This window comes from Haliotis asinina, chromosome 10 (genome assembly GCF_037392515.1).
Source record: "Haliotis asinina isolate JCU_RB_2024 chromosome 10, JCU_Hal_asi_v2, whole genome shotgun sequence".
Lineage (NCBI taxonomy): Eukaryota > Metazoa > Mollusca > Gastropoda > Lepetellida > Haliotidae > Haliotis > Haliotis asinina.
The window spans coordinates 10,912,507-10,984,595 of record NC_090289.1 but is presented as its reverse complement, the minus strand read 5'-3'; the positions used below and the strand labels follow the sequence as shown (position 1 = coordinate 10,984,595).

The 72,089-nt window shown below is 38.4% G+C and overlaps 1 protein-coding gene across 1 annotated transcript; it reads right to left on the bottom strand.

The window, feature by feature from the left end:
* Positions 1–33,832: 33,832 nt before the first annotated feature.
* LOC137299062 (homeobox protein LOX2-like) lies at positions 33,833–67,012 on the bottom strand. The gene is made up of 2 exons (XM_067831547.1): positions 66,414–67,012; positions 33,833–36,225 (listed from the first exon to the last, which is right to left on the bottom strand). Exons 1-2 carry the CDS (start codon positions 66,946–66,948, stop codon positions 35,936–35,938), a joined length of 825 nt encoding a protein of 274 aa, XP_067687648.1. The 5' UTR covers positions 66,949–67,012; the 3' UTR covers positions 33,833–35,935.
* Between the last annotated feature and the right edge of the window lie 5,077 nt (positions 67,013–72,089).

Below are 72,089 nucleotides of genomic sequence, written 5' to 3'. Positions count from 1 at the left end.
ACTTCACGATACTTAAAGTTACGATTGAGACAAGAACCAGTATTTCCTATTTCTGCTTGGTCGGGGTCCATAACGACGTTCGCTCGTCACGACCCGGCTCGATTTCCCACATGGGTGCAATGTGTGAAGCCCATTTTCTGGTGTCCCCTGCCGTGATATTGCTGGGGTATTGCTAAAAAGCGGCGTAAAACTAAACTCAGTCAGTCAGTAACCTAAAGTCTTAACACGTAATCGATCCCAACCAACTTACAATCCATTCAGCATGTATTGTAAACCTATCGACCTCTAGCATTATTCTCATTCAGGTTTAGGCAAACATACATCCGTAACAGTCATAACCCATAATGTTCTTCTTCTTTTCTTAAAGCATATCTACACAGTCGACACAAATATATCACTTTCTTCCGTATAGGCTTCTTCAGTCACAGTTGTGGCTTTTCCGTCATGGTGAAACTTAACTAATATACATAACCAGTTACTAGGCCATAAAAGGGGACATGGACGTTGTCAAGCCTGCTGGTTGGCATTTCAGTTATACTAGATTATTGATGACTGATATATCCGTGTTATACTTAATGATCGTTAACACCGTTACCTGAGATATGTACAGCCCAGTAGTTCAGTTATCTGAGAAACACCCTTTTGATTATAAGGCGGGCAAAATATTAATTTCTTTCTGGTTGTTAATTCTCTTCTCATCACCGGACTCTTCATGTTATATCTGGGAACCGTGCTCGTCAAAGGAACGCTAGATTTTGCGAAATATTCATTAGCAGAAGCTGGTTAAAATAACTCAGTAACTAAAAGACTAAATTTTAGAATATGTGTATCTGATGAACAGCTAATGGAAAGAAGTATGTGTGATGGTGGTTAAAAGTAAAACATGGCTAAAAGTAAAACATGACAAAAAGTAAAACATGGCTAAAAATAAAACATGGCTAAAAGTAAAACATGACTAAAAGTAAAACATGGCTAAAAGTAAAACATGACAAAAAGTAAAACATGGCTAAAAGTAAAACATGACTTAAAGTAAAACATGACTTAAAGTAAAACATGGCTAAAAGTAAAACATGGCCAAAAGTAAAACAAACGAGATCGTTCTTCTGTTCTAACATGTTTTTCATATGTTTCGGGAACATTCATGAGCCTAGTAACGTGTATAACGTTTCTGTGACATCTGACGTTTTTTCTGCTTTTGGATACTCTATTTTAACAATAGATACATTGGTGGTCAAGGGTATGCGAGAAATGTATTGATTTAGGTTGAAACCAAAAGGTCCCTGTGCTTATGACCGTGTCCATCTGGACCATCTTATATAGTTGTTCATGCAAGGCACCAATGGGATGAATATTGAGTCACATCGATATATCGCCAAGGTATTGTGATTCGATATGAATCCCGATAAAAGGGTGGCGATACGATAGATATGAATATACAAAAACAAAAAACTAAATTCTAACACCAACTATAGAAGACCTTAATATCAAAACAAAAACCTTGTTTTAAGACGTAAAACTATATTTTGAAAAAATGTCACATTAGGCATTTTTTTTTAAAATAAATAAATAAACAAAACATAACACTCTTATAAAGAGAAAACATAGATCATAAACAAACTTATATCCGCGTGTTACTGGATGCTGTCACTGTCAAATAATAAAATGACATCTGTGCTGATTTGCAAACAAAGTATATCTTGACGGAGATTATGCAATCATGATTCAGCAATATTTAAATTTGAACATCGGTGTATTGTGGCCCACTTTGTATGAGGATATACGACTATGTAAAACGGTGTATTGATTCATTGTTTTGGCGGCCCATGGATCGATGCATCAATACTTAACCACTCACTCACATTAGAGATTAAGCTGCATTCCTAACCAAAGTGTCATCTGAAGTAAATAGGGTTTTGTGCCTGGGTTGTGTCAAGATTTATGTACTTATGAAAACTCGTTTACACTGAAGAATAGTGCTCTCACAACGACTATGACGCTCGCGATCACTGTCTGTGAAACTGATTAATGATAACCAACGCAAAATGTATTCATTTTACACGTAAAAAGCAGCTACTATTTGTTCCTGTTTCACAAATACCACTTTTAAAGATAATCAAGTAATTTAAAAAATGCAATCTGTTGCCATCTGGATAAGCATTGTATGTATATATTGCACTGAATGTCAGTGTAGATAATTTCAATACATTCAAGGAAATAAATTCGATAAGCTAATCAGGATGACCGCTCTTCCGGTCGAGATATGTCAATACAGAAAAGAATTCGTTAATTGTGATTTCATTAATTTGAACGAGTTTCAGTATTTGACGCGAAGCAGCTTGACTTGATATTGTTGTGTATATCATATACATCCACAAACGATGGAACAAGTGATTAACAACCGCTATATTTTTTTTTCAACATGTGATACGGGAATCAAATATCCATCCGTTGTACAACAGCAAAGAGTGAAGACGGAAACGCTTCACATCTCTTGACAACAGTTGCAGATAAATGTCAATATTGCCACAACAACGATGGTCAACCGGCATCAGTTGTTCCCCAACCTGATATGCTGGTGCCGTTTTCTCACTTTGTGCTCTGGATCGGTTTCTCGTTGTCAAATATATCATTTTAGCCGGTCAGGGAAAAGAAATCTTCTTTGATCGTTGTATTTGTTCGGTTATGGCCAGTTGGCATCGTTAGAATGAGACAGATGGCAATGCTATTGACTCTACCGTGTCTACTGATTTATCGCCCGCACTGTGTAAACCACACACATTGAAGCGTTTGAACAGGACGAAAGAAAATGAAATTTGTTATCACACAAATACAATGTCTAACGTAACATGTCTGTTGTGTGTATGGTATATAGTTGTGAAAATAAACAAACATGATCAACACCTTCTGTGAAAGCTTAGAATCTACTGCTTCGAACCTTTGGCAAAATGAAGATGGCGACATTGGTCCAAAATATACCCTTGATTGTCTTTTGATGTTTTTTTTTTTTGTTTTGTTTTTTGTGAGAGAGATTTCTTGTTTTGTTATATGTATGAATTGAAGATCCCAAAGGAAAGCATGTGTAGTGTTGTTTCGTGATGATTTCAACGACAGCTTGTGCATGTATCAGTATGGTATTTTAGATGAGCGGTCGAGCGTTGACCATACTGTCTGAAAATGATGATTTAACATTGTAAATGTATCAAACAATTGAATATGTCCATTCGTAAATATTCAGAGCTATTTCAATTTACAGGTAAAGATCAACTAAAGCACCACCAAACATGTCAAACATGTTTTACAGATACCAACAATACCCGTCTAATCTTTCGTTGAAGCATTGCAGTTCCTCGAAAGACCTCCTCGAAAAGATTCGTTCTCCAGTGTGAATCTCGTTGTGACTGAGCGTGTTGACGAAGAGGTTGTAAACTCAATAATGCAACAGACACTCTGAGGTATATGGCCAAAACGCACGTTTTCGAGTAAGACGGGCATGATGAAATGAATACACAGAGATAGTATGCGTGTACACGTGACTGTGGTTTAACTCTGGAAGGAAGTCTGTGAGGCGTTCTCTCCTCAAAGCTAATTTCCTGGCTGGGGTTGCTTGTTCATTATCTGGTTTTGGTTTCATAAAATACATGAATTCCACAGTAATGTTGTAAGACTACACAGGAAGGTGGGTATCACTTGGGAAAATGGGAGCGCTACAGGTGTCCATGGCAGCTGTTAAGCTGTTTGCAGCTGTGGAATGTTTGCAGACCACAGACCTAGGTCGCCACCGGTGTGGTCGCCCAGACACTTCAAGAGCATATGACTGGTATGTGAAGCATCGGGTTTACGAGATCCGTACAATCAGAACTATGGGCGCAGAGAGCACTGGCATTCGGAAGTGAGCTCTTGGGAATCTGGGACCATAGAAGCGAGGGCGGGGATCGTGACCCCTTGTTCCAAAACCAGCTTCGCATCAGATCTTCCGGCAAAAACTACTTTGATATTCGGCACCATGCACCAACTGTCTTTGGTGACGGTGTTCGGCGTTTTGGATTTGGCTCTGAATGAAGATCTGGTTTCACAGGACTGTTTCACGGGACTGTGACATTTTGAGACGACCAACTTCTGCTTGTGGCATTTTACCTCTACGCAAATAGAAAAGAATGCCCTCTGACTATGGCGTCCATGGATGAAGGTCTGTTATATACGCCCATGACTCGGTTGTGACGTGTACCTGTGACTCACGTTGTTCCTTGACCGTCCTGGGCTATTGCTTGCCATCTGAAGCGGATGGTCTTCTTAGGCTTGACCTATAGCAAGACCTCATGCCGCAGTTTACATGCATGGTTTCAGTTGCTTTCCTTATAATCACTTCCTTTGAAAACGTATCATGGTCGATGGTTCAGAATAAACTTTTCACATGATCTATTTGATTGTGTTTATAACTCTCGGTATATGCAGTATCGTTGCAGTTCCACTATATATGCAATGCAAAAGGAAACGCAAAAGTATTCTTTTCTAGATGTATTCTCTCTACATATATGATCGACATCATCATTTCTTGTTTGAAAAATAGCATAAGCCATTGTGGCACTAACGAATGTCAGTGTGAAGGTTATCTGTTCTCAGCACCTTGTGAGACATTGAGAACCATGTTTGTACTTGGATGTTGTGGTTCCTAAACAATGGTCTTGTCGTGTGAGGTGTGGCGTTGTGCTGAAAAATGACATTTGCATTCTGCATAACGGAAAGAGCTTTTGACCAAAGAAATTCATACGTGTAAAGATGTGTCGTTAAATTACTATGTTACCAAGTTTGAGACGGTGGCCCACATCTTCACACTTCCGGCACCAAGCCTTTCCGTTAGATGCATGCAGTTTCGAGTATTACGTTACCCATGACTATCATGATGCAGTGTTTCAGACCCGGGTCTCAGGTGTACTCCCATATAACACAGTACTACTGTTCCAAGGAGCCAAGAAAGTGCATTTAGTACGTAACGTACTTTCTTATATGGGCACAATGGTGATAATAATGAGTATCATCTAATTTTTAAAGATATATTCATTCTGCGTGATGTTAAGTGCGAGAACAGGTGTACCTGAGATAGACAGCAACAATTATTGAACACTTTACTCATTATCTTCCTGTCACCTTGAACGATATTGTAGTGACGATTGGGGTACACCAGATCTGGACAGTAACCTTGTGGGAATTATCATGGGACTTTCACATTGAGGAGACTTGTTAAAACACATAAAAATAACAAAATACAAAACAGAACACAGTTAAACAATACAGAATCAATTATTCCATGTTGGCGATGTCATGATGTCACGGGTTGATTCTGAAACCGTGACTACAGCAGGGCCCTGTTTCGCGAAGCGATTTTACCATTTTGACTCTCGTGTGTTACATTATGAGAGTCACAATCAACGCGATAGCTTTGTGAAGACGGCCTCTGGTTCAGGTCAACAGCTGAAAAATAATTTACCCGGATATGTCTTACTTGCTGACGTCTTCGTTATACCAACATCTCCAATTTTGTACACCTGATACCAGTTTGCGGACACATCTAAGTGTAAAAGGATGGATCCGTCTAGAAACCCGGAGACAGAACACGGAGCCAAATCGAGATAGTGGAAATTAGCTGGAACGCATACATTGATGTAATCAGATCGGAATTTGTAGATTCTTGCATGGGATTGCAAACATCAGAGGTTGTCTGAAGTCTACATCACGATCCTGTCGCGACAATTTAATAAAACAGGTATATTTAATTAAAAGAAGTTTGATTTTTTTCTTTGATGTCGTTTTCACAAATTAATGTTCTCCCTCAGGCTTACAAGTACGTTGCGTCAACACATTGTCCTCTAAGTGACTGTTAAGGCATGGATCTAGTGCGAACGTTAATGTGATTCAAAACATTTAGATAGAGCTACGTTTTAAAATGTTAATGTCTGATATGTTAGTCTTTTGTGCTTTTAACGTTGCTAACAGTACCTCGAGTATTTTACATTTTTGCATTTGATTTAAAAAACAAAACAATTTATACTAATCCCCCCAAATCCGTTAACGGTGTGGTTGTAAAGAGTTACATAAGTATGCTTTCATACTTTCATACCGTGAACAATATTCTCTAATCTAAAGCTTAAGCGGAATTACATTTGATATATTTGCTTTAAACGTGTCGGGCAGCGCGTACATAACTGCAGGGGATCTGTACATGCATGTTCATGCATATCAAGTGAAATGGATATCAAGTGAAATGGATATCAAGTGAAATGGATATCAAGTGAAAGTCGTAGTAAATACAAGCAGTATGATGTTTTGAGGAGGTTCCTGATAGAACAGAGTCTATTGTGCGATTCAGACTGTGTCACGAGAATGAGTATATGAATCGCTATGAAATACGAGGACAGCAGGTCTTCGCCAAAATGTTATCCAATCTCGCATGTTGCGTTAATTAAAAACATGCAAAAGCATGCCAAGTGCCCATTTGCAAAATCGTGATGATTTGGAACAAGGACAAATGGAGAATGCATCGGGCTTCGTTTTGTCACCAGTGCTTCAACACTGATAATGTCCTCTACCAGATTATCTTTAACTCAATGGCCTTTGTAGCTCCGCGGCCCCTTGTCGAAAGGTTCCCTGTCGTAACGATTGATAACACGATGGATATAACCCTACAGGGATAAACCATCTGTAACGAACGGTTGCGCTCTTCGTTTCATCTATATATCTGACGCTTATAACTGAACGACAAAAGCATAATTATACATTTGATGAGGATACAATATTTTGGACAGTCCACAATGTCTGTAAAATGTGTTCAACCCAAAATTCCAAAAAGCTTCGAAAAATGAACAAAACTTCATGAAAGAACACGCATGCAAATTCTGGTCTCTCTGAAAACCAATATCAACAAGCCCTCGCACTTTAATATAGATGATATATACACATGTTATGATAACATAGCACTTTTCGATTATGTTGTCATAAATAAACCGGACCTGACATGCCGACTGAGCTATACTACTCGGTTCCTGGATATGTTGAAGAATCCTACCCTCCATTCGACTGAGTGCATAAACTACCCCAAAGATATGTAATCTAGACAAATTCTATCATTTTCTTGCTTTTTGACACGGCAAGTAAAGTATGGATATTTGACGCATTTTCTATTGGTCCGAAGCGACAAGACCGCTTTGAAGTTTGCGATAACGTACCTGCGGCGTTGCCTTTGAACTGTCAAGGTGTGCTAGTACCTGTGAAACAAATTGCCGTTTTGGAATCCAGGCACGGATAACACTGTTTGATTTCGATCAACTATTAGGCGGCGGGCTGCTTGGCGATTATTCTGATTGGCTTGGGAAGAGATAGGGTTCAACTGGTGGATATGGGTGGTTGTTCCATGCGGAGATATACGTGTTTGTCTGTAGGACAGCACAACTCGACAGGACGTGTTTGCACCTGCGATACACTGGTTGCGACGTTTGTGCCGGAAGTGCGTGTATATCATGAAATCTCGTTAATCCGAACCGTGATTGTCAGGCGATCCTTTGTGGAACTGGTGCAGAGCACAGTGACTTAGTATCATTGCTATTGTATTTTAGTAATAATAATACTGCCCGAATTAATTATATAAGTGTTCACTTTCTGTATCCATCATATCTGAACTGGTCTAGAAGAAATTTTATTTTTATATTTGTATGAAGCTAAGACTGGATATATTTACCGATTAATTATTATACATGTCTATTTTATGATAACGACATATTGCAAATGATTTTTGTTTCACTTGACACATTCGTAGTTTTGAAAAATAAAGATCTTCAACGTTTCTGCATGCACCTTGTTCATATTAGGACAGTATATATATAATATACAACAGTTAACGAATATTGCTTCATTCCGAAACCAGGTATGTTCGACCTGTGGTAACTGTAACTACTAGATTCTGTGCGACGAAAACGAGGTCAATGCCAGGTTCAATGACACCATCACCAAAGACGTACACTCTGGGAACTGATCATCTCTAGCTTTATTTTGTCGTCGTTGGTGCTGTCGTTGGTGTTTCTGACCCTGTCCGTGACGATGGCGTTGATAGTAGGCGTTGTCTACCTTTAGTCATGTGTTCGACAAATATGTACACTAGTCTCTTGAAACATTTTTGTAATCCATATTTTCAAATTAGAACCCTTCTAACTTTCTCCGTGCAATATTCTCCCGAAGTGATGAAATTTGAAGTCATGAGCGTTTATATATTTGTGCATTTTCATCAAACCATTTCAAGGAATAACGCAAAAATATTCAATTCTATGTCATTTTTATTCATCTAATCGTGTGAATGATCCATCATGCTACATCAAACACGAACCACTACCATTAGTCTTCAGGACAATTCCGTGATTCCGATGGTACCATCTCCATCAGCGTTTATTACCATTGTAGAGGCACTAATCAGCACGACCAAATGAAAAGGCGCTGATACAGTCATCATATAAGAATCGTTTCTGTTGGAATAATCGATGTAAGACTAGACAAACGAAGGATGCTCAGCAATATTCTTGGCTGGAGGCACAATACGATTTCACACATCACCGACGGTTTGTTTGATCATAAAGAAAAAGTGATGCTCGATGTTAGATTGTGGCAAGGTTTCCCCAGTAAAGTCAACCGTTCTGACATTTCAAGACAGACACTTGTTTTCATTCTCGACTCTGCAAGGACGAAACTGACACTACGTCGTTTCGCATTACATGTAAAAATCAAGTTTATCATTTCAGTTTTATTACAAATACTGTTTTTTTTCGCAAAATTCTTGGAATGGAAGATACCGTTTCTTCTATGTTTGTATGAACCAGTTTCACAAGATGTTCGCAGACATCTTATCGATCATACATCTGTGTAAAATGTATCTGCTTTACACGCCAATACAATGCTATATTTGCTTAAAGGGCATAGACAGCAACGGCACACTTCATCCAGTTCAAAAAGGTAAAAAGAATCCCCACTTCGTTCCAATCATAAATCTTCTAAATGACCATTTTTAATCAAGCTGATCAAGTCCTGTTACCAACGCCGAGAGCCTGTTCCTATTTGTTTGTTTTCGTAAATATCACACTATATCGAGTTACTAACAGCCAAGAATCCGAGAGATAATATCCACGCTGATTTTTAATCCTTATGGGACAATTAATCCTTGTTTGCCGTTATAATGATGTTATTTGTTGTCAGTACCTTTCTTGCCACTGAAGCTAGAGCTTAGTGGAAATTATTGGAAGGAAAGGTTTTGCTTTTACTCAAACCAAACATCACAACCGCACGCGACGTTCCCTTCATCTCAGGTGCATGTTTTCTCCTTTTTGAGAAACTTCCCAACCCCTCGTTTCCTCCCAACATTGATAAACTAAGGACTAGGAAACAATGGCTTTTGGATGTACCTTGTCGAGAACAATTTGATTTGTTTTATCATGCATTGTGTCGAAGTTCATATTTGAACGTTCCGTCTCCCTGACAGATAAATAACATCTGCCACATGCAATATCCACGTGCGGATCCAAAGGGGGTCGCAAGGGTGCGTAGGGGCACCATTGTGACCCACTTTTTGTTCTGAACGTTCTTTTATATGACCACTGCGCTCCTCTGCTTCTCGGTAGTCTGCACCCCAAACACTTTCTGTAAAACCTGTATCCGTCCCTGATACTTACGATTGCCGTCTGCAAAACTTAATCCAATGATGACATTAGACTTTGTTGAACTCTCATTTTCATCATCAGAATCTTCAAGTAAGTGAAAAGTATGATCTCGAAAGCCGTACCTACCCTGCATCAAACGTTTTGTCCTCATTACTTTAAATAACATGATTGTTAAATATAACAATGTATGGATGAACACATTTTTTATGTGGATGAGCGACGTGTCGGGGTAGGTCTTTTGTTACTGTTCCACCATTCAATGAAGTTCATATTAACCTTTCTGTTCAGAATCACGTATCTCATTCTGCCGGGTACCCTTTTATTGCTGGGTGAATAATGGCAACATTCCTAGAAAGACGCTTGCCGACGGAGACGCCAATAGCGTTTCAGTGCTGGAAGAACTACCAGAAATTCTCAGGATCTAAGTATGACGACCTCGATCACACTTTTTGCTGTTCTCCGCGATCTGGTTCCCTGGTTTGTGAAAACAGACGTTAAACAGTAAAATATTGTCACAGAAATGTTTGCATCATACTCGTAAAGTGCCTTCCATTTGTGTTCCATGTGCAATTTTACATACTCGTGCAGATATTTGAATGATGACACCGGTGTGAAAAATATTCAAACTTTATTCCGTCGATCCATTATGGTCGCTATGCTAACGGGGTTTCGATTCCACACATGGCATTCCCCACCGTTATGAAGTGAGTGAGTGAGTGAGTATAATGCTGTTTCGAACAGTATTTTAGTTACATGACGGTATGTCCGAAAGGCCACCACTTTGGAGAATTTTGCCTAGACTTGCCTCCTTACCTGGAAAACATTGAAAGCCGTGAGCAAAGGTTTCGTACCAAAGGGTGCCATTACGCCACCTTAGACGACCCATTAAAGTGATGATGGTGAAGCAGGGAGTTCTGGTGTCCATGATACCAAAGCAGACTCTATCAAATACGGCACTTGAACATAACAGCGTCTGGGTAATCCATCACTTTTGGTCAGTGTCTTTTCCTTATCACCACCTATCATCGGTAATGATCATCTTTTGGGTTCGAATCCCAAATTAGCCAGTTTTGTGATGATCAGTGTCTGTTCAAGATGTTTCAGATTCCTGATTTAGTTGGCATGACTGAGGATTCCGAATTCGCTCCCTTCATCATCTGCAATTTGTAAGTGTGGCACAAAATATTAGCTTTTGCTCAATTCAAAATGCTTCTGAGAATTTTGATGACACCTGAAGTATTATTGTGTAGTAAATGGTAATGGCACGCATAAATGAAAATTCGGGCAATCGCGAAAGTCATGATGTGACCAGTCTGGACACATTCGTACCCTGAACCCCAAAATGTATAACCGAAATTCCATTTGAGTCGAAAACATGCAAATCCATGAGACCTGTACATCCTGGAAGGTTTTACTAAACCTGTATACATCTGCGATCCTGGTGCCTGTGAACCGTATTTTGATATTATACTGACCCAAGGACTATAACAGAAAAAACACCAAATAGGGGGTTAACCATTCGTTCAACAAAATACACAATGTACCACAAAATTGATTTTAACATCATTGCTACACATAAAAGATGGAGACGGGTTCAAAACAGTGCTATCATTTGAATGTTATTAAGAAAGCTTCTTCTGTCTCGAATTTCAGCTCTCTTTTTTCAAATAATTCAGACAATGATCTTCATTTGAAAGCCGGAAGAGTCGATGATAGGAAATGTAACACTACTATGTCTTAGTTTGACGATGGCTCTTCACATTCAGAGATAATGTTACAAGAACGGAAAGTCAAAGATCGCTGCAGAGTGCCAATGCTGGTGTCCAGTTATGTTACCATGACATTTAAGCAGTTGACTATTAATCCACGGCGCAGTTAGATGTGCCCTCTTGCCTATCATTAGTGCTACAGTCAGACGGAAGGCAGCAAGAAATGAGAGCAAAACAACATCCGATCTCACATACATAACTTTTTTTCGCCAACGCTAAAGATTTAAATGTCAAAACTCATATATCTCATTAAACAAACAGATTTCTTTAGAAGCGGAGTCAAAAACTCAAATGTCACATTACGCGTGTGACTTATCGCATTTTATCATCTATATAAATAGTTTACGTGAATATAAAACGAGAACTTATCACGGTATTTGTTTCTGGACAAGATGTAATGACCTGGAAAGAATCGTCCGTTAGGAGACACCGAGTGATCTGTTACAGTATCACTTAACGCTGGTGTCGTCCACGCTCGCGATGCATTACGCCCAAGGATCACAGTTATTCCTACAAGGCATTTTCTGCATGAAGCCATCATTTTGTTTGCATTATAGTATGTTTATTTGTAGTTTAACACCATACTCAGCACTATTTCCACCTCCGCCTGTAAATAATCAAGTCAGGGACAGACAATCCAGTAGCATGAGTATCGATCTACGCAACTAGGATACGATGACATGTGTCAAATAGTCAGTGGACCTGACCACCCGATCCCGTTAGTCGCCTCTCACAAGCGTTGGTTACTTAAGACGTTCATCATGGGACACAAAAAACTGTTTGCTGGCAGATTCAAAGGCGGTATGTTGAATGCAACATTCTGAGAATGAAACGTCTGAAATTCCACGTCAGATATTAATTATTCCAGGTTAACTACCCAAACAGACGCCGTAATTCGTGAAATAATTTACATCCTGACATATGGTCGCGAAAGCATGTCCTGCTCTACGGACACCACTCGCAACTTGAACCACTTGAGTAAAAACGCCGACATGTTTGTGTGTGGACTAGCATTGCGAAATTACTGCTTACTCTATGACGGCCAGACCATCCAGTGATTGACTACACAATCCAGTGACATCACAGCGTTCATCTTCTTTCACGTACCTTTATACGATACGTTCTGTGTTCCACGCGTACGATCTTATTGGTGTTGGTCTTAATAATACTTCCTGGTTGGAATCCCAAATTGAGGACAATCTACGAAGACCATTTGTTGATAAGTATTAAATCAAGGTTACCTACCTATTCCTTATCCGATTTCATATTTTGAAGGTATGTTTGTCACAGGCGTTTAGCCCTGGTAGATAACGCAATGATTTTCCAGAAAGTGGTAAATGATAAAAGCAACAGGCCATTGGTGTACCTGGTACATCCTCCTATTGAAGGCACGCTGCTTTAAGGGCGATGCCAAGTTTTGGTAACTTCGGTGATACGGCTGTACTACCTTCGACTATGAGGTAACTTGAGAACTACAGACGAATTGACATTTATCAACCAAAAGCGTGTTCCACGGGATATATCGCATGTGTGAAATCAGACAATATCTCCTACGAGATATCGTTTTGACAATAGATCATGTATATTGCCTTGACAAAACTAAGACGTCATGAAGTTGGTGACGTCACAATGCTATGCCATCGCGTCACTGAAAATCTAATGACAGTACTTCTAAACTAACGAAATGACTTTCGATGACAAATAGAATCTCGCCATCGTGTCTACTGATATCCATTACAACACTCGCTGTTAAAGGTCAAAATCTTACTTAACACTTACTCTATCAACTCATGTTGATATACTTGATATCAGTAGACACTTGGGTGAGATTCTGTGTATCTTGGGACATATATAATGCTTCAGGCCTCAAGAGCAGCAAGAAAGCAGAGAATGACCCCTGGAGGAGGGCGTCCAGCTGGATAAAACTGCCCACAAATGTCACTTCCTTTCAGATCGAAAAATGACAAGACAGATGACTACAGCTTTCCTACAGCTTCCTACAGTTACCCCCTCCTTTATGGATATAACTGATCCAACCGCGAAAGCCTTTGTTGTCTCCGTTTAATGAATTTGTAGGTACAATCGAGAACTCTGTCTTTGCGACGATTTCAAAGAGAGTCGTACCGGTCTTGTCAATAGTCCGTCAAACAATACATAACGTTTTGTAGGTTGTCTCCAAGGTTATTTTCAAGGTTATTCGGCTGAACACCTGGTATCATTATCTGATAGGTATTCATGTACACGCGTTTATAATATAGTCAATATCGTTCAATAAAAGCTTTTATTCGAGATTTTTTATGATCATTGAAAGCCCTTTGTCCCATATAGGGAATAAAGGGTTCTTATCTGCATATCTCGTTAAAGGGCGGATGCCCCTAACGACCAGATAGATAATAAGATCAAGATCACTATCAGCTAAGAGTAAGAGTGAGATTTGTTTTACGCCGCTTGTAGCAATATTCCAGCCGAGTGGATATGTGAAGTGATAATAGTACAGAGCTGAACATTGTTGTCGGTAATGCATCATATACACCATGATATAATCAGACTCGAACCCGGACCTTTCAGAAACACTTGAAGTAGACTTCTTAAAACACACACACGCACACACGCACACACGCACACACACACAAACACATTCCCAGGCCACGCCCCTTTAGTTGCTGAAATATCGTCAAACAGAATTCATTCGTCAACTCCATGATTCCATAAAGTCGTAATCGTCTCATTGGTTCCAGAAAAGGATCCCCTTTTCCCGAAAGGGGTCGGTTGGGTAACTTGTATTAAAACTTCTAAGATATGTTATTTTTTAACATTTAATATAACCTCGGATGATGAATTAGATAACACTTTGATCTCAGATGAAGACATGCGGGAGAACTCGATATCTCGGAAATGGGTCCAGAAGTCCTCTTGGGTCTCGTGAACAGACATGCGTGAAAGCTATGTTCAATCAATGAAACTGTCCTACAACGTGATGCAGCATTGAATGCCGGGACAACACTCACGGCACAGTTATAACCAAAATTCGTGAACGATTTCAATGATTTCATTGGCATGGGATATAAAATACACCGGCATGGGGTATAAAACACATCATTAGCTCGACACAAACTGTTGGCTGATTCTCCCGATTGTTGTGTCTGCTGAATCATGTCTTGAAAAAGCGATCGAGTGAATGTTGTTTTGTTGTCAGCAGTTTTGCCTCTTTTCTCGCCCGGTCTTTCATAGTGATTCCAAATCATTTGATTTGCTTAAAATGGGTTTGTGTTTATTCTCCCATGAACATGAAACACATAATTATCGGACTACCCTTTCCCCATTGACTGAAAACAGAGTGGGCGGAGCTTGTGTTACACGATTGCTCTTAACGAAACGTTGAGTATGTTATTTACCTGTAGGTTATATTATTATGTACCTGTTGAAATCTACAATTTGTGTAACTTTTCCTAAATAATCGTCCTTTATGATGCCTGTCCAGAACAATAACGGGGTCGTGTCTCAGGGGATTTCCCCGCTATCTTGTGAATAGATGTCATCGGGGAAAGTGTAAAATAGCCATCGGTTCGACTGAGTTGAGATGGAGTTGGTACACAAACATTTAGTGTGTCTCAGTTCCCGGACAACATTATTTTTCTTGCTGCGTAGCGATCCATAGCTAAAGCTTAAGATGAAATACGTCTAGATTTCTTAAGGTGAATATCTTGTTTTCCTGGGGCTACCTCTCTTACAATATGGGTTTATTTGTTACAATCGAAGTTTTATACATTCAGGGGCTATGCGTCGGTCTACCACAACTTGACTGCTTGCAGTGTACTCTAGCGGCCTTGTGACAAAACCGCTGTAATTCGATACGTTGTTGTAGACGATGAAGAGTTTTGGCCTGACAGAATCCTTGTGTGACCTCTGGCCTTATAATTACAGTCGTCTCGCGCTACTGACCGCTTGTACGGTCTAATGCACAGAGCGTCTGCCTGGCGAGTGAAAAGTCGGTGGTTTGGTTTCCCGGTGACGTTATACCGGACATTGAAAGAATGTGCTTGTTGTTACCCTGCCTCTAGCACTGGACTAAAACAGGGTCATGTCGGCTCGAAGTCGGTTTGCTTTGTTTAGTAGGGATATTCGTATTAAAACTGCATGATATCACAGTGGACTGGCTCTTTACCAGTTAGGGTTAGGTTGGGGTAGTCCAGTGGTTAAAGCGTTCGCTCGTCAAGCCGAGGATACCCCCACATGGATTTCGGCTGCCCCGCGCTGTGATAATGATTAAGGCTGCGTAAAACCATTCTTCCTTACTAATAATAAACAAACTATAATCGTGGGTTCCAAATAATCCTCACCTCAGCGTTATACTGTCCTCAACTCACCTCAAACGAGATAATTTTACATGGTTTAATATAGTGTACTTTCGTAAGTGCAAGACTTTATCTAATGGAAGTGAAACGGTTTGTAGTTGCCCGAGAAATGTGGACGTATACAACAGGTAAAAGTCGTGCGTTTTGAGATCTGTGACAGATCAGCCAAACAGAAAGATGACTCACAGCTGACACAATGACTTACTGACTACAATCAGTCCGGAATGGTATGACTCAAGCAGTTACTTTCTTTTTCTGAAACTGGAATAGTCAAGCTAGTTCTTCAAATCTGCGAGCTCTTTGAAACCTACCCTAGCAACAACAAGGGCTGATGTCAAGCGTCGTACTGAATTATATGTACATACTCTCAGATACGGCTTGATACTGTATTGACATTGTGACGAGACTGTCAATAGTATTTTTCTGATACATACACAAGAGGCATGATATGTTTAAAGAAGCACATCAAAATAGTTTCAACAAGAGAGGAAGCCCCTGTGGTGTGGTTGATCTACAGTTGTAACGATGGTTCTAATTATCCACAAAGTGCAATTATTGCCAACGATTATTCGCCTTAAGCACCACTTTATTGCTCTTGTATTGTACTAGGGATTTTAATTCTTAACTTCAAAGACAGATACCCACATGGTCCTGGGATTGCTCCTGTCAACGTCGTCTTCATATTACCCGTCTCGGTGTGAGAACAGGTAAATCTGGCGACAACTCTTTCCCTATACACCGCGATGGTTGCTAACATATTGAAGCTTTGACTTCGTCATAAATTTTTCTTGCATCTGATGTTTCGTTTCATGTGACACTCAATGGCTTGTATTTCGTCAAATTACCGCTAATAGGTCACAGAACCCTTAGACAAACAATGGCCGATTACTCAGAAAGACCTTATACATAATACATCTCTTGGTCAAGTCTTAGAAAGACTCACGCGAAGAAAACCTCGGCTCTTTGATTTTTTTAAGCCAACGACGCTTGGCAGTAATTTACAGGCTCGTCGTGTGATGGTCCGTTTCTCTTGAATGACCAGTCAGAAGAGCCGATGGTCAGCTGACTACTAATTGCCCGCTCATATGTCCGTGATTGCTGTGATGGTCACTCAAGCGGTCTTGCATGGGTCATTTGCATTTGAGACACAAAACTCTCGCTGACTTTGCTGATATCGGTTTTACATCGGCGTTGCATAACAACTGCGGACAGATGGTTGCACTACAAAAGCAAAGTAACAACTTGAGTTTTATTGCCGTTCGCGAACAATATGGCGCTTTCTATCCTTGGTAGCCATCTTGGAACGTTGAGCCAATGATGAGCACGTGTGGCGGACATAATAGTCACATGGGGGCGGAACGACGCTGGGAGTGGATATGGGTGGGGATGGGTAGAGGGGGGTCTTGTGTCGAGAGTGTCAGTATCTCAGTATGGCTATTTTGATGATAGGGCCCGAAACATTGGCAGAACGTAAACGTGTCACCTTCCCGGCAGCTGTACGTATGACGTCTTAGTGTTTACCTAAAAGTCACCATTGACCTCTTTTGTTGCGCTGCCAGGAGATGTTTACCCAACTTTTGTGTACGCCACAGCTGACAGAAATGGCGACTAGTTCAACACTACGAACAGCGCTAGTGTTGGCGTGAAGACATGTCTGAAACAGTTCACAACAGCTTGATATGTTGGAGTATCGATTTTTCAATAATAACAATACAAACATTAAGGTGGTGACTTGACTGATGCATAATGCAAACATGTTTGCAATGCATACCATTAATAATAATATAAGACATCAATAGCATATCTTAAATAATGCTGATGATTTGAAGAGGAAATGTCATCGCGAATAGAATTTGAGGCCAGACTGACCAGGTTTCCTGATTTCTACAGCAAAAACAGTTCAAGTGCTTAACATAAAACAGAAACTGAAATGGATTCTGTTTACAGTAAAAGCTATAATGATAGAGTGTTAAGGTTTCATAAAACAAATGAAAACAAAGATTAAATTTTACAGAGTTAGTGATACAGCAATAACCTATAAAAAATGCGTGTTTTACTCTCTTGGGGTTCCTCTACTTGTTGGGCGTGGTTGAAGGGTTCTGTTGGCAGACGAATGGGAGAATGGGGTAAACGTCCCGAATGCGAGGGCAACAGTTGGGGTGGGAGAATTACCTGCTGGGTGTGTTTTCTGTGGGAATATTAAGAGTCGCATTGGCGGGGTGATGATGTGAGTATGCTCTGCTAAAGGTGGGGTGAGGGTTTTGAAGATATTAAGATAAAAGTACATTTTGCTAGAGTAAGGATTGGAAAAAGAGTACAAGCTACTGGAAGTGAGATTGGGATGTCAGTATAGACTACTGGAAGTGAGATAGGGATGCGAGTACGGACTGCTGGAGGTACGATTGGGATGTGAGTATTTGCTGCTGGAGGTGACATTGGGATGTGAGTATGGGCTGCTGGAGGTGACATTGGGATGTGTGCATGGACTGCTGGGGGTAAGATTGGGATGTGACTACATGCTGCTAGAGGTGAGATTGGGATGTGAGTATGGGCTGCTGGAGGTGAGATTGGGATGTGAGTATGGGCTTCTGGAGGTACGACTGGGATGTGACTACATGCTGCTGGAGGTGAGATTGGGATGTGAGTATGGGCTTCTGGAGGTACAACTGGGATGTGACTACACGCTGCTGGAGGTGACATTGGGATGTGAGTATGGACTGCTGGAGGTGAGATTGGGATGTGAGTATGGGCTGCTGGGGGTGAGATTGGGATGTGAGTATGGGCTGCTGGGGGTAAGATTGGGATGTGAGTATGGGCTTCTGGAGGTACGACTGGGATGTGACTACATGCTGCTGGGGGTGAGATAGGGATGTGAGTATGGGCTGCTGGAGGTAAGACTGGGATGTGAGTATGGGCTTCTGGAGGTGAGATTGGGATGTGACTACATGCTGCTGGAGGTGAGATTGGGATGTGAGTATGGGCTGCTGGAGGTGAGATCGGGATGTGACTACATGCTGCTGGAGGTGAGATTGGGATGTGAGTATTGGCTGCTGGAGGTAAGATTGGGATGTGACTACATGCTGCTAGAGGTGAGATTGGGATGTGAGTATGGGCTGCTGGAGGTGAGATTGCGATGTGAGTATGGGCTTCTGGAGGTACGACTGGGATGTGACTACATGCTGCTAGATGTGAGATTGGGATGTGAGTATGAACTGCTGGGGGTAAGATTGGGATGTGAGTATGGGCTTCTGGAGGTACGACTGGGATGTGACTACACGCTGCTGGAGGTGACATTGGGATGTGAGTATGGACTGCTGGAGGTGAGATTGGGATGTGAGTATGGGCTGCTGGAGGTAAGATTGGGATGTGAGTATGGGCTTCTGGAGGTGCGATTGGGATCTGAGTATGGGCTGCTGGGGGTAAGATTGGGATGTGAGTATGGGCTTCTGGAGGTACGACTGGGCTGTGACTACATGCTGCTGGGGGTGAGATTGGGATGTGAGTATGGGCTGCTGGAGATAAGATTGGGATGTGAGTATGGGCTTCTGGAGGTGAGATCGGGATGTGACTACATGCTGCTGGAGGTGAGATTGGGATGTGAGTATGGGCTGCTGGAGGTGAGATTGGGATGTGAGTATGGGCTGCTGGAGGTGAGATCGGGATGTGACTACATGCTGCTAGAGGTGAGATTGGGATGTGAGTATGGGCTGCTGGAGGTGAGATTGGGATGTGAGTATGGGCTGCTGAGGGTGAGATTGGGATGTGAGTATAGGCTTCTGGAGGTACGACTGGGATGTGACTACATGCTGCTGGAGGTAAGATTGGGATGTGAGTATGGGCTTCTGGAGGTGAGATCGGGATGTGACTACATGCTGCTGCAGGTGAGATTGGGATGTGGGTATAGGCTGCTGGAGGTGAGATTGGGATGTGACTACATGCTGCTGGAGGTGATATTGGGATGTGAGTATGGGCTTCTGGAGGTGAGATCGGGATGTGACTACATGCTGCTGGAGGTACGATTGGGATGTGAGTATGGGCTGCTGGAGGTGAGATTGGGATGTGAGTATGGGCTGCTGGAGGTGAGATTGGGATGTGAGTATGGGCTGCTGGAGGTGAGATTGGGATGTGAGTATGGGCTTCTGGAGGTGAGATTGGGACGTGAGTATGGGCTGCTGGAGGTGAGATCGGGATGTGACTACATGCTGCTGGAGGTGAGATTGGGATGTGACTACATGCTGCTGGAGGTGAGATTGGGATGTGAGTATGGGCTGCTGGAGGTGAGATTGGGATGTGAGTATGGGCTTCTGGAGGTGAGGTCGGGATGTGACTACATGCTGCTGGAGGTGAGATTGGGATGTGAGTATGGGCTTCTGGAGCTGAGACTAGAATGTAACTTTGGTTATTAAAGCAATCTCTCGTCACGCCGAAGACCCGGGATCTATTTCCCAGGTGGGTACACTGTGCCCATTTCTGGTGCCCTCCCCGCTCCTATTGCTAAAAGCGGTGTAAAAACATACTCATTCACTCACTTTACAGTTGGTACTATACCCATTCTCAAGAAAACAAAAGACAGAAAAAGACCAACTGTGACGCTAGTTGCAATCACATGGCCAGAGCTAAAGGAGTGACCAGCTCGTATAGTCGGACCACGGGAAGGAACCATAACGGTACTGTCTTCCAGGACACCGATTGAGTCATATTGTTCGCATAATTCCAAAAACCTGGTTCCAGCTGATTTCTCGATGAAATGAAATTGAATATGCTTGTCGATGGACATAAATCATATTGAACATTATAATCAGTTTTCTCGGCATGGTACGGGAGAGACTACATGTGATCAGTGCCCTCAGCGTCGACCAAGGGGCAATATTCTCGAACATAACTCAACAAAGGTTTTTTTGCTTTCCGATAAAATTTATGAGTCTTTGTTCGAGTCCGCGGGAGTTATCGCCCTTCGTGACTTCCTTTACCGCCGATGTTTCCTCACACTAGGTGGCGCGTTTCTCGCTGTGATTCGTGCGTTCTGTGATGAAAGAATATGACGAGGGCACACATGTTTGACACTATGTAATGTGGAAGGTATCACATTATAACGAGGTTCGTCATACTGAGCAAACAACGCCTTAGATAATGCGTGAAAAATCGGTTTTCAATTAAGTGTTCGTTTTGTATTTTGGTCAATTATAGTGAATAATTTGAATAATTAATAGCTGTTACGTCTGTTATTGAGACAGAGATTAATTAGGTTCTCAAATAACAATTTTCGTGGGAGTTCAACCACGGACATTTCAAAAACACGTATTTTTTATATATATTTTTTCACAATCTACACGATCACTGGCAATTGAGTACTTGTTAATCGATATCCAGAGCCGTGTTTTCCAGTGAGAAAATGTAAGCCGCAAACCGCTTTTGTTTCAAACTTGCCATAATGGTACCTATATGTACTAGCATCTCAACATGGCGGCAGGTCTGTCGTTTGGCGATTATTTCCGTCGAGTTAGCAGTTTTACAGCAGTTTACCAAAAGCGGTGCAAATACACTGAATACACCGAATGTGCTTATTAATGTCTGTGTGTTGAAGAATAAGCATGATAAAAATGGCGCGAGTATGTCATCAACTCAACCGACATCCGAGTTACCTACCGGCGCGATTTTTACAACGCTTATGATTAAAGCGTCAGCTCGTAACTCTGAAGACCCGGGTTCTGCAGTTTGAGAATCCCATTTCTGGTGTCCCCGCCGTAGTGTTGCTGGAATATTGCTAAAAGCGGCGCAAAACCATACTCACTCACTCACTCATAAGTAACACCTCGTGTTGGGAGAGAGAGCGGCGAATCGTACCCAGTCGCTGGCACCCGAGACAAATTCAAGTAAGTTGGTCACATGCAAGACACACACATGCAGAATCACTGATAACAAGCTTCGCTTTACCAAAACACCTCGCCAACCAGTGACCCGTGAAGATGTGGGTAAGGACTGATCCCTGTATACTGGACCATGTTGTCAGGCTCGCTGATTTGTTAATACATGTCCCAGTTGCGTAGATCGATGCTCACGCTGTTGATCAGTGGATTCTCTGATCCAGACTCGATTATTTACAGACCGCCGCCATATTGGAATATGGAATTTTGCTACGTAAAGCTAAGCTTATTCACTCATCAAACAGTGAAGTGACTCTTGCAGTTTCGATCAACTTGTTTTTCTTTTAAAAAAACCCCAAAACATTGCGTTGTATTCCTTGGTTTTAATGACTTGACAAGACAAATGAACAACTAGTACTGACAACTGTTTAAAATAAATGTGAAGGCATAACTACCCCAATGCTCTAACATGCATGCATGAATGCATGAGGAATAATGTTGATAAATATCCACTTGGAATGTATTGAAAAAGCCCTGTTCTGATGATCGCTATGAGCAAATTCAGAATATCTATCAAGTCCGATGGCTCTATCATCAATAAAATGTTTCATTTGACAAAATATTTTATCAGAAGATCCGGATCTTTTTCATGCATTGAATATTAAACGACAACCATTTCTAAAGACCAGTATTCATTTTGATCCGTTTATAAATATTTTTGTTGTCAATAATTGAGGTAAATTGGTTCCCTTGTTCCGGGATGGTAATCCCTGCCTTATATGTTTCATGGCTGCGGTGAAAAAGTTTCATGCCAAAATACTGTTAAATCCGTCATTTTCCATTGTTTCTCAAATAATTTATACTTTGAGAACCTACACTGACAGAGGAATTACTTGAAACATATTTGGCTTAGGGAAATCAATGCTGACATTAATTAGCCAGACTGGACCTATTACCTGTCTATCTGGTATTTTGCAGGCGAGACCTATATTTGTCAACCTTGCAATTGTGTAGGCTGAGCTCAAATTTAAGCACACTGTCAGTTATACAATAACAGAGATATGATTCATTCATCTAACACGTTCGAGAACATATAATTCATCTATATTATCTTTGAAATGACAGAAATATCATTCGTTCATCTAGTATTTGCAGAGTAGATCCTACCATACGTCTCCTACTACCATTTCACTATCAGAAATTCGCGATCGTTCATGTGGTATACGCAGAGCAGGCCAATGCTTCCACTACCATCCTTGCAATAACAGACATATATTTTGGTGATCTGGTATAGGCAGTGTAGAACAATGTTCATGCTACCGTCCTTCTGCAAAAGCAGAAATATAATTCGTTCATTTGGTACTCGTAAAACAGAACTGTCTTTCTCCTCCTTTCTCCTCCCGTCTTACCAATAGCAGTCAAATATAACTCAATCATCTTGTGTACGCAGATACCAAGATCTTAACTTATCATATCATCTTTGCAAAAGCAGAAATATATAGTTCGTTCATGCTGAGTAGAAAAATTGTCCATCTGGTATACGAAAAGTAGAATTACATTTCCCGAATCATTTTTGCAATGGCAGAAATGTATAGTTCGTTCATGCTGAGTAGAAAAATCGTCCATCTGGTATAAGTCATGCTTGCTGTAAGAGGCGACTTACGGGATCCGGTGGTCAGACTCGCTGACTTGGTTGGCACATGTCATTGTATCCTAGTTGCGTGAGACTATGCTCATGCTGTTGATCACTGGATTTTCTTCTTCAGAATCGATGTTTACAGACCGCGTCCATTAAGTTTGAATATTGCTGTGTGTGGTGTAAAACTATGCTCACTCATTGTTGAAACATTGTTGCAATTGTGAGACAATACTCTCACTGACGAACAAAGAGTAAACTATGAGTAACTAAACTATAATTTCAATAATGACATCTAGCATCTACTTGATTTGACCATATATTTTCATTACATCTGTTAGGTATATGCACATATTGCATTGATATTGCCATTACAGTTGCTATTAAAAACATATAAATACTATGGAATCATTTCGACAAATTTCTTGCACTGTTCCACCTGATGACAAGTCTGAAAATGGGGACATTTTTACAGGAAAAAGATAATCGCTTCATTTACATCCTACATTAACAAATGTAAACTGTAAGCCGATTTTTAAATAGTTGATTTATTTGCTTAGGATTTCATATATGTTCGCCAATTTCTTTTTTAAAATGGGCAACTAGTCGTTTGTGCGTATGCTTTACAACAGTTGACATTTGTTATCAAGGTTCGGGTGTCAGTTGCCGTGGAAATGATATAATCCAGTTTATTTGACGTAAAAGCATACTCACTCATTCATCGTAAATCTAAGTTCCCATTATGAACATATACATACATAGCATTTTCTAGCTCTGGGTAATTATTTATGCTCCAAACTATTAATTTCGTAATTTCTCTTGTGTTAGGAGTGCGAAAAACCGACGAGGAACTATGTTTTCTACAGTCTTGTAGACTGGCGCAATGAGCATGTAACCTTATAGGGAAAACTGACACCAGCTGCTGAAATGCTAGGTCATTGTGGCAGAGACCTAAACAACGTCCAGTGACCCGACGCTGACACACTTATTGAACACCCGATGGATACTACGTTTATCTCGAAGACCAAGCCAACTATCCAGCAATATCCATTTCATTAGTTTGAGACAAGTATAACTTGCAGTGACACGCACGCTCGTTGTCTGTGACGTAATGTTGTATAAATTAAAACATTACACTATGCTTAACCACAACCAAAGCGGCAAATAATCTAGAGCAAGTGCTGAGAAAAACAATTCGTTGTATCAATCAAATCGAAATAAACGAGTTCGTCATAAGCGAGGATTACCGTGGTGCTTTCGGATGTAATTCCAAAACATGTTCATTTCATCGGTTTCAGTTACACAACAAGAAGAAATTGCGAGGATATTCCGCAATTCTATTGGCCACCCTCATCAAACCATTGTGATGTTAACGGCGAACGTAAACGTCACTTTTGGGGCGTCATTTGCTAACAGGAAGTCCAAACACTTGGCGTGTAAGATGTGACAAGTTGGTACCTGACAGGGTAGTGTCACGTACCGACTTTTATAGTACCCTATAGTCGCTATTCTTCGTGTTTACGACATAAAGTTTATTTAATGTAACGGTTGCTTTAAATAGTAACCCTTAATCATATTAGAGTTTATAAAGTACAATCAGCATTCTATCGGCATGTTTGCGAAAGTGGTAATCCAACGAACAAAAATCACAATCAAATGTAGGTCCTGCCGGTGACCAAATTAGCAAAAACACAGATATGTCATTTGAAACATCCACTGAAACTTACAAACCAAACAGTATTTGAAAAACTCGAGGATCTGAAATGAAACGCTCAGCTTGTGAAAGAAGCATGTATTCTAGTTTTGCCTCAAACATAAAAATAGGGTATACAAGATTTTATTCCCCTATAGGAGTTTACAATGAGAGACATTCAAATTTAATTATATTGTACATATTTTCAAGAGGATAATTTAGTTTATGAAATTACAGACACACATTACCTGTTTGAATGTTACAACAGAGTTTATTATAACAGAGATTGTTGAAGAATGCAGTGTGTGTTGTGATGGTTTGGGCATATTGTAAGGTTTCTTCATCATTCAGCTACAACGAGGTGTATAGGATAATAACATGGACACCAGTTTCTTGTCACTCTTGTCTGTGACGACGGACTTTGGCCTCGATTGGACTTCAGTTGGCGTTGATGATATCGCACCAAAATGACTTTGGTTAATATATACCGGTTGTTTTTTTTGTAATTTAATATACTACATTCAGAATGACATTCGCGTGATAACCGATACCCCTATGCACACGCTAGGCAGTTGTTGTTGCTGTTGTTTATTCTGTCCAACACCATCTGGTGTTTATGCGCAAATATGAACTGAGAAATTTGCAACATTCTTCTGTGATATTCTATGACACGGATTTGCTTTTTCTAAATTTTCCTGATCCGTACACAGTCATGAAGAAATTCTACCTGAAACTCGTGTGTAAACGCACGGTTCCACACTAAAATAATAATCTGTTCTTGAACAGAGGAGTTTTGGATCGAATGAAAAAGGGAAACTGATAACTTTAGCAGATAAATATCGTGTCATTGGAATCCGTGTTACATAGAAAAATAATCCCAATCGTATTAGTGTTATTGGAATATCCACTTAAGCGTGTTTTCCCTTTATGATTACTGTTATTAAATTGCACAAAGTTAAAATGACACTGTTCACAACAATATGAACCTCGAATATGTTTTCAAATCCTTCGCGAAACCTAAAATTAATTTCCGACGATTACCTTCAGACATTATCTTGCCATGGAACAGAATGTCGGTCAACACTTAAAATCTCGAAAACCATTACTACCTTGAAAAGTTGTAAAATTTAATGTTTGCAGTTAATGACTAGTTTGGGAGTAGCGTATGTTTGAACCTACAGCTCAGTAAGTTAAGCGAATAATGAGGCAAGATTAGACGCAACTCGCGTGGAACAGTTCCTAGATAATTCCTAACATATAACCCCCTTTTTCTAATTCAAACAGCGGGTATATTGTTCCCAAAGTTATTATCACGTCTAAAGTCGAGAGCTTGTGACACTATGCGATACCTTCTTCAACAGCAGAGTACATGGCAAAGCTACTATCGACCTCTTCATCAACCCTTTAATTCGCGGTAGGGTATGTGGGTGTCCCGTCTTCTTCTCTTCTTGAAGGCACGAGCCTTCACATAATACTTAAAGGATTTCCTTGCGCTCTTCCCCTACAATCATCCTATCGCGATCTATCTTCCTGCGTTTTGAATACATTCTGCCTACCGTCGTTGGGGCAAATCTCACCATCGATTGCCGTAATTGATTGGCCTCACAATGGCTTCAAAGGCCGCGAGCAGGGTCTGGTTGAAGAACTGTGAAAGAAACCAACGAAAGGGGGAATCGAGTAAAGCATCGATTTGGAGCATCTTTGAGCAGCGATTAGAGACTGAACATTAGATGAAATCACATCAAAGGATATGTCAGATGAAATATGATCGTACTATTTAGCCGTCTCCGTGGCATCGTGGCGATAGCACCTGGTGTTATAGAGAACAGAGTCAACAAGAAGGATGTTACGAGGTACGCGACAAGAAGGGGATAGGAGAGGGTGGGGCGGGTTCACTAATGCTTTTAGTAAGCGATCATTGTTCGGACGTGTACCATACTTGTTGGCGTATTAGGCACCCGTTGTACTAAGCCCTGTTGGTGTGGGTCATTGTAGCGTTATTGAATCTAATAGCGGCCGAACTGACAGATTGATGTACACATTAACTTCTACCCACGTCCAGTTTTAACCATCAAAACGGATAATGACTTCATTCGTTTCTCGGAGTTATTCATTATCTGAAAACGATAACCGCACTTTTCTTCTCGAACGACATATGTTGTTCTTCAAAATGCTTCGTGAAATTAAAATATGAAACTCATTCTAAACTATTGAACAGGTGGCTTGACAGAAAAATGTAGGTGAATAGAAATGAAAATCAATCAGAAACGAGTATCTGACATATACAAGGAAACATTACCTTATGATAGTGTCTATGCTATCTAAAATTTTGCAAAAGGAAATTCCTTCATTAGATCTCTTCCGCTTTTCACCCAATGTGTAGAATATTGGTTACATGAAAACTTAAAGTGTCTTTGAACATTGATGCTATATCTTTAGTATAATATGTCCTGGAAACAAATATGACCTTTCACTTGGCTATTCCTCTGTATGATAAATTTAACTCAGTTTTAATATACATATTCGGAATAATTATTAATTTTAAATAAATTTAAAATTGGTTTTAAAATAGATTGACTGTATCATCAGGGACTTATAACGGCTTCCTTTCCACGTTGACAATACACTTCACATTATTACACTTCAACTTACAGTAGGTCGTAGATATTCCAGACTATCGAAGCGTTTACCAACATATTTTCAAATGACTCATTTGTTTGATAACAAAATGCTCATAAATCAAATACTGCTAGACCAAAATAGAGTTTATTTAATTCTCTCAGCTGACATATAAAAACACTACGACTCGAGATATAGCGGTGTATCGTACGCTGAATTTAAAGATCATTTTGCACCACTCTCTATTATTAAAGTACTAAATGTTGATCGACATGTGAATCCAAGCAGAGGTACCAATCGTCTTTCGGTCGCTCACATGTAGCTTTTTAGTTTGAAAAAAAACCCAAAACGTCATGAAATTCATCTATCAATATTTCAAGGGAAAAGGTGGTCTGTTGTACAGACCCTGAAGTATATATATCCAAGAAAGCCCACGCAAGTCTAGAAGATGTGGCAAGTCTAGATTTCCTTAGCTTCAGGAAATGAAGGAAGTCTCAGGGCCCCATTTCATTATATTAATTTTTTTTCACTATGAACGATTTTTTCAGTAAAATATGTTCATTTCAGAGACTAGCTGTTAGACTAGGGGAAAGGATGACGTGTATCAATCGGAACTTAGTAAATATAGCGGTCGGGGAGGGGGTAGGGGATGGGGTGGGTTGGGGTGATGTTTAAATGGCAAGGTTTTTAACAAGAAGGGTCCACGTGGTGTATATCAGTGAGTCATAGATACATATACCGCAGCTGTTTCGTAGCAGGACAAAACCACAAACCTTGATTTAAAAATGTGAATGCTCTTTATTCACAATACACGAAGTTTCAATATTGCTAAGAGAACAATGAATCGAAGATATTGAAATTGAGATTAAGATTGTAAGTTAGCATAACATAGTGTTTAATTTGATTCACAGAACGTGTTTTTACAGATGCAAATATTGTCTCACGAATATTAATGTTTAGTTCCAAAGTATCAAACATATGCGTTCTGTTGGAACCAGCTGACAATAATATATTCTAAATTAAATACGGTATCACATTCCGTATTACTCAACTAGCCATGGAATAGACCTGACATTTAATTTGAATTAAAATATAAAGAAAATTTGTCTAAATTCCATTTAAATTAAAGATGATATTGTAGTGTATGACAATATTACGTTGATTTACAACATAGCACATCGTCATGTTTCTAAATGATATTTCCTGTGTACAAATATTAGGATATGTTGAAAAAATGTCATATTCTTTATCAAAATTGTAATTTCATGAATTCGAGTCAGTAATAGAATGTACCAGACAAAATGAATGCAGTCGTTAATATTTTTTTAGCAAATTGTCTGACAATCTAAGCTTAACACACAAATGTACATTTACACGTTTTGTGAGTATCGTTGTCATTTAAGATAAATTATTATAGCCACAGAGAGATCCATGACGTGTATTAAAGTTCCTGGTATTCTTCAGAATAACACATAACAGAAGAACGCAGAAAGAAGAACGCAGTTAAATGGTATCTGACGCTAAAACTGTTCCTATCCAGTGCGATGTGGTAATATAGGTATTGCTTAATCAGATATAGGTATTGCTTAATCAGATATAGGTATTGCTTAATCAGATTTGGTTTCCGAACCTTGCTGGTGACAGAAAGGATGATCCTTACCAAGACCATACTGTCAGTGTTCAAATAGCCTTCGGTGGTAGTAGGGTGCCCAAAGTGGAAATACAATGTAAATATATTATTCACAACAGAGAAGTAGCTGATGCAAGTTTTGAAGAATAAACACGGGCAGTTTCCAAACGACTGACATCTTAATGGAGTGACACACACAAAGAAAACCTTCTTGTTCAAATGCTGACAAATGTTTTGATAATAATTAATATAGAAAGTAATACTGGTTACAATAAACAAAAATCCTTTGAGATTTACGCACAAGCTAAAACAAAAGAATGAAAACAACAACAACAAAAAATTGGCTCACTTCCGCTGTATTTTCCGTACAAACATCCCATCAAGAGTCACTCATGGAAATTACGACTGACGACAACCAAACAATCGTGGAATAGGCTGGAATAGTCAGTTAGGCAATTCTTGCATGTTATTGGCCAATAAAACCAGAGCTAATTAAAATTATACATTTGCCTTTATATTGCTTGTTAGCTAAATATCACATGCCGGCTTGGACATCATTAGTTGCAATGTCTAACGATTCCTCCAAATCAAAACAATAAAATTTGATTATTGGAGTCGGAAATTGAAGGGTTTCCTCAAACACTGGTATAGACTCAAGCATCCTCCTGGGACGATGATTGGTCCCAGTTGTGCGCATATTCCAACCTGCACAGCAAGCTTCAAAACATACTTGCTTATAATTGAACGGAACAGCACCAAGATATCGATATCAACAAACACATTCCACAATGGATTCCATTCTTGAGCTATTTGACCACAAATGTCCACCTTGTGCTATTTGTCCAGTTTTTTTGTTTGTTTGTTTTTTCTGGTTTTATTTTTCTTTTCTTTTTTGCATCTGAAACAAATTATTATAGATTAATGTTTAAAAAGATAATATCTAAACTATTTTTGGATATGTGTCAATGCATAGTTTTCTGTTATATTCTCTTTAAGGACACTGATATCCCTAATTCCTTCAAAGAGTACATTCGTACAAAATAGAATGAATCAAGCGTAATTTTCGTCGTTACAACACACGCTTCTCAAGTTAATCCTATTTGACTGGCTGAATCTTGCCAACGTACCAGTCAAATAAACTACAACCTTACCCCACAACTCTGAGGGGGTGGTGCGTACTGGGGTGCGGTTATTAGGGCGACTGGTTAGCCGATGTATCGTTTTCAGTTCATAATCTCCTAGGGTGGTAGTTAAACGGAAGGCGAGCCGCTGCCGACACCACTTAAATTTGGCATCTGGTTAATTCGCTCACAATGGTAATAACAGGCTTGGCTTTGGAGTGGACAATTTGACCCTTTAATGGTGTTCTGTGTATTAGAATCTGCTGTCCGGAACGAAATACAAGGACAATAGATCATGATGGCATCCTAACTGGGATATGGGGCTGTAAAACCTTACCCTAAGGTATCGTTAAAGCCATTGCAATCAGAGCTTCATATTGGACGTTTGGTCTCACATGGCGACACAGTAATTGAAATTTTATACATGCTGGTCAAAAGTCCAGTAGTTAACTTTCAAGTCTGATGGCGATCGTATAAAAGGTTACAATGATGCTTAATCCAATTTAAGTTGAAACATATTTGTACTCTCATCCGGGTTATGTCACAGGGTACAATGCGATATTGCCGTTTCAGTCTTAACTGCTTCAGCCGAGGGTCGAGGGACGTTAGGGATGGGGCATATCTGTGTGTATAGACACAAAGTTAATCTGTTGCTTCATCATCATTTTTGTATAGGATGACTATTTCTGCGAAACATATGTCTCAGAGAATTTTGAAATAAAGGTTTTTCTCGCATTTACGACAATTACACTTTCGACAGAAATACACCGTGCAAAGTATCCTGTTCCTCACAAAGATTTCCTTTCCGGTTGCTAAATCATTCACTTCATTTCAAGTATAATATGAGGCAAACAGCGGTCCGTTAGTTAAATACGTTCTTGGCCTTTTATCATCTCTACCTCAGTTATATTCCCCGGTTTCACACGAGAAGAACTTTGTTTAACCAATAAGCAAACATACAAATGAGTGTGAAGTTTCTTCTGAAAAACAAATGAATAACCCTCTAGTCTTGGCCTCGATTGCAGCTTTTGTTCCTATTGCTTAGAAAGTTGAAACGGTTTTGCATTACTCCGGGTTTTCCTCCTACATCAAGCTAATACACCGTGCCATAACTAGATTTTTGTTCTCAGAGGCGTTATACCCAGACGCTCTTCAAAGTTAATTAAACCCAATCTACTGTTGCGAAAGAATATGACAATAATACTAAAACATAACGGATGTTTAATTACACCCACCTGAGTGTTACAGTCATTACTAACTGTTTACGCCATTGATTCCTGCAAATGAACACAAAAGAACCCTTTCCCAATCATAAATAAAAAATGTGAACGCTTGTGAATAATAAGCCTTAATTATCCTCCCAAACAGATTCCATTAATCGAAAATGGAAAACAATAGCGAAAATAACATGAATGGATCACTATACACCAGGGAGGACACCATGAAGTCACGAAAACGGTAAGTAAGCATGTCATGTTCTTTGCATACTGAGACGATATGTTTCCTTCTGAATGCTAAAAACATACGCTACCAAGAAAACATTTCTTCTGAAAGCACAATCCATTCTCACAATGTGCATGTGATTTGAATCACAATCAAACGGTGATGCTACCACACCGTGCGCTGATTCAGCGTCCGCTGAAGGTGATTCATCTGTTATACGTTTTACTATTTCACACTTCTTAAACGAGTCAACATCATTCCTATTCATAGTTTCCTATCATCGTTAATAATAAGTCATGTCTTCATTCAAAGTCTCTTTGTCAACAATCACAATCATATCAGGCAGACAATTATTCTCCACGATTCCAATATATCACGATGGCTGATCTCTCTGTATGTATATAACATCTTACTCCGCTACCTTCCTGTCATGTAAACAGAATTACTGCCATGTAAAAGGCCCATCATGCTTGTATTCATGAGAAATCGAGCATCACATTTTCGCAGATGCTCCAAAGAAATTGGGTCCAAGCATTCTCCTCCATTAGGCGAGTCACATATGGCAAACAGGGTCAAGCCAAGTTGACCATTGATTCTAGTGGCCATACCATTAAGTGGACATTAGCAATGTATATCTGTCTCCAAAGCAACAGGTTTGGTTGACACATGAAATGGTTGAAGGATACAGAAGGAATATAAATGATCGATTTTCTCCTCCTTGTGAAAGCGACATGCACATGATACCCCATATCTATCTGTTTTCGTTTATGACAGATTTAAAGTAGAATTCACGCGGTCTTTCATATGGATATTCTTGATATATCCTCCGAGAAACCGATATCTCAATGAATGTGTCATACCATATCAAAATCCAGTTTACACGTGTGCATGGGGGAACATTTGGAGTCTTGTGATGAATTGTAATTTACCTATAAAATTTATATTTATTAATGGCATGTGTACTGGAATATTTTCTCACTGGGGCAGTGAAATGATTTTCATTAACTTCATTAATGATTAAATAATTTTAAATTTATGAAACAATTGTCAACGTATATATTGTTGTATGAAGAATAGTTAGATATTGCAAGAAAACATACATTTATTCCCTTTTTTCGTGTTCCATATACTATATTAGATTATGATAATTTTACAGAAGGGCTTCTGATTAGATTCTAATAAATGTGACACGCCATTCTGGAATATGCAGGAGCCAAAACATTTCCAAAGGATGAACTGTCACATTCGACATCCGTAAACTCTGAAGTAAATCAGATCAGCTCTCTATGTCTCTTCCTTTATCCTTTACCTTCCTTAGCAGAATGTGAAAAAATACTAAAATAAATAGCCTTCGGGATTACAGCCATGTTTGTCTTCTAACGTCATGAAGAGTTTTTTTTTTCAATATACTCGTATGCACGTTATAATATTTTCAGTTAATATTATCCGTTCAATATTGACGCAACTTTGTCCAGTTGTCTTATTCGTAGAAACAAAGCAATGAGCGATGGTGTCTTCCGTACTCATATCTGGTAGACAAATAAACTATTCTGATTTATGAATGTACATACTGTTGTTGGATAGAACACAAAAACAAGTAAACATTAATGTAGTTACTACATAAATTGATAATAAATATATTTGTTACAGTTCATTGGCAAAATCCATCTGGGAGGTTATCGAAGCAATTTCAAAAGAGTGTGCAATGTGTATTGTATTAAACTTATTTAATTACATAGGAACAACAATCTCTTAAAATTCTTTCCAGTGTCAATGTTAACACATATGCATGGAGTGTGTGACATGTGTGTTCATCTTCAGATAAGCATAAGCGATCGGTAATCTTAAAACTCTCTCTCTCTCTCTCTCTCTCTCTCTCTCTCTCTCTCTCTCTCTCACACACACACACACACACACACACACATCTGTGCAGCAATTGTTGTGTTCCGTGGCAATCAATGCCTACACAATAAACAATCGTCATAGAAAATAAATCACAGACATTAGTGCTATTGTCAAATTTGTTTTATTTGAGGTAAAGTAAACATTAAACATTCACAATACTGACAAGAAGCCATAGTGACATTTTCTCGTTTAAGACAGCTTACGTAACAAAGATATAGCAAGGGAATATGTCAAAATATCAGATGCATTAACAAAAAATAAGAATACAATTTCCAGTTGTTTACACTGAACCGATAAAAACAGACATGCACTACAAATATTCTCGTCTTGTTCAGAAAAGGAGTTCTCGTTGGAGTAATTTCCCTTGATTTATACGTGAAGGAGTTGTTCCCCTTTATTACCTTCTCGTTTTGAAATTGCGAACCAAACGTCCACTTGTATTAAATAGGTTTCTTTGTATTCTACAGGACATATACAACACATTTTATAGATTTCACGTGTTATACCACACATTCTCGTTATATTTACCCAATAATTCAAATACCGTCTTGCTTTTTTCACATGGTCGGATGATCACAATTATATTTTTGTGCTCTATGCATACTCATATAATAATGACAAAGCTTGTACTTCATGAACACACCTCGTATGCCATGACTGAACGGATTTATCTTACCTTTGTGCAAAACGCTAAATCTAGTTTTATACTGACCCAAATTATCATTCAGTTCCGACTAACTCTACTTTTGAACAAAGTATGTGTTTGAGCAATTGAAGTCTGGTATTTAAATGGCACTCATTTCATTAAATATATTATTTGGAATAAAACATGTTACTACATAATACGTTCATTTAGATTGCACAGACATTGTCAACGGAGAGGCCAGTTATATACGCTGGTGATAATTAACATTGGACATTTACTGACATATGAACAGCCCTGTTGTCCGCATATATTACACTGAGTAGGACATCGGTATGTTCCGATTGACACAAATATACATGAACAGTCAAACACCGTTTTGTCGAAGATAAAATGGCCTACGTAACTGCTTACGAGACGTAAGGGACGTCTTTATATAATTTGAGTATGTGTTTGTATGCATTCAGTTGCATTTCATATATAGAGCGCTGTCGTTCATATATAGAGCGCTGTCGGTAAACAAAGATGGGCCTGGCAATCCAACGACTGAAACCATGCGAAATGAACAAGGAATACAAGGACAAGCTTATATATGGAAACAACCGATTGTTCGACACATCAAATTACGACAGAACGGTGATTGACTGTAATTGTTCCTTTCATTTTGAATCATTTCTTAACCCTGGTAGAATCAGTATGTGGTTTGAGGAAAATAAATAAAGATGATTTGTCATGGAAATATCTTCATAATAAGATATATCATATGAATATGGTGTTTAGATACAGGGAGTCGCTTTGGCGTGGTTTTGTAACTATATTGCCAGCTATTGCTAAATACAACCAAGGTTTGTTTACTAAACGAGTTGAAACCAATGCTAAACATGTTTCCGAAACCTTTAAATGAATTCAATAAAAGGATATGAAAAAATGTACGCAGAGGAATTAAAGACAAACGAAGATACACGACTGAATGGCAACATGGAGTTTCAAACGTTCATTCATCATGGACAATATTTCTCGTTTTGTCTCATAAACCCTGACATTTTAAGAACAAAATCCAGGGTTCGCACTAGTTGACATGTTTGTTTGGGGTTAACGGACATCTACAGTTTATGATTGTCATACTACAACAAAAAATCCCAAATCTCATGGTGACGTCATTTATGACGTCATGACGTTTGGCATCAGTTCCTCCCTGCTAATGTCCTCTACTGCAACACAAAGGCATATTTGACGACTGATATTGACACCAACACATGACGTCAGCAGTTTCGGTGTACACAGTTACGTCACATCCGGTGAGATTTTGGTTCTATCACGGCAAAGTTTTATCTTTGGATTTTCAGTTTCAACAGAACCTATGAGGTATCTAGTGATTAACACTTTGTAGGAAATGAACTTGAAAATATCTCCTCAAAATAATACCCGTGTTCACACTTTCGCAATGAAATCTGCAGTAGATGATCTTCAGTTAGTTCGCAGGCTCTTTATGAGCGTAGACCTGAAGTCGTCTATCGTGTTTTACCCGTTTAAAATGGCAGCTTACACCTGAACGGTTCGCAGTTTCACCTTGAATTTTCATTGCCAGGATCGTCACTTAGATCGTCTGACATACTTTCGAATTTTTTTCCACCTTCGTTCATTTCTTTTATTGCGAGTTTTTCCTTCTTCAATTTCATTCGTCTGTTCTGAAACCATATTTTTATCTGTCTTTCCGTGAGGCATAGCGCATGCGCAATCTCTATCCTCCGTTTTCTGGTAAGGTAGTGATTGAACTGAAATTCCTTCTCAAGTTCCAATGTTTGGTACCTGCTGTATGTCTGGCGGCCACGTCGACGCTGTGCGGAGTTTGGCCCTGGAAAAATAAACAATGACATTTTCTTAATTGAACATTCCAAAAACACTTCAAATATACGACCAGCATATGAGGTAAATTATTTCGACTTATCCTCTTATTCAGTCTTATTCACTTTCGCACAGGTGTGACTGTATTTTCATTGTTTCACATAACATACCGAGTTTTAGTACACGGAAAAACTTGATATATATTTCAACCTTTAGCCCTAATTAGCAATCGCGGTGTTATCACTTCCTCTATGAGTGACATATCCATTTCTGCAATGATCTGCGATGACTGTTTTTAAGACAAGCATTGTTGGTTAAATACAATTATTATGAAACAACGTTTTATGAAAATGGTTGGAAATTAGGATTACGTATGAATGATTCCTGCGCTTGTTATTTTCAGGCAGTTCTATATAAGTAATCGAAAATTCTATGAACTAGTTTCATAACCGGTTTATATTTTATATATCAGTAAAGTCATTCTTCAATAGACGCGTCAAAACCCTTTCCACATCCATAAGAAATATCTGCTAAAAGCAGAGTCGATTGTAAAGACAGGATTGTTTAAATTTTAGGACAACGCGAATACAGTACAAGAAGATAATACGCGAATACAGCACAACAAAACAACACATCACATAGGAATCAACACCGACATTAACAGCCAATGATCATTTTTTTTTTTAATTTTTAAATTTGATATGCCTCATATAACGGGCATGCCGTTAAAGCACGCACTCCTAATTACAAGCAATTGCATTGATGCTTGCCATGTATATTTCATTGTTTGTTTTCATTTTCAATTAACTTTCCCCGGCGTTCCTGTGACCGCTGCAAGCTATTATTGACCGACCCCCTACATTGATGGTTTGCTCTGCAATCCATACCACCTGCTTGCCGTACCAGACAAAGACTGACCATCATGTGTAAACCACACCAGCGTCTGATAGGATGGTTGCACATGATCCGTGAGTGGACACTGGTCAGAGAGTGACCAGAAACAAGATTTATGTTAACTAAGATAAAAAAGAATGAAATATGGATGTTAGAGGTAAACAATGGATGTCTTTCGGACGCAGATGATGTCGTGTGGACCATGGGTGTCCTCTTTGAAATTCATTCTTGGACTATTTTCCCCGCCCGGTACACTGGCAATAAATTAGTGCGCATTGTTACAAGCGCGAGGGGGGTGAAGTAGCATTGAGAGATGTATTCATGCACTTCAAAGCCTTTGAAGATTTATATGGACTTGTATTGTTATTCAAAGAAGTAGAATCAGTGGTCGTAGGCCCAACACCGACTAAAAATAAATATAGCAGACAGCGTAGCCCAGATCATTTCATAGTGACCAAAACATGTAGCAGAAATTAATTCGATTTATGGGATTTTCTTTGAGTCTGACAGAAAATAGGAGAAGAATTTGTAAAGATGGTAATAACTGGAGAGGCCCCTCGAGACTGCTGAATATTTTTTGCATTTATGGGAGGACAATAAGTATGATTTTACTGCAGTTTGATGGTTTCTCTGGTAATAAATTGCTATTGTTCGAAGATTTGGATTCTGAATCACCTGCATCAGTTTGGATACAATGTAAAACTGGCGTTGTCTTGATTCTGTACAAAGGGAGCATTCAATGCCTCTGGATTGTCAACGACGTTCATGTTTGGATCCGCAACAGAAAAAAATGTTTTCTAAAATGAAGCTAATCAAACTTTATTATAAACGATTGATATATTACTTAGAATCATTGTGTATTTCCATCATGGTTATGAATTATCGTTCTGAATATTATTATTCAATAAAACACAAAACACTGCATTCGTTCATGGATTTGTGGTATATATTGATAATGTCAAATACACTTTAAGCTGGGGAGAGTAACTTATGTCTGATGGTGTCTGGGAGTTAAACAAATAAGAAATAATTCGATGGTGATGTGTTTGACGTTTGAGAAATAATTCGATGGTGATGTGTTTGACGTTTGTAATAACTGCGTACTAGACTTCAAGGTTGCATTGTTGTCATTCTTGTAAAATACTTTATCAAACTCGTTTACACTGGTTTAGTCAAATCCAATTTTGATGTGTTTGTTTTCGTTTACCAGTCCTTTACTTATCTAACACAATGGAAGTGTACTATGACATACGCATATTTACCAAAAGAGTAGAATATTGAATACAGTGACAATCGGATGTATGCAGACCTGTGAAAATCATTGGCTGTGTTTTCTAATACATATACTGCTATATATAAGTTAAAACATCGCCTACAAGAATACCGAGGGGATAGTAAAGAATGCTTCCAACAAATTCCACAGTCTATCTCATGATCTCTCTAGAGCCATTAAAGCACCAACCTCCCACCCGGAACAGTTTATGTAAATTGTGTTTTACCATAGACGTTATGGTTCGTGTCTTTCTCAACGGTGGCCTGTCCAACAAGTGCTTAAGTTTACGTCCTCTGTAAGTGTATGACTGTTGGTACATAAGAAACGTTTTATTGTACCTACCGCACGTCGTTCAATATAATTACTGGCATTATCAGTTTATTGGTTATGACATTGAGTCGGTGCACCGTCATTTGTGACCGTGTATCTGTTTTATGACGAAACGTCATTTGCAGTCAGAAAGTGACATGATCGGTACAGGTACAGTGGAAGCTGTGTAAACCGGCACTCATTGGGACTGAGGAAATAATCCGGTTTAGACAATGTCCCGGGTTTATAGAGCTGATGATAAATGTACAGCCCACGGATGGGACTGAGATTTTATGTTGGTGTTGACAACTTGGCGGATTGGACAGATGCCGGTTTTGACAGCTTCCTTTGTACTCATTTTTACACTTGAATGACATATGATATGTTGGTGTGCTAAAAATGTGTTCGTAGGGAGTGGCTGATAAAATGACGATGCGAACTGAAGTTGTTACTCCAGTTTAGCTAGTATCTGCCTGGAATACACATCACGGTGTCAAAATATTATACCGCCGCTATAATAAGAGACTGGCAATTAAACAGAATGGCATATGTTTCTGAAGTGATGGAAATTTGACAAACCAACAGAACACGACACTCGTCTTTAAGTCTCATCTAGGTCTCATGATGTTTATAACATTTCTGGACGCTCGCTGTCGTTTTTTCCAGGACATTAACCATTACAGGTACTTTTCCTAATCTGTAAACACATTACATGTCTAGCACGTGACACTAAAGTAAATAAACACCATTCAGTCTTTAAAGGTGACAAGTAATGCTTGATTCTGTCTCAGACCCCGAACAGTATTATTTCCTCTTTATTTCAACCATTAATCTGATGCAAAAGCAATTTATTTTGTTTTGCCTTTGAATCGCCCATCTCACGTGGGCTTCCTTTCAATTTATGCAATGTAATCAAAGTTATATGTTATTCAGAAACATAAGCCTTTGTCTAATAAGTCTTCTAACATAATTCTTTCCAGGTATTACATATTTCACTGTGACCATTCTTGTTTATCGATATGTCGAAACTCAAATAATGCATCTAGCTACCAGAAGATCGACAAGGGAACGAATCTGTGATTCGCACCAGATCGATGTTTATAGTCTTCACTAATCTAAATTGCAATAGAACATAAATAAACTTACTAATAACCGAGTAGAATTTAACATTCTCTGAATCTGAATACCACTGGTCCGCTGTATAGAACATTTTATTACATACCCATGTAAACTAAGGATAGTAACACTTGGAAGCAGATACGAATGACGCGGGTAAATTCCGCATGGCTCCCCAGATTCCTTTGCGTTCTAACGGGGCAACGGGATCGGGTGGTCAGGGTCGCTGACTTGGTTGACATATGTCATCGGTTCCCAATTGTGCAGATCGATGCTCATGATGTTGATCACTGGACCGCCGCCATATAGCTGGAATATTGCTGAGTGCGGCGTAAAATTAAACTCACTCACTACTTCCTCCAAAGCTCTTTGCAACAGATTAATGCAAACATTTCGAACTCGTTTCTCTGCTCCCGTGATATCGCACGTTCAGTACAAAACATCAAATGCACGAGTATGACGTTCTTTATATAGCTTGTTCTCTTATATTTTCACCCACTTCAAGAGAATAACTACGGGTAGGCCAGGACCAGTTAAGCGTTTTTGCTGAACACCTGGTGTCATCTCTGATTTTCAATGAGATCCAGTCACATGCCTGTTATGCTTTTCACATCATCTGTGATCGGTCTATTTCAGAAATAAACCTGACTCATAATCCCCATGCGTGGACGTTTTGTGATTAAGAGGCTTAATGTGAGACCAGATATAAATATTACTCAATATTGATCTCACAAATTGTTTTTTATCTTTTTCATAGTAATCGAAAGTACATCTGTGCTGAAATAAAACCAAATTTTCACATAATTTGAATCAAACTACTCCCTGTATATTTTCGTGTTGAAAATCTATTCTTCATTCTGGACAATTATCTTAAAAGTATCGCGGGGTATTGTTGGCGGTGCGACATGGAATAGCATAGAGGAAGCTGTTGTATGCCGCACACGTCCCGACCAGTTTTAATACGCGATCACGGCCATATTGACCATGATGGGTTGCATGCTGGACCACGTGTGACCACGACTGGACGTCTGATGACCAGGGAGTTTTGGGACTAATGCGTCTTGGGTCCAACACTGACATAAATCTTGGTCGTGATAGCGAGCTGATGAGCCATATTGAAATTCGCGGCATGAAGCGCTTTAATCTGGAGAAAGCCCGTCAGCTCAGAGGTGTCTTCGATTGGATCAACCAGGCCGTGTGACGGATTGGTTTTTGACACTCCGCGCTTTTAAAGTCATATATTAAAAACATTCGGAGATAGCTGGATTTTGCCATATTTATCGTTTCTTTCATGCAGAATTGATGTCATTTAAGAAAATTTCTACACAGAGCCTGCACGGAGACCAATTTCTCTATATTCAGCAAGGAAGGCATATGTTGAAGAGCGCCAGTAATCTTTTAATTTCGGATATTTATTGTTTCTTTCAAAGAGCATTAATTCGACTTAATAGAGGTAGTAATGGACAAAAGTTGGCTAAGTGGAACGTCTAGGGCGAAGACGAAGGGGGAAATACATTCCGACGCATTGCTCCACAATGAAAACGGTTCATTGAATAACGACATTCTTTGGCACTTCGACTGTTATACTTTTACACTCTACATGAACTCTACCTGGCCTGTTCCGCTTCATATTTGATTTTTCACTGATGTGCATTTTTTATTTTTTTGACACAGAGTGGTTTCTTGATGGATTGAACGAAACAGACTCAACGTAGTCTGTTTTTGATAATCGCGTTTGCTGGCTGTAGCAGATTTTGGCATTTCAGTGTATATTTCAAGTATATCCTACCGAAACCACACACCTTGTATCCGTCGCCTGATCCGAAGCATTTTCCCCTTATCTTTACGGCGTTCTTGTTCATACCCCCAATAGGTGTTCTAAATGAGTTTGGAAATATATCAATCTTAATTGAAATGTATTAGAAAATTACAAACCTAAAGAGCACAGAGTGCATATCCTTTTAGAAGTACTTGACTCGGAGATGTGAAATGTGTTTCTAATTTGACAGTGATGGTATGTAATTGACTCGGGCCTTAATGGGCTTGTTGAAAGGGGGTGGTCTATATGCGAACTTCTTGCTTATTGGCAAAAACGATAAACGCGTATATATCTCATTTGTGTCATAGAGAACAGGAACAAATATGAATATTTGATTCCCATAAGCAAGCAGAGTGACTTACACACCGCTGGATATGTAGAGATGAATCTTGTCCTGAGTATGGGTAGCACAATCAAGCTCTCGATGAATATTTGTTTGTAACCTTTGTTCAACATCACCCTAAACCTACAACGTGATATGTTCTAAAGTATCCAAATCAAGTTTTACAGAAGGAACAGTTTTCGTTACGTTATCACGAAATGTACGTGTACGTATAATTCAAGAGATGCAGAAACTTCAGCCATGAACGAAGCTGTTTTATTGACGTAAACAAAATGTGAAATGCATATAGAAACGACAGAACACTTTCCGCATTCATTATCTCTGTCAAAAGCTGAGCTGATCGTACAATTACCAATATGTAATAAATTCATTTAGTTAATCAGCCATGGTTGATATCTATTCACTATTTAATACAAGTATTGTGGGTTGAGGTTCAAATCAATCATTCAATGAACACATCTCCGAGTAAATTCAGCATGCAACCACTAATAGTGACCTATCCTTGCAAAATCATCTTTGATGTTTATTTATAACTCGGGCACCTTGCCTAACATAGAATGAGCTTGACCTTTTTATACTGCTGTTATGATTATTGATTGGTGACGGTAGTATATTTCCCCTGTATGAGCTAAAATAACACGTGTTCTGACCTATTATAAAATATGTAATTACAAGCATGATTGACAATTATGTGTTAATGAGTATCTATACTCAAAGCATTGCTTCTGTCTAAATGGTTTGACATTGCTAGAAGGATGGATCAATCTCATAAAGATCTGTGAATATCTGGAGTGAATTGTTCCTTTTGTTGCTTTGGGGGCTATCCATTAACGTAACCATTTTTCATTGAAAACGTCGTATTGGAGATCACAATGTTTAGTTCGGGTGTTTTGTTATTACGAACCCATTTTAGTGACATATATCACGAATTAACGGGAAGTGTCAAAACATATGGCGGGAACTTAATACGAATAGCGGTTTCAAAGTGTTTCGCTGGATTCCTGATTTTCGTTTTGCTTTGAGTATACTATTTCACGCACTGACACTAACACTACTATGTTGTCTAAAGGTAATAAGTGTGTAATAAATCTCAATCGGCCCATTATGTTCCCACACAGCGGCTTGAAACTTAATAGGTGTCAGTTTCAAAATGGTGTGTGATATCATCAACGCAGACAAGTCAATTGTAATAAAGGTAAACAAACGGTATGAACATCTGTACAGACAGACACATGTGTTGCAATGTATACCAATATAAGTGCGTATGTTGACAGCTTTAATTGATTAAAAGATATGTCGATAGCCCTGAGAGTTATCACAAAACATTCGATAACACAAAACATCATGCAGAACATGGTGTATATGTGTTTTTGGTCGTTAATGAATTTTCAAATTAGTCTGGTTAAGCAAATATTTGTTGTGTGTATTTCTCGTCTCAAGGCATTCATAACATTGATATGATAACTGAAATCGACACTGCAATGTCTGCGCATACGTAATTTAGTGCATGTGGTAATATATTCTATATTAGCTGCTCTTAAGATAATAGGAACACACTCCGTCATCACAACTTAACCTTTTGGTGTGACAGATATATATATTTAAGCTGTTTTACAACTTTGAAACCCAGTGGATATGTAAGAGCTAACTCCTGTGAAAGATGAGTCTGTAGAGACGATAAAACATAGATTGTGTGCTTCGACTGAATGCATAAATGGCTACGAAAAGGCTATCAATGTGATTATGAATGCTAATTACGATTTGAAATCTAAATGTCTCTAGCTATTTCAAACTACGTGTGAAATACACACCCCCTATACGGAAATAAACATGCTGCGTGTCCTTTGTCCTATCTTTAAACACACCGACATATACATCATACATGATCATTCTTGAATAAAACATGATCCATGAATCACTGGCGTTAAAAATGTACTAAGTGTGGCGCCTACAGAAACAATATATTCATCATTATCGATCAGTTTAACGCGCGCGTGCGGGGAAATCGACCACCGCTAGGTTGTTCATATCGCCTCAGCGTTGTGTAGATTTCAGATAAAATCGTGTTACTTACTGCAGTCGATGTGTAAAGGTTAACAGTTTCATAGTAAAGTGGTTGAATCACGAAACGCCAGTATGTTTTATCCTTTACAGCAACGACTAAGGTTATTCAATTTAAACCAAGACCCTGTACATCAAACGGTCCTATGGGATGAACCTTTAAGGCCCTGTGGGATATTGTCTTTTAAATTGCTTTGTTTATTACAAACTATCAGACATTTCCATTTTTGCATCATAAAATACGTAGATGTTGCAATGTGTCGTTAAAAATGGATTTTTTTCCGTTTGTAACATGTATCGACAAATCCTCGCAGCAATTGTTGTGATAATTACATACTCGGTCCTTGTTGCTTGAGGACAAGCAAACTAATTATTCTGATGTGTTGAACTTATACAAAGAATAACATTATTGTTGAAATGTAATCGGTTACCTATCATTCAACGCTAGATTTGTACCATGAATGCACTGGTGTTGGATTTCGCGATAGATCTCCCAAAGGGCAATGTGACCGAGCAACTTGGCAACTTGCCTTGGCGGCAACAATAGTGCAGCGTCTACCTGAATGAGTAAACTGTGAATGCATTTTAACCTGAGAAGACTCTCGCACAGGTGAAAAACCTAGATATATATACACAAACACTGCTAGCATTAGCACTAGACTGCTGTCCATTCAAGTGAATTTGTTTGCGGGTTAGTCACCGTGCGGATTAACGAGGGTCAATGTACAACATGTTGTTGGACAAAGTCGCACTCAAACGGGCTTTCACGTGCTCATGTTCAACCAATGGTGCACACACGATCGGTTTTATAGCCCTATTAATTTGTACTTGTGCTTTTGTCGTTATTACAAATTGATAATATACATGACATATATAGGATCTGTTTAGGATTCAAACTGCCCACAATATCTCTGTTTGACTGTAGCATGTTTTCATTGAGGGCGTTCACCACGAAACATATTCATATGGTGTAAATAGAGACCTGTTTTTTTTGTCTGGGTACATGTGAACCAGAAGAAGGATTTTAAAAATAAAAACACCACAGAAAAAATATAACTATCCAAAGCTGAAATACATATATCAAAATGGTCATAAAAAGTATTAAACTATACACATAAACAAATGACCCTAAAATACAGCATATAATTAATGTCATGAATTTTATATGAGCGGCTTAGCTTTAAAATTACGTCTCCAGTGCTAAGGCGACTGTTTTTATTCAAGTAACATTGTGTTAAGGTATATGGACATTGGTCCCGTTTACAAATATATGCTTACTTTTCGTAAAGATTTTGATAACGAGAAGACAATCTTGACATGAAGAAGATTTCTACTGAAGGTTAAATTTCAATTTCAAAAACAATATCATTTCAGACTACAAGGCGTCTTTAAACACGGGACAAACAGCACTTGCGCATGTTTTATCCTATAACTAAATTACATATATTCAATTTTCCGCTTTAATTATATCAGGTCTAGCGTGTAACGTGGTGTTTCATCTCTCTGATTTACTGCCGTTTTACTCTGAGAATCGCAGATTTCAATGGATTAGAAGGAAATACGCATATGTAAGTTCATAACACAGTTTCGTATTACAAGAAATTGTTTATGGGTGTGAGTTAATTATGTGCCATATGCACTTTCATGCAACGGCAACATAAACGGGGGATGCTTTTCATTTTCATGGCCCCTCATTAATTGATATCGGTGTCTTGCTTCGGCAGACATCCCTGATTCATTATAGAGCTTGATTAAATCTATTGTATCTGTCTAAAGCAGATTTTCCTTAATCCGTATATCTTTCAATACCAACGGTTTTGAATTAATTACTGTAATTAACGACAGTAAAAGTCCAACTATAATATGATGTGATACCGAATTGTCATCGCACATGTACATGAATTCGACTATGGGTATGATGAAAATGAACTAGAAGACAAAACAGAAAACATTTAATATGTCGTATTTCTAAATGCTAGCTTTGGTGACACAACACAATGGTGCCTAGAAAGGAAATTGTGTAATTTTGCGTGCCAGACTCAGAACAGTATTCATGAAAATGACGAAGTTAACAGGACTCCCAAAGAAATATATTTACACCGAAATTAAAATCTCCACATATCACCATTAGTCTGTTTAGACAGGCAACTGTTTTCACTCTACGCCTCATGTGCATGTACATTTCAGAAACCATTCATCATAAGCATATTGACAGCTCATGGTTGAAATAGAGCAATATGTGCACGTGGTGAAATAGACCACGTGTTTGCCGTTGTGTGCTTTGGCTCTGTCAGTCCTTTAGATGTACATACAGCCCGGTGCTGTATGACGTGTTTATCGCCTGTATGAAAAAAGCTGAAAGGTGATAATTTAGATAGGATTCTTGCTGTTGAGTAAAGTCGTACTTTGATGTTTCTTCAGACGACGGTACAAACACGGTATCTAGGACTCTTTCGCCTGACTTGTCAGAAAAAGTGACAATTCTTCCAAATGTTGCTTGAACCCCAGTTAGCTCTTCCACATCTTCAGTACACGTCTCAGTATTCAGACTTGTCTTCGTGGTAATAAATTTTAACCTCCTATCTAAATTAACGCATTTTACTACGAAATATTTCTAGGTACAGAAGCAATACGCAATTTGTACACACTACCCAGATGGTTCTGTTGCAACTGTTCCATCGTTTTCAGTTTATAGATGTCGTGTGCAAGTATATCGATTGCACAAGCGTCTATCAGTGACACTGAATTAGCTATTAAGAGGTCATAACACGTATTTGAGATCCCCTTAACCATAAAATTGAAGCTTTGGACATTTGGTTCGGTAGAAAAACAAAGATTAGACGACGAGTAGGCGTCGTGTACTAGTCGGAAAACAGATGATTTCACGACCTCAATTGCTCCCTATTTCATTAATGTCTTGTGGTTCCTGACCGGGCTTATAAAAGTTTAACAATGATTGTAAATACACCGTTATTAAAGGGATGCCAAATGATTCGGTCAGGTGGCTTGGTCCCCGAGGTGTAATTCACAACGACTGAATTAGGTACAGGAAAAAACAGCACGGATGCGTGAGGGGAAAGATTGCAATCGTATTGTAAAACGCAAGCCGTTGCGTGCCTTCAAAACACTGAGGCAAATCACGAAAGGGGAGACTTCAATTCCGCGGTGGACTTGCGTTTCGCAACGGGTTGCCTGAAGTCTTTGATCAGCGGTCTATGTATTCACAGACATACCGTGCACACTCAACACATCAAAGTGAAAGTGAAATGTCAGGCTTTGAACGTCGGCTTTCTCTAAATGCTGAACGTCATTGTTTTATCATATTAGAGGCCTCAATCGCCTCTGATGTGTCGATAATGATTGTTTCATATTGTACAAGATCAGAAGCCTCTGTCTTCAATATAGTGGAATTTTACAGCCGCAATGTTTTGAACTATTATTGTGTGCTTTACTCCTTGCTTCGTAAGGAACATCAGAGGCGGCATAGACAGTTCTTGACTGTTGCTCTCAAATAAACATACCGACCCCACCCCGACACGATTTAACCAGAACAGGATACGTCGAAGAAGACAGCCTTGCTACACCCAGTATCTCATCACAAAGCGTTGCTATATTTGCTGTGAATCCTGCAATATGTATGAGATGATACATAAATGATATCAGAACACACTTAAGACGTTATTATGGATTGACATTTGGTAATCTTAACCATTCATGTAAGCGATAAATTCAATTATGCTCCAAGAATTTGTGTTAATCGGTGATACTTACAACTTGATCGTTCTACAGGTGCACTTATCAGTTTTAATATAATTTGATGGGTAATATTACCGATGTGGTTACACATCAATTATTAATTTAATAAAATCGAAGCAATTTCTCGTTTTTTGATTGATAATAAAATTTACGAACGAATTCTTTAATTGACACCATAATGTTGAAATAGATGTAAGTATTTCGTAGTATGAGTAATTTGGTTTTGCAAACATGATGTTCTCAGGTGAATGCATTTGAACTGAAATTCACAAACTCACCATTGTCGTAAAATCGTTTGAGGTTTCAAGTTCGGTGAAATAGTTGTCATACTATCCGAAAACTTTAGACCGATCTTTCTGATGTCGGTCATTGTATTTTTTCTGATCCAGTGTTCATTGTTTACAGACAGCTGGCATGCATTTGAAAAATGGCAACAAACTAACACACATTTCGAATACATTAAGAAAATACGGATTTCAGACTTTTAATATGGCTAGTGCATCAGAACGAGTCTTAAACGACTCCGTGTTGTACTCCAAGTTTTTGTCAGTAGATATACTAGAAGGACATAGCTTTAACACCTATAGGAAAGCAGATCCCTATGACCAATAGGACAATCTCTTGACTGACTTCTGGGTTCTATTCCGCCCACGGTACAAGTGTGAACACTTTGTATTTTCATATGGTACTGGCAAAAGCCCGTCGAATAACCATGGTCAATCACTCTTGATGAGTCAATAACGTCATTTCACGTCTAACAAACCATTGTATTCTGGTGTCACAATGCATATCCCAAAACATGTACTTGCGATGAAGATTGATAGAATAATATCTCATACAACTCTACCCTAATTAGTCCAAAGAATTTTCAGTGAAACTTTTGACAAATCCGCATCATTCAGTGCAGATTATATTTAAGAATTATTAATCATTCTTTTAAGACTGTATTCTAAATATGATAAATGGTGTTCACCGTGGCCTATGATATTACAAATAAGCCATAACAATACATCATGAATTATTCAACAGAATTTAAAAACTGATTTATTGCAAAATCGATTTAGAGCATGGACGAGCAACGAAAACATGACTCCCAGCTCAATCATGACGAATTCCTAAAATGTTTTAAGGGTTTGAAACAATGATTGATATTGCTGATTTCAATACTTTTCAAATTTATGAGTTAATATTTTAACATCTACACTGCAGTGATTTCTTTGGAAATAAAGTCAAATATTTTTGATGTAATGCAATACCTGCTTCATTGTTTGATAACACCATCAATAAATTATGACACGACGGCAATGTCAGTTGAGGGGTTTAATATGTAGTGGTTGTAGTAGTAATGGTAGTGAGGATGTAGGTTTGACAGAAGCTTGCAGTCGTGATGTGGACGTTGTTTTTGAAAGGGAATGCATTGGTTGTGATGCTGGTCGTGATGTCGGAGGTTGTCATTATGTAATCTGTGAGGATGTAGTGAGGTGATTAGGTATCATGGTGCCCCTTTCCGTCGATGCTGTTGGAACAGTCGAGGATGCATTTGGAGTCATTGTCAGGGCAGGGGAGGGGGATTATGCAAAGGAATTACAGTGATGATGACAACGGTTTCGGTAGTAGTAGCAGTAGTAGTAGTGGCAGCAGCAGTAGTAGTGGTAGTAGTAGTATCAGTAGTAGTAGTAGTTGCAGTAGGAGTAGTAGTAGCAGTAGCAGTAGTAGTCGCACTAGTAGTAGTAGTAGCAGTAGGAGTAGTAGTAGCACTAGTAGTCGCACTAGTAGTAGTAGTAGCAGTAGGAGTAGTAGTAATAGTGGTAGTAGTACGAGTAGTAGTAGCAGTAGCAGTAGTAGTCGCACTAGTAGTAGCAGTAGTAGTAGTAACAGTAGTAGCAGCAGTAGTAGTAGTAGTAGTAGTAGTAGTAGTAGTGATGGAGGAAGTAGTAGTAGTAATAGAAGCAGCAGTAGTAATAGTAGCAGCAGTAGTAATAGTAGCAGCAGTAGTAGTAGTAGCAGTAGTAGTAGTAGTGATGGTGGAAGTAGTAGTAGTAGTTGCAGTAGGAGTAGTAGTAGCAGTAGCAGTAGTAGTCGCACTAGTAGTAGTAGTAGCAGTAGGAGTAGTAGTAGCACTAGTAGTCGCACTAGTAGTAGTAGTAGCAGTAGGAGTAGTAGTAATAGTGGTAGTAGTACGAGTAGTAGTAGCAGTAGCAGTAGTAGTCGCACTAGTAGTAGCAGTAGTAGTAGTAACAGTAGTAGCAGCAGCAGTAGTAGTAGTAGTAGTAGTAGTGATGGAGGAAGTAGTAGTAGTAATGGAAGCAGCAGTAGTAATAGTAGCAGCAGTAGTAATAGTAGCAGCAGTAGTAGTAGTAGCAGTAGTAGTAGTAGCAGCAGTAGTAATAGTAGCAGCAGTAGTAGTAGTAGCAGTAGTAGTAGTAGTGATGGTGGAAGTAGTAGTAGTAATAGCAGCACCAGCAGTAGTAGTAGTATAGTAGCAGCAGTAGTGGTAGCAGCAGAAGCAGCAGCAGCAGTAGTAGTAGTAGTAGTAGTAGTAGTAGTGATGGAGGAAGTAGTAGTAGTAATAGCAGCACCAGCAGTAGTAGTAGTATAGTAGCAGCAGAAGCAGCAGCAGCAGTAGTAGTGGTAGCAGCAGAAGCAGCACCAGCAGTAGTAGTAGTATAGTAGCAGCAGTAGTGGTAGCAGCAGAAGCAGCAGCAGCAGTAGTAGTGGTAGCAGCAGAAGCAGCAGCAGTGGTAGATGTAGCTTAGATGAAGCAGCAGCAACAGCAGATGTTAGAATCACTATTAGTCAGAAGAAACATCGGTAAGAACACTGAAGCCAGCGGCAGTAACAACATCCACGATGTAAACAACTGTCAGAAGAAACATCGGTAGTAAGGCGAGAGCTGTTGGCAGCTATTGACAGTCGAAATGCCAACAAAACTGTCAGAATAAACATCAGTAGTAGCACTAGGGCGAGTGGCAGTAACATCAGCTACCATGTTACCATCACCAGAGGAAGCATCAATAGTGGCGCTAGAGTTACAGTAACAGCAGCAGCAGTGACAGCATTATCAACATCAGTGAAATAATCAATACCACCAGCAGCATCAACAACAGCAGAAGAAGTAGGGGAAAGACATTAGTAGACTCAGCAGCAGCAGATGAAGGATGGTAATGCTGTAGCAGTGGAAATATAAAGATGGTTTTGATCGCCAAAACAAGACATATCTTACACGGTTTCACGTCTATCAATGAAACAAACTCTAAACTAACAAATACGCTCGTGTGATAAGCGATCCTCCAACCAAAGGGAAAAAAACATCAGAAAAAACTGATGAAATATCTCTCGCAAGAAAACCATCATCTTCTGTAGACAAATCACTCAAATGTCCCGTACATGTCTAACACTGCACATGTGTAAACGGAAGCATCAAAGAGAAACGAAATGCCGACTGTATCGGGATTACACAAGCAAGTGTGCTTTAGCAGAAATGACAGATTAATGGTTATTTTCGTGTAAAATAATACAAATCAACGACAGCTGATAAAAAATGAAGCCACACTCAATCCTTTGCCCATGGGAAGTGATGATGAAGATGAAAAGCAGCCACTGAAGATAAGGGAGATAACTCATAGATGCAACACTTCCCAGTGGCTGTGCTCCATGTCATTTGGGTTCGTCTTTCTTTAAGAATCAGTGCGTTGTACAACCGCATTACATTTAGGTATGAAAAACGGTCATATTGCAAGAAAAGTTGTTTTTGTTCAATTGCTTGCATTATTTTTCAGAGTACAAACGCAAAAATTCTGTGCCTAAAATGCGTGAAACAAGTGCTTGTTTAAGAATAGTTGATACAAAATTCATGTGAATATTTAACACCGTGTACATTTCGTGATGGGCGTATTTAAGAAACACTAAACTGGTTTATAGTTAGAGAAATCTACAAATACCGGAGCGTTTTGATTCATAATTCAACACCAGATTCGCAGCACAATTGTGTGTCGCCAACTAGATGAACAATCGTTAGTCGTTCGTGCATACGAATGCAGACTAAACACAATAGAATTTTTTCTATCACGCACACCTCATATTTTATATTCATGTAGAAGGAAACCAAATATTATACTGAATAGGAGGCACGAAAAATATCAAAGGAGATGTGACCCGACAAACGCCTAAAAAAACAGATACCCTTGTAGGATTTAAGTAGTCGTGCATTTCATGCAAATTGAAATAAATCGCACTACACACGTAGTACAAATAAACTATTGATTCGTATCTTTATAACCACTATTGCACGATATGTATGCATATGTAGATGGAAAATGTATGTCAAGAGAAATATATATCAATAGAAAAGAACATTGCTGCAATGAACAACTGAACAAAATGAAAATGATCATGCAGACATGCCCAGAGTTCGGCAATTTCCCGCATCAAACTCCGTATCATCTTTCACTTCATGCGAAACCTGGTCCATGGTCTCATTTTTTGATTGACATTTAAGGCAAATAAGCAACATTCGCGTGTCTAAATGCATAGCAATTATCACGAGACACCGGAGTGAAATGTTAGATCGACCATAAAGTTATATTCCTGAGTCATTGATGTTTCTGTTTCTACAAGTCGTAGATAACATTAAGAACATGTATAGCGAAAAAATAATTTCACAAAACATATTTTATCCTTGCCAATGCAAGTTGTGCAATGCAATGATTTTTTTATGCAAAGAGACTGGGATTATGATAAGCCATAGATCTATCGTTCTTTTCACTACATGCAGCTCAGTAAATAATAAAGTTATACACCAGTTCTTTAAACTATGTGTTAATAGATATTTGAAACGGCGCATCAGCATAGGAGCACCAAACAGACACATTTAGGATGGGCCGCATGTCTGTGTAGACACAACACACACGGTTGGTAAACAAACATTAACTAAAGTATGCTTTCTACTGTATGGGATACCTATAAGTAATACTGGAATCTTCCATGTGTAAACAGACACCACAGACGACTAGCAGACACCACAGACGACTAGCAGACACACAGTAACGTCCTTCGGATGGCACGCTTACATTTAATTCGATCACAGACGTAAAACAGACATCTCATAAACAACAATAAGACAGGCCTACATTAGAGTGGATCAGTCGAAACAGACACCCCACAGACAACAGCAAGATACACCTGCATTAGAGTCGACCAGGTAAAACAGACATCTAACAGACAACAACAAAACCATCTTCGTACAGGTGAAGACAGACATGGTTCGACATTCATACATTAGTATCTGTCTAGAGAAAACAGACGCCTTACGACCGATTGTCAAACAAGCATATATCAATGTTCTTCAGTTGTTAAGAGGTATCACCCAGACACCACTTAGAAGACAGTCAGACAAACCAACAAAAACGTGCATGTGGGGTACACAGACATCAAACAGACGACTATCAGACACACCAACATTAACGTCCTTATGGTGTGAAAATACATCACAGTGACAACTGTCAGACAGGCGCACATTAAACGACTGTGAACAGATACTAGGTGTCGAAGGCAACATGCTTTGGGCGATTTTCAGGTGAATATGGAGAATATAATACATACTGGGAGAGAGAGAGAGAGAGAGACAGAGAGAGAGAGACAGAGACAGAGAGAGAGACAGGGGAGACAGAGAGACAGAGAAAGAGATGCATGCAGACACACAAACTCGGCAACAGACAGTCTGAACATGTCGATGTACGTGACACCACCACACAAACAGCTACATTAACATACAAAAATAATACATTATATACACCATTTCCCTCCAATTCACAAAGATCCCTACCCCATGTCTAACCAGCAATGATGAAACTTCCCCCGTCAATTTAGTTTTAAGCCCGGGAAACAAACACTCCAAACTAAACATCAACGAACGTAACGACACAAGGCCAAACACATTGCAAAGAGCGATGGCAATGTTTCATTCTAAAGTAGCCACTGTCCAGAACTGGTACGTCAAGGTCGACGACGGATTTGACCTTTCACACCCAAGTGCCCGTGAAACATAGCGCACAGGAGGAAGTTGACACGCGTAAGAATCTCGCACTTTTCTCACTGTCAAATCTAATCCGCCTTTATGTGTATATGTCACCAGCCTGCCTATTTAATATTGAAAAATATCGGCCAGTTGAGATACATATGACGTACAGTTAATTTAAGGAGCTTGGGTAAAATCTTAGGCCTTGGCGTCCCTCGCTGTGTAAATTATGTACGTATACATATGTACTGTAGATATGCGATGTCTAATCTTAATTGTCAGTGGAGGCTTTGTTTATGGAACGAGACCATTGCAGGTGTTGCTATTGTGTGCTGGATATTTTTCTTATTTCTTTGCATTTTTTCAGATGGCAAAATTCATATTATAGTGGATCGCGGATGTAATTAGATTAAATGACTATCTAACTTATTTGTTGCTAAATCAAAATGTAAAAATTCATTACGATGATGTTGTGTCGAAGTAAACTTTGTGATTTGTAATTTTGTTATGTTAAGGGATTGTCATATGATATTGGTTACCAAATTAATATTTTTTTTCTAATGTAAACGAAAAGAAAGAGAAACCAACTCCGAGTGCCATTCTATTTATCAAAATCACAAATTAGTGTAAAACATTGATGGTCACATCACCAAAACGAAAAAAAAGTCATATTACAGCACTCGCTGCATGCGGTTTGACAAGATTAAAATTTTCGTCAATGTTAATCGCACGGAAATACTTGCAGAGAACTAATTTGATATCCTCATCACAAAGACTTCCATAAGGTAATTCGCTACATCAGAATCGTCCGTCTACGTTCTTTTCATTAATGCTAATGTCTCTCATGGGACAGAGGGGTCATAATGCGAATCAGACCAGCCATTCTGGTGCCTGACGCAATTTGAAATTATGAGAGGCGAGTTTAGCTGCACATGTGGGCTTGCCTTCGGAGCGTGACAAGGGACATTCATCTGACCCCTCGTCTTCTCGGTTGTGATCGTTTTATCAAAATTAACAAAAGCGCCGATGATGCGTCGGTGTTTCTGATCCTTGTAACTAGCCCTATGTCTTATTATCCTTCGGCTGAAGGAGCGATTTTACGCAACTCTCCCTTACTCTATAAATCACTGTATCCAAGGAATGAAGCTTTCCTCCATGAAGTTGTGAAGAAGTTTCATCAGCTTTGCAAATATAAAGGATTGAACGTGGGATTAGTAAGCTGGGCAATTCCTACATCCCAGCTATCATATTTCCTGGTACAAAAACGCCTTGAGTGCCTCATGTATTGGTGGATATACAAATTTCATTAAAAGCATTACTCGAAAAGATTTCATCAAGAAATGGTATTTACCTCTCTTTACAGTGTGACTTACAATGAAAGCATCAGGATTAATATTATTGTCGCAAATAATTTTGTAGGAAATTGGACATGTTTTTTATCTGTATTCTTTAAAGCTATGATTATGTGAAATGAGACACCACTGTTTGTGTTGAAGACTTTTTGTAATTAGGTCTGCATAATGTCATGAAATTACTATAGTGCATTGTGAATTTCTATGTATATTATTTACAAATCCCTGAGACTGGAACAAAATAGTACCAACTGGTAACATATACATCTATAGATTATTAACAATGCATGTTTGATACATTTCCGACAGATGGAAAGGAGGTCGAACATTTAACACGAACAATGCCAGTCATAAACTGTTACAGTACATGTTTTTTTATTAAACATTGCTCAGGTTTCAAATATTTCTATTAGTAGTCAACATATGTCACATAAAAAATTAAATTCTTTGAAACCGAGTTCGTGTTACTTTCAATACCTGTCAAAGACTTGTCAACACTGTCACTCATATGACACAGCCATTGTATGTAATTCACTGATCTGTGCATTGGAAGTTGAATTTGAATTGCATTCGAGAAAATGATGCCTTTTTTGGAAGAGCTTAACAAAATATGTAATTATAATTTATTGATTTTATGTAACAGGACACAAATCGTTCAATTAAATGTCACATTTTATAAATACTGTGTTTTTGTGAGTTGAACAAAGTCCACAAAATCAAATAAATACAACGGGAATGTGGTATTTGTGGAGCCTTTCGTAGAACACAATGGTGTTTCTCGAAAACTAATAATAATGTTTGATAGTTTTTCTTTCATTGTAATGCGTAACTCGTACTGTCAGCATGTTTTTAAACTTCAAAGGAGTAAAAAGAGATTCGACAACTGGAAACATCACATCACTACAAAACTAATTTCAAGATCAAAAGATTGCGTTATATTATTGGAAACCAAGAGGTTTGTAACATTCCCGAGTTTGATCTACAATGACGATAAGGACGATAAGGTATATTGGGTGCTTAAACATTTGGTAATTGACAAAGTTATAAGTCTGTTCAATCCTTTGTAAGCAAACTGTCGAATTCTTCTTTAAACTTGAGTATGTGTTGTTGCAATATACAACGCTGACGTTTCGTCCGCTGTAACTCAAAAGATGAGATACCATACAACTGTTATTGTCTACAAATGACACCTCATTTTCTGTCAAACATCTCTTTGTTTCTCACACGATCTGCATACCACATTATATGAACATTCTATGTAGTACTTCATGTCAAAATATGCATTGTATGTTTTTGTAATTCCCAAAATATTTGCAACAAGCTACAACCGTATATGCAGTTAGGAAAGATATAAACATTTCAATATGCAAGTGCATCTTGTGAGTTCTGTATTCGCGAGCAATATCTTCATCTTGTCCATGGCATCTGTTCTTGGTACGTAAATTTCGTGTGATGGGCAGATAAATACATCTATTTATATCCACAGCTCTCACACATGAGAACGATATGGCGTTTTGTACAGGTTTGAGGTGTATCGATATTACAATATCGTTCAATAATGCTCATATAACCCTTCCACTTCACCGATTTGCTCAATTCAAATAGAAATATCAGAATTCTATGAACATGCTCCACCTATTAAAGGTGCATAAAGATTCGTTGTGACGACAAATACTCCACAAGTCTGATAAGAAACATGACTTTCCAATATTCATCTTTTTTCCTTCATGGCGATATTCCATCAGCTGCGGCCTTTGGTGCCAGCATTTGACGTACCATTAAACATACTCTGTCCTCGAAGGTTTCAAAGACCGTCATACGAGTCCTTCTCAAAGGACGTTTGTACATGGTTTCCCCCCTCACCTCGTCAATAATGTATTCAAACAAAATGTTTTATATGCTGGACAAAATAAGTTAAGGATGTTGGTATCATGGCTGATATTTTATTGTAGCAGATATTCCCAAATGTGACAAAAATTATGATGAATCTGACTGTTTTGGCTTGGGGAATAATACATCCCGTGTTTTCTGTGACGAAGAGTTGCATTTCTTTTGTATGTATTTGTATCGTTTTGGGGGATACAGATATACATGCCAGTCCCAACATACTTGGTGTTATCACTATTTGGTAATATTTCACAAACAAAATGGTAAGTAGGAATCGTACAGTTGACCCTATTTGTATCGAGAATGGCTTCATCTTGAATTAAAGAATCGAACACATGTCCACATATTAAGTTACAGGAACGTATATGTTGGGGCGTATTAATCTCCACTATTACATCTTCCCTTTAAAGGATGAGCGGCACTACTTCTCATTATTTGTTCCTAATTAAATGTAATTGCAACTCAGATTCGTCTTTGTAGCACACGTGTATGTACGCTGACTCGTCTCTGTGTTGCTCAACAGACATAATTACACGGGGCTTGTCACTCTTTGGCATGAACACTAATACTTCACATTCGTTACTATATAGCACTACTATCCCCACTACCCTAGATCTATCACTTTATAGCACGATTTACCATTCTTTAAGAACTTCACTATCCAGCATGACCCTCAAACCTACTCCAGATTCGTTACTATATAGCTCCATTCTCATCACCAACTGAGGTTCCTCACTAAATAACACGACTGTCACGACTACTCGAGAATACTCGTTATATCACAAGATTCGATTCGTCACGACGTGACTCAAATATCATCGCTGCTCCAGTTTCTGTACAAGAAGACTGTCACAATTACCAGATTCGTCACTAAGAGGACGTCATCACTTCCTGTGACCTATCACTTTATAACACTATCACTGTTAATACCAGAAACATCGTCACCATACAACATGCCTGAGATTACTACGAGAAAATGCCTGACAAAGATTAAGAGCATATCAATGCTAACATGACGCCTATTTGATGATATTTATATTCACTCATCAAGACCTCTGGCCTTGTATAGAAACACGATCATTAATTTCCATGTATCCTGTGATCGGATTGCTGGTTAATTTCCAAACTAGGATAAATAATCCTATTAATATACTTCTGGTTATGCTTTCTCTCCATGATTTATAGTACATATACTGATGCAAACATTTACACACATAAATGTGTACGTTGCGATACGATCTGCGATTGTTCATACAGATCATGCATAAATGATGCCCGTTCGATCAATGAAACTGTCATCAGAGTTGAATGCACATTTAACGGTATGTGTGCTTCGTATCGGCATACAAACTGTCAGTTTCAAAAGAGTGTGGATCTGTTTCATTCATGAAGACACACACGCTCAAACACACACATTTTATCATTGCTGCATTTGCATCCGACACTTTAAGGAAGTTGTCAGGTGTCACGTACTCATCATATGTCGAACAATATGTATATAATATACCGTTGATTATACCATTAATCAAGTGCTTGCATATACCCAAAAAGCAACATTTTAGAGCAGCCATTACGTTCATCTTCAGTTCACTGTTCTCACTCGTGCTCTGAAACTCAAGGTTCTTAAATTTATGAGGGTTTAACAATTTGTGTTTAAAGTTCTACATACCTTAAAAAGCATTAGTTAGTCAGCTCTTCCAACCCACTCCCACACATTGGTAAATTTAAACAAATATGCACATATATCAGAACACATAGTTCTGTAGTGATACTATGATGGAACATATTTCATACGGTACAGGTTTAATGTCATAGTTATTCGAAATTAATGTCCATTCTCCAGAATATACAAACGGAGCCACGAATTATGTCAAGCAATGTCATCGTACACGTGTGTTATTACCCTGTCTATTAAATGTGTGAATAAGACGTGCATAACCATATAAACATAAGGAATTGTGCGAAGCCGTCTTGCCAGTGGAATGATGAACAAAGGGGCGCCATCAAAAGATTAACATTGGACAAATTCATAAGCCATAAAAATGTAGTTCCTCCACTGTGGACCTTATGGCTCTTCTAATGTCAAGGTTTATAATTTAGTCACCTAAGAGGATGTGCCCTGGACTATATTAGTTCATTTCCTCCTATTTCAACCTTTTACCATACTGTTATGTTGACAGTTGTTATGAGAGACTTACAATTCCAAAACGACTGAAGGCGAGTCTGTTGGCCTTTCTCTCAGGGTGATAATATTTCAATTACTAGTATCTGCCGTGTGGGTATTGGGTTGTCCGTTAAAGTTCTACCGAATGTCATAACAATGTTATAAAACTATGAATGCTACAATTATCATTTTTTTCTTATCTGCACCTTATTCATAGGTTAAAATGCCAATAACGTTTTGTAATCAATTCAGATCCAAGCGTCTTAAACCATACAAAGGACAAAGTACATGTTGATTCACCCTGCCCCTTTCTAACACCGGTTACCTCCCTTTTCTGGTAGAAGATTCCATAACAAAAGAACAATGAGACGAATTACATCAAAATTAGTGTCTGCAGTAACCTTTTCATTCATATCATCATCCTTCCTTAATTATACATGTAATGCGTTCACCAGTTATAATTAATCTAACTTGTTTATTTTGATGAAGCATTGTACAGTAATCTGTCTATTATCATGAAGTCACAATGGAATTAGTGCTTTACTGAAGGTCATCAATAACTGAATATGCTGTTTGATATTGTTTATACTATAACCGCTAGCACCGTGGTTGTATTCATAGATACCCGCGTCTACAGTCTAATAGCTCGATCTATATTCCTAATTTCGTTGGTGGCGGCACTGCATGTACTTCTGTGATCACCCAAAATCAATAATCCCTATGGTGGTCCACTAATTTCGTCTTATGGTCAAAGTAGATCTCATAATTTCCTGTTAACATGGCTAGTCGGCAACGGTGTGCATGCACACGCTGCCAAATCAATGTCTACAATATCACAACCCCTGTTAACGGCATATAACAAGAACAGTATAAAGCCGAGGTGGGTTATTCATAGCAACGAACGGAGACATTTTCAAGCCATGCTGTCAGTGTTGTTTTGATAACAGGAGAAACCGTTGACATCTATATATTATTCACAGACATTCTATTATATTTCCAATGTCTGTCTGTTTCATCACAGACATCCTTCACCTCTCACCTCTCATGTCCCATGATATCTATGAAGCTTTCATTTCTGACATGCTTCTGTTATATCTCAAACATCCCTTTTATCTTATCTCAGTCTTCCCTCTTTCATATCTCAGACATCCTGCTATTATATCAAAGACATCCTTCTCTCATAGCCCAGGAATCTTTCTAATATATCTCAGAAATCCTTCTATCATATCTCAGACATCCTTCTATTATCGGGAATGCTTCTTTCATATCACAAACATCGTTCCATCAAAATCCAGACATACTTCTATTATATCTCAGGCAGCATGTTATTATATGAGACAACCTTCTATTATATCTCAGACATCCTGCTATGATATCAAAGACACCCTGCTCTCGTAGCTAAGGAATCATTCTAATATATCTCAGAAATCCTTCTATCATATCTCAGACATCCTTCCATTATATCTCAGACATCATTCTGTTATCTATCGGGAATCCCTCTTCCATATCACAAACATCCTCCTATCATAATCCAGATATACTTCTATTATATCTCAGGCAGCATGTTATTATATGAGACAACCATCTATTATATCTCAGACATCCTGCTATGATATCAAAGACACCCTACTCTCGTAGCTAAGGAATCATTCTAATATATCTCGGAAATCCTTCTATCATATCTCAGACATCCTTCCATTATATCTCAGACATCATTCTGTTATCTATCGGGAATCCCTCTTTCATATCACAAACATCCTCCTATCATAATCCCGATATACTTCTATTATATCTCAGGCAGCTTATTATTATATGCGGGGCAAGCTTCTATTATATCTCAGACATTTTTCTATTCTATGTCAGAAATGCTCCAATAATATCTCAGATATCCTCTTACTCTATGTCAGACATTCTCCAATAATATCTCAGACATTCTCGTTTGATATCTTAAACAACCTTTCATGACATCTCACACAACCCTCTTTCATATCTCAGATATCATTTTTTCTTCTGTTAGACATCCATATATCGTACTGCTGACAGATTTTTATTTCGTTTGCACTGCTGTAGAACCATTGTATACATATTACATGTTTATCAGCAGACCAACAGCTTGCTTAGATGCAAACGACGTTGTATTAATTTGATACAAGAAGTCTGGATGCACAAATGCATGAAGGGAATGAGCTGCTTACATTGCTTTGTAACTTCAGATTTGACTCATAAAATACATTAATGATTTTGTAAACTTGTGAATAGGGTCAGGGGTTCTGTCAGGCCTGATGTGATACGTGATATTGTGAATAATTGTAATTTAATGACTCTTCGCAGTGATCATATTTCACAGCGAAATATCAGTTCGACTCAGATCACATTGTAGGCGTGGACATTTAAAGTGAACGATGCAATGATGTGTGGAATACCGCCACACATTTCAATACGGTCTTAACGTTCCTTTTATACCTTAAAGATATCTATACTCATTCTAACTTGTCTGAATAGTAATGTATATATCATGTAAATCAAACGGGTTAAAATGTAATACAATCACATTTGATCTTCATTACTTTTTAAAAGTTTTTTTCCTTATCTCGTGTTTCTGAAACAGAGGGAAGCTCTGAATCTCCTCCGTTTGGAATCAGTAACAGGGATCTATATAGTGCATTATTGATGAAGGGCATAAAGTGAAACTTACAACTGCACCGCAAAGACGATAAATAATGTGCCTTTCTTCATTTAAGTTCTCACTGACTAAACTCGATATAGTATGTAGATTTACCCTCCGTGAATGTACAAGCCAGGTTGTTATCGAATGGTTATTTGCACTTGTCAGCCACGAATCGTGATAACAAATATGATTAAATGGCAAGGACAATGTTATGCTTATCTTGCAGCTAATCTGTTTCTGAAATCGATCATTGATGATAATGCATGTTTTATTCATCTGTGAGGTATGTGGCCTGTGTTCCAGACTCATAGTAAACGAAAGCATCAACCTGTGTATCGTTTGAAATACGTTTATGTGTTTAATGTATATATCTTTTGAAATTGATTAGGTTTGTAGGATAAACATCTATATCACAAAGAAAACCTAAAACCGATGTATATTGCAAGACGTGTGTTTCATGTTTGATGTGTATTTCAATCAAGGATTCATATGTTGTGTTAAATATCCCTACAGTTTTGTGGTAGGGAAATGTGTAGTTAGTGCAATTTACAACGCCATGGGCATCTATATATGTATGTGAACAAAGTGCATTACACCGGGCATATTTCACTTGTGTGTATTTCAACCAAAGTATTCGTGGAGCATCATAACTTGTTATATATTCCTACGGTTTTGTGTATGTTTCCTAACATTTGCAGTAAATCTGCTTATCCTGTTTCAGAAGATGTGAACGATGCATATATGTGTGGTATAGTGCATGAAATCCACATCTGTTGAGATTTATTCCGCGTCCCAAAGCATCTGTGTGAACTTTGATTGTGTGTACATCCCCTTTGATGAATTATAAATAACATTTGTCGCCTCCCCGACCTGAAACAGTAACAGCTATTAAAATTAATCCATTCGGCAGATATTTGACACAAGTTAGCTTGTACATCACGCACAATAGCTGAACCAAGCTTCTGTTATATCGGCTGGGGTTGTCTGCAATAACAACAAGACCCCAGACACGAAACAGAATCAATCGACCGATAAGGGTTGAAATTAATGTCACGAGCTTCAATGTTAGGTTTAAATCCGGTTAATTTATTACAGGTGGTGGACTTAGGATCCAGACAGGCACTGGTCAGGGGTGGTCACCATGTGACAAACTGGCCCCTAATGTGTCATCTGTTGTGAACAGCGTTATTTAGGTGAACATAGTGACTAGTCTGATGTAATGTCCGAACGAGGGAGGAGATCTGCGTGTATACGTGGTTATTGTACATAGCCCTGATTTGTAACAATTACTGTCCAGCGGGGCATGAGTGGTCACGGCTGAAACTGACCTATCGAAAGACATATGACACGTGATATAAATATAGCCTGTCGTGGAGTGTACATTACATAAAATGATATGACTTACATTGGATTTACAACGTGAAATAATTGTAAACATTGAAGGGAGATCAACCATGTTATGTCCGCGCTCAAGTGTTACAATCGAATAGCATATACACATGAAATACAACACATTTATGATCCACATGTCTTTAATATTTTTTTTCTGAGACAAAATCCATACTTATACTAAATATATTGAAATTTCAAATGTATTTATTGATGCATGTCACGCTCGATGTACCACGTGAAATATTCCTGCCCCAAAGGTACGACACATGTGTGAATAATATTCGACTGTGATACTCAAGCATAAACACTTCTTAATATTTCGACGTATTCATACGCTAATTATTTTTTATGTATTTAAAAAGTACAAAGGATATGAATGGGTATTGAAATCGTTTGAATTGCTGGAAAAATAGTTTAAGGAAAAGGGGTCATATGAGTGTGTTTGGAACCCTTCCTCAGTGTAGTTCGCATGTGATTTTCAGTATCAGCCCTATTGTTGCCTCTGAAACGCAGTCAGATATCCTGTTTCGTCATTGTGTGTTTATTGTATATGCCATGATATCCCATGATATCCAAAGGGGTATGTAGTTCACACCAAACACTTAAAAGGCATCGTCCTGGAAAACTTACACTGAAATGTACATGTGTATATTTCACAATCTAACACTAGACAACTGGTTTGTTTTAATTTATTAGTCCGGAAATTAACACAAGTTCAGGAACAAATAGTAAACTTGTAACTGTAGTTGGATCTTTCTGTGTGTAAAAGGGTGTGTTGTCAATTATTTACCTTTCGTTAAATGTCACTGAAAATGCGTGAACATTCAATTAATTCAACCTGGAATTGCACCATAGATGTTTGTTTTCTTCCTTTATCTATGTCATGTATTGATTGACAGGGCATGAAAACCTCCCGTCCAGGCTTGCAGATACATTTATGCATTAATAGAGATATTATGAGTTATTGATTAATGATACATTAACCAGTCTAGTAGCTGTGTCCATATCGACCTTGTTTAGAGTAGCCACTTCAGAAAGCTTAATGAGACGAACCGTTCATTTGTAAGCAGCTGTAATACAAACACATTCATCATAAAGACTTACTGGTGGACTCGACGATGTACAGCCCCTGGACGTTTAACACAAGTAATTCACAAATCTCAGAAAACACAACCGCAGCTACAATTATAAAACTTGTGATGTTTAAATGAAAATATAAACTAGTATTTCATTGAGGCAGAACGATTTATTATCATTTTTAACCCTTTTTAGATTTCATGATATTTTTGTTCCGTTGATTTGGACATACGTTTACGGGTTAATTCTTCCATTTAACCGTGTGTACATTTTTAAAATTACTACTGACACAGGAGGCAATAAATGCCTCACCCAAGATAACGGAACTAGATACACTTTCCAAGATTTGTGTCCATCTGCAAACAATTATCTAAAATAATCAGAAACAAACATTACCTCTGCCCCCTTCTCCATGTGGTGTTCATCAACAATTATTTTCCAAAGTGAAATCTACATGATACAAGGTTACATTCGCTTTCCGTATCCACTACCAGATAATTCTTCTGAATATGCTTGCGTACATTGTAAAAGAAAAAAGTCTAGCATGGATGGACATATCTAATTATGATACCTTGTGTAATAAGTGAAAAAGGTTTAATATTAAACATATCTGGTTAGATTTTCAACATTTTAACTCAAATTATAAAAATAATTAAATTTCATGAGTAGATTAATGCTGTTAAATATAAATGCAATATTTATTTTATGTTTCATCGTAAAGCTGACGTATTGCCTAACACAGAAATGCCTAGATGGACATAGCTTGGTGGTATCAATACTTGCAATTGACAGTATTTATGACAGTGACATTTGATATGATTTATGACTCTATTATATTGTGAAATAGCTTATTGTTTGGGTTGTTGATACATGAGTTTACTTTGTGAAACAGTATGGCGATATATACAAGCGTGAAATTGACAACTATTATATTCCTGTCTCGCTATATACAGCTGATATTTAACAATGTAAACACAAACGCTCGATGTGAGTTTGGCGATATCATTATATTACTACAAATAAAATTATACCACTTGTTCAAGTATATTGACATCGAATGAAATATGTTAGTTTCAACTACATACACAGACTTCCGTTGTTATAATCAAGCGGTAAGTTGATACAGCTTAACAAGCAAAGCCATTATTTTTAGATTTCTCCCCATGTATAAAATATATTGTTTATCAATACCTATAAACACATTTTATTCCAGTGATCACATATGAATTGTAAATTCGATTCAGTAGGATGCATTACCCGATACGAAAATGTAAACAATAAATTCGAGTTCATGTCTATTCACTCAAGAAGCCCCGGCATGTTATAAGCAAGGGAATTTGAACTAAAAGAAGATTGTTTTTCACCAGAGACAGTTTTAAATGTTTATGATCATGTAACATATCACGTGACTCACCTCGATCGAAAACCTAACATTTGAAGACGCAGAATTGATAGAAATGTGTGGAAATGGTAGCAGATATTTGAATGTAGTCATACGGAATATGAGCATGACAAAAACATAGGCAAAACACCCTGCAGCCAAGTCTGAGTTGAGAGTGGTAAGAGGGTTTGTTTAGGAGAAGCCATAAAATAAGAGCATTAAAGACAGACACACATAAAATTCACGGCAATTCATTCAAGTTATTGTAAAGTATTAAGTTTCTTATTGCTAGTCGGATTGGTTCGAGGATTCGTCCACACGATGTAGAGCACTGCCAATAAAAAAGATATGGTTTTACAATGCTAGTGTGCTATAGCCTACGAAGCTCGGTCATAATGTAGCGTTTAATTATAATATTTAGTAGTGTTTTACGGCTCATAATGCACCCAAGGTCCGTATGTTTTACAGAAGGAAGAAGATTTAGTGTTCGAAGCGAGTCTGTGGTATAGACGCTTCTTCGCCTAGTGAATGGTCTCGTAAAATGAATTTAGTGCCGCGTTGAGGAATATTAAAAAGGTACGGTCTCCTTTTATGCGTCGTTATCGCGAATAGGAACAATCTTGGGTGCGAGCAGAAGGACATAACTAGACAGTGAAAGAGAAGGAGAGTTTAGGGGTTTGCACCACTTACCTACAATCCCCATCCAGGGGTAGAAGGGGGCAGACGCTTCGGAGTTCTTTCCTTGGAGCTCGGAGTCCGAATCTTTCGGGGACAGAGAACATGATGTTACGGGTTTTCCCTCAAGTGGAGGAGTGTAGGGGCTCCCTTGTTGGTTTCTGTTCGGAGACGGGGTGGATATATTCTGGTGATGTCCCCAGTCGACGTTCTGGTGAGGTTGATGTTGAGGATATGTTCCCGCGACTGGAAAATTCCGGGGCACGTTCGTGTCGTCTGCTACATGGGCTTGATGGTGTTGATATGTCGTCTGCTTGTTTTCGTACCCGTTTTCCGCAGCACTTGGGTACTGAAGGTTGGACGTTTTCTGTTGGTTATAGTAGTGAAGGGAACCATGCTCGGCACCACCATATCCTCCGGAGTGATAAGATAGCTGATCGCCCAGCCTTGATGAATACAGTCCGTAGCCATTTGACGCGTAACTGTTTGGAACGTAATGGCTATCCGAAGAATATTGAGGAAGAAACGGGGATGTGAAGTATGAATTCATTTTTGTGGATATATGATAGAAAGACAATTCCTACTACATGACCTATCCGAATAGTGTGATTTGTGGGACTTCGCGGTGACTGTCGGCTAAAATAAATCATTTGCATGGAGAGTGATACGCGCTGTCGACTTCCAGCCAATCACGGCGCACGTTACAACCGACGACGGCTGGCAGCCGAATCACTCCCTCAATTCAGCGTTATATTCATTACGGCCGAGCTGCCGAGTCGGGCGACCTTCCACTCAGCTGGGCTACCCAAAATAAGACTTCGGGGGGAGATCGCTTTCCTATCGTTCATTGCGTGGACACGGGTTGCCAGAGCTGGACCAATGCTTGGTCATTTTGACCGATTGTTGGTCAGAGACTTCACAAGTAACGTATATTTGCAGCGACGAAGCGTGTTGAGATATGTTGTTTTGTTACAGACTACACAACCTTGCGTGTAACAGGCCTTGCTGTGTCTCTCCGTATACATAGCCTATCAAAACCACATGGCTTGTTTAACTTGTAAGAGAATACGAAGGAATGTTTGGACGAAAAAACAAACAATTTGGTCGAGCCAGAGTAGATGCAATTTTGTAACTCGCCACAAAATGCGGATATTAATTTGGTCTATTTTTTGCATGTTTTTCTTCAAGTAACATCGATGCTTACGTAAGAGATAGTGGATCAGGAGGTTGGCTGTAGGTCGTGGTTATTAGACTTGAAACAAATCTGTTGGTATGATGCGTTTGATGAAAAACACGACTTGTATATAGCGCCCGATACTCTACAATACTTTCCGTGAGGATACTCGCTTTCTATCTGTGTTCGCTTCCTCGAAAAATATGTCACATAATTCGCTTGATTAATTCCGTTACCATGGAAATACGTGAGGTTGATTTTAGATTTTTTATCGTTTTACCGAAGCGGCTGATTTTAACCCGACCATGATCCGTTTCCATTTGGTTCATTCCTAAAACGATCATACGTCTATGAGTCAATGACGCTGAAAATGTTTCGCGAAATATTAAGTGTTTCCGATTTTTTGTAGATAGAAACAGATAGGATAAAATTCTGCTTCCAGTCGAACCCGTGTTTACAAAACTCACAGGTACATATGTAGTCGTAAAGGAAGGGCTAAAATTAACATCACTTGTTTACAAAATATCACTTCCCTCTTCAAACGTATGAACAATATCAAATTTGACGAAACCAAAATTAGCGCATTTCCATATTTTTAAGGATATCGAAATAGAGTAAAATTGTAGCGAGCTTATTTTATGCAATTCGTAAATGCAATGAAAATCCTCTTATCCTATGACACTATATAATAATTCAAATTTTACTCTGCATCAGTTTCATGTAAGTGGCTTAATGTGTTATGTTTGATATATGGATTTTCCGAGCGTTAGACCCTGTGTAATCCTAACATATTTCATCATTTTACAGAGAATCCACTCTTATATTCTGATAATTAATCTATATCATTACAAAGAATATAAAGCACATGATAACCAGGAAATGGAAGTTGAAAAGGGGTGAAATATACGAGAGAAATACGAGATGGTCTGTGAAAAATTATGAAGACAATTCTGTAAACAAGGAAAATAAGGAAAGGTCGTAATTCTCACGTGGCAGGAGAGAATGTAAGCCTAACGTTGTAAATAAGATTGGCAATAGGCGAGGACAGTGACAGATATATTGACATAATAGCTCTTGCTATTGACATGAAATTTACAACATTGCCGTATCACTGCAGCATTTCGTTTCGTGTAACAAGCATAGAGGTACTATATATGAAATTTACAACACCGTAAGCTTGAGTCATGTGCATCTGTCATCGGCTACATGAATTTACAGTGATTGTAATTTAAGGTATGTTCATGCTGTCTATACACCGAGTGATGTTACAGTTTGTTACTCGTCATCTCAGCATGCTATATACAGTGTCATGTTGTATTTATTTCCGTTATTGTTTGATATCCGATTTCTAAAGAAAGAGATTATGTCAATTTTACAGACATTATTTTGTTTACATATTTCGGTATTTAACACGCTTTGGGGCAAAATTCAAACAGCATTACTTTCTTGAATTAAATCCCAAACAATAACGTGTCTCTAATTGCATATTTTCCTGAATACTTATAGAACAAATTTAATATAAATGACAAAAGAGTAGAATATAATTTTTAGACGAATAAGCATTAATCGTTTAAATTCTGATTGTTATTCTTTTCGGACAAAATGTCAGAAAAACGATGTGTATAAAAATTAATAAATTAAAACACGAGATATTTCGAATGCTTATCAAACGGGACAAGGTGCATATAAATTAATCATCGCATTGCTTAAAATATTCATAGCAAGGGATGCACATAATGTTAACGATAGTCGTTAATAATATTATCCCAATGTTGGAAAAAGTTCGAATAACCGCTGCCTCTGTATCTGGGATAACGCTGTGCCTATCTGGAAAATTATGTCGTGGAGAATTCAAAGAATTCTTGACATTGATCAGCTATTTTTCATTGCTTATTGCCAGTACATGTGGTGATTCGGAAATGTATGAAAATGTAGCTCCAAGTAGTCAAATGACACAGTCGTTCAAGTGATTGTTTGTGTAATGGCGTGTTTATCCGTTGGGAGTAGATGTAACATATTCACTAATTCAGTAAGCTACTTGGCGCACTAACACAATGCGAAGCTATAATAGAATTCATATTAAACACTCGTGTATTGTTTGGCAATAATTTGACATATATTTTACATTACCGCACGCCGTTATGATTACAGTTTACATAATCTGATGCACAGTCTAGAAGTTAAACATTTGCGATGAAAATTTCTAAAATAACAGCACTGACCTACATGGTGAAACGAATGAGACTTGGCAGTAAATAGACTCGTTCATTCCGATAATTAGTAACATCTAAATAACAAATAAAAATAGTGACAGTTTCACTCTAAACTCTAAACAACTATTATTTTCACATTATATGCACGAAAGATATTACACCATTGAGAATAGCAAACTGCCCTTGAGCTATTGTATGTATGAAATGCAAAACGCTATTCACTGAAACAGAAAATAATATTTCAAATTAGAGGGAGTAATAAATGAGAAATATAAATGGGTGTAAAAGATTGATGAACGAAAGCACATGATTATTAGTGATAATAAATCAAATAAAGATGTTAATTGCATTAAAACTAAATACAAAAGGTATTCGTTTAGTAGTCCTGTGCATTTCCTGAGCAGGTGCTGAAGCGTGCGCGCGCGTGTGTGTGTGTATGTGTGTGTTTTCGAACCGCTCGGTGTGACTAGGCAAGCAAATGAAGTACAGACAGGCCTGTTGAAGATTGCTCCAATATCTAACCCAATCATGCGATGTCCCTGGAAATGGTGGTTACCATGGTGATGATATTGAACATACTTTATTAACCCTCAGAAACGAACAGTGTTGCGTGACGTCACTAGCTCGGTTCAACAGGGTAAATACAGTATGAACTAACAGAGCGCGAGCCTCAGGCAGCTTCCTCAGGTAAACATGCCTGAAATATATGCATGTCAGTTTCACAGCAACATGGCAAATGCATCTTAAGTGTGGCTAAACGGACAACTAAAGGTAAATTTCACTGAAACAGAGGTATGTCAATTTCACTGTAATCGTCATGTATTTCAGTGTCAGTTTTAAAGACGGCTATTGAAATGTATCACGTGTTTAATTAAAGTGACACTATATCACAACTTTGACAGTATATCACAATGCATCTAAGATATATTTCTAAATATAGATGTACTATGTATGTTTACAATTCTCACAGTACTTGTTCAACACACAACACTAATAATAATACATGCATTTTCTGTAATAAAAGAAATTCATATATAAACAATTAGCTGAAATGTAAAAGCATAACAATGTTTGTGATCTCTGATGGCAAATGTTATTCAGCGACCATTTCACTGCTGTTGGCTTGTGATTTTTTCATCACAAGAGTGTCTAATTTCCAAACAAATATGATATCCATAGTATGTTTTATTTGGGTTATGCATCGCTGTTTACGTTTTGCATTAAGTTATTAAGTTATACTCTCATTTTGCGAATTTTGTCTGAAACTAAGCAACGGAGTGTATTGCATTTTTTGCAATAAAAAAGACACAAATTAAAAACTACTGATTACTAATATATGATTGATTTTCCCGAACGCATAAGCGTGTCTAATTGCATACAACATGCCACGGAGGTCGTATGATGAAAATCGTGAAAATACGTCGGCATTCTGGGAAAATAGTGGTATTCAATTCGTGATTCCCAAAGCTGTTGACAGACCTTGATGGCAGATTGGCAGTTTATTATTGTTGTTGATATTAACATTGTATTGAAATTGAGTAACAACTGACTTTATTGGCGTGTTTGTAAGATGGAATATATTACACTGCTATTGAAATAGATGTATATTCTTGAAATGTAAATTATGCAAGGACATTATGAAACCGTTCGGTGACTAATGTGAACGATTTCCGTGTGCTTTAATAGTAGAGGTGTTGCTTAGATTTTCATTTAAAGTAACAGATAAGATAAGTAAGCATTTTGTACAAAAGCTGCATGTGGCTGCTTATGTGAAATTGTCAAACCTTTTTCTTGTATCTTTGACGAAAACTTTATACTTCATCAAATCGGGAAAAAGCAACGTTCGCTGTTTAATTCTGGTATTCCACTCGAATCACCACATAATAAATTATATTTCTGAATCAAAGCATATAATGTGATGCAATTAATGTGCTGGAAGTAATCTGTTTGTATTACTGTCGACGATATCGTCTTTCTGTTAATGAAATTCCCATGTGTTCTGTTTATAGGTATGCCTACAGAAACGGTCTTTCGGGCTTTCTACAGCTGTTTCGGAGCAATAACAGAAACAGCAAAAAATCCATATACAACTATTCGATTTTTATTACAGACAACTTCGCCATATTTTATGTTCTCTCTGACATAAGCGCCCTGACATCAAACTAGACGTATAAAAAGCTGTAAACGTTTAAATAAAACTGATCATCGTGTCTCGAGACCGACGAAGTATATATATTTAAAAAATAGCATAGAAATACATTTTCTGTTGTAGATACCAGAAAATTACTGCTGGGCTCAAGAGAG

Coding starts and splice junctions, on each gene's coding strand:
- LOC137299062 (XM_067831547.1), bottom strand. CDS start 66,948: ATGAATTCATACTTCACATCCCCGTTTCTTCCTCAATATTCTTCGGAT. Junction 36,226..66,413: donor CCCCTGGATGGGGATTGTAG/GTAAGTGGTGCA, acceptor TTATTTTTCCAG/GGCCAAACTCCGCACAGCGT.